At 47.6% G+C, this 72089-nt stretch overlaps 1 protein-coding gene across 2 annotated transcripts; it reads right to left on the bottom strand.

Annotated features, from left to right (window-relative positions):
* Positions 1-18742: 18742 nt before the first annotated feature.
* On the bottom strand, positions 18743-45028 carry LOC123410610 (1-phosphatidylinositol-3-phosphate 5-kinase FAB1B-like). Of its 2 annotated transcripts, none has more exons than XM_045103553.1 (11): positions 44050-45022; positions 36279-36974; positions 35846-35999; positions 35386-35730; positions 34408-35319; positions 34002-34330; positions 33810-33933; positions 33569-33739; positions 32018-33442; positions 20370-20633; positions 18743-19505 (listed from the first exon to the last, which is right to left on the bottom strand). In XM_045103553.1, exons 1-11 carry the CDS (start codon positions 44694-44696, stop codon positions 19182-19184), a joined length of 5391 nt encoding a protein of 1796 aa, XP_044959488.1. In that variant the 5' UTR covers positions 44697-45022; the 3' UTR covers positions 18743-19181. The 2 variants fall into 2 exon arrangements, 1 of the variants encoding a protein (XP_044959488.1); XR_006613060.1 differs by lacking the exon at positions 18743-19505 and adding an exon at positions 25218-25375 and having other exon boundaries at positions 20600-20633; positions 44050-45028.
* Between the last annotated feature and the right edge of the window lie 27061 nt (positions 45029-72089).

Here is a 72089-nt window from a genome sequence, read left to right on the forward strand (position 1 = left end):
GGTTGTCCATGAACAAGGCATCGATTGATTGTGAAGCTAAAGAAGTGAAGCTTACTCACTCTTCGGAGGACGTGATTATATTCGCGGCGCGTGATGATACAATCCGTCTGTTCTCTTTCAATGAAAAGGGTGAGATTAATCCTATTTCGCAAGTCCCAGTGGTCTGCGAATATGAAGATGTGTTTCCAGAAGAGCTGCCAGGCATGCCCCCGCACCAAGAAGTTGAATTTGTCATTGAGCTTGAACCAGGTACTGAGACTGTGTGCAAACGGTCATATAAATTGGGTCCAGAAGAGTTGAAGGAACTTAAGAGGCAACTCGATGAGCAGGAGCGTTTGGGTTTGATCAGACCGAACTCGTCTCCGTGGGGCTGTGGAGTTCTGTTTGTCAAGAAGAAGGATGGCACGGACCGGTTGTGTGTCGATTACCGTCCATTGAACAAGAAGACAATCCGGAACAAATATCCACTTCCGAACATAACTGAGTTGTTCGAACAGTTGAAAGGGGCTAAGATCTGCTCCAAGCTCGATCTCAGAATGGGCTATCATCAAATTCGCATTCGCGAAGAGGATATTCCGAAGACTGCTTTCAAGACTAGTTTTCGCTTGTATGAGTATACGATCATGTCTTTTGGTCTAGCAAGTGCTCCTCCGACATTTTGTCGATTGATGAACTACATATTCTCTCCTTTCAAGAATGACTTCGTCTTGCTCTATCTCGACGACATTCTGGTATTTTCTGAAACTGAGGAAGAACATGAAGAACATCTCAGATTGGTGCTTGATAAGCTGAGGGAGTATAAGTTGTATGCCAAGTTTTCCAAGTGTGAGTTCTGGTTGAAAGAAGTCGTCTATCTTGGTCACATTATCTCTGCCGAGGGCATCAAAGTTGATCCGTCGAAGGTGCAGGCCATTGTTGAATAGGAGCCTCCACAGAATGTGAAGCAGCTTCGAAGGTTTCTCGGGCTCACAAGCTATTGCAGAAGGTTTGTTGAGAACTTCTCCAAGATTGCTAAGCCACTCTCAAGTCTTCTTCAGAAAGGTGTGAAGTATGCTTGGTCTCCAGAGTGTCAGTTGGCCTTCGACACACTCAAAGAGAAGCTCACCTCTACTCCAGTCTTGGTTCCTCCAGATGATTCCAAGCCTTACCAGGTGTTCTGCGACGCTTCTCTCCAGGGTCTTGGTGCAGTTCTGATGCAAGAGAAGAAAGTGGTTGCTTATATCTCCAGGCAGTTGAAACCAGCGGAGAAGAATTATCCTGTGCATGATCTTGAGCTAGCAGCTGTGGTACACGCTCTGATGACTTGGAGACACCTCTTGTTGGAACGAAAAGTTGAAGTGTTCACCGATCACAAGAGTCTCAAGTACATCTTCACTCAGCCTAACCTGAATCTTCGGCAAACTCATTGGGTGGAAATGCTCCAATATTTTAATCCGAGTGTTGAGTACACGCCAGGCAAAGCTAATGTCGTGGCAGATGCTTTGAGCAGGAAGGCTTATTGCAACAGTCTCATTCTGAAACCCCTCCAGCCTGACCTTTGTGAGTCTTTCAGGAAGCTCAACCTTTAGTTAGTACCTCAGGGATTTCTTGCAAACCTTCAGATCTCTCCTACCTTGGAAGATCAGGTTTGATCAGCACAGCTTCTTGATGCAATGGTGAAGAAAGTCAAGATTGGTGTGTCAAAGAGTCTTCCCAAGTATAAGTGCTTCAGAGTTGATGCCAGAGACACATTTTTCTTTGAGGATCGTATTGTCGTTCCGAAAGGTGATCTCAAAAAGGTAATCATGGAAGAAGCTCATAACTATGTGCTCTCTATTCATCCTGGAAGCTCCAAGATGTATCAGGACTTGAAACAGACCTTCTGGTGGACTCGCATGAAGCGTGAGATTGCTTAGTTCATAAATGAATGTGATGTATGTCGAAGGGTGAAAGCAGAGCATCAACGTCCAGCAGGTCTTTTCCATCCTTTGCCCATTCCAAAGTGGAAGTTCGATCATATTGAGATGGATTTCGTCACCGGGTTTCCGAAGTCCAAGAAGGGTAATGATGCCATCTTTGTCGTCATCGACAAGTTGAGTAAAGTGGCTCATTTTCTTCTAGTCAAGGAATCCATTTTGCCAGCTCAGTTTGCAGAGTTGTACACTTCCAGGATTGTGTCTTTGCACGGCGTGCCTATGATGATCTCTTCGTATCGCGGAAGTATCTTCACTTCCGAGTTCTGGGACTCTTTTCAGTCTGCGATGGACACGAAGATACGCTTCAGCACAGCTTTTCATCCTCAGACTAGTGGTCAAGTGGAGCGAGTCAATCAAGTTCTTGAGGATATGCTTAGAGCCTGTGTTATCTCTTTTGGCATGAAGTGAGAGGATTGTCTGCCTTTTGCGGAGTTCTCGTATAACAACAGTTATCAAGCTAGTTCTGGCAAGGCTCCGTTTGAAATTCTCTACGACAGGAAGTGTCATACACCGCTCAACTGGTCCAAGACCGGCGAGCGTCAAATCCTTGGGAATGACCTGATAGAAGAAGCTCAGGAGATGTGTCGGGTCATTTGTGATAACCTCAGAGCAGCTCAGTCCCGTCAGACGAGCTATTATGATAGCAAGCATCATGACATGTCTTATGAGCTCGATGACTTCGTCTATCTCAAGGTGTCGCCTATGAAGGGTACGCAACGCTTTGGCATCAAAGGCAAGCTTGCGCCTCGTTTAGTTGGTCCATTCAGAGTTGTTGGCAAGAGAGGCGACCTTGCGTACCAGCTTGAGCTCCCGTCAAACTTTGCAAATGTGCATGATGTGTTCCATGTCTCTCAGCGCCGCAGGTGCTTCAGGACCTCCAAGCGCATTGTTCATCTTCAAGACATCGACCTTCAGCCTGACCTATCTTATCGTGAGCATCCAGTTGCGGTTCTCGAGGCGACTGAGTGCAAGACCGGCAACAAGACTGTCAAATTTCTCAAACTGCAGTGGTCACACCATTCTGATAAAGAGGCTACTTGGGAACGCGAAGATCACCTCCGTTCTGAATTTTCGGAGTTCTTTCAGGCGTAGATCTCAGGATGAGATCTTTTGTAGTGTGGGAGAGTTTGTAATGCCCCAAGAGTGTATCTTTCCCTTTTTGGAACCTTCTCCATGTGGGTCCAACTTGTCATTTGTTAGAGCATATATCTCCATATGTGGTTTTGGTAATTGATGACAATTCCTATGGACTAATGGTTGGCTTAAGTTACATTTATAGGATTTGTCCATAGGCACTTCTTGAAGTCCATCTGTTGGGTTCAAGGAGTTTATATGATGACCAAGATGGTATTCAAGGTATTATCCAAAGAATGGTCATAGAGACACATGGTTGATCAAGATCTCAGACAAATAGTAAATCAAGATGATCAACACACAAAGCGTACAAGATGTACCGAGAGGGATCAAGTGATCCCATGGTATGGTAAGCATTGTCCATTACGTGTTTGTGTACTAACCCATGGTCTTCGTGAGAGTTCTATGTGGGGGTTAGGTGTGTTTCCATGGGCTTGCGTCAAAGGGAAGATCTCATACAACCCATGAAGTATGACGTCAAGTTGTGATCGTCATCAAGATTGCGATGTGCAAGTTCAAGTGGATCAGCACGAAGATATCATGCTTGAAGCTTGCCGTCCATTGTGGTGGCAATGGACTTGTGAAGATATGCTGAAGAGTGGCTCACCCATAGTTAGTATGGGGGAGCAATCAACTAGTCTTCATCAAGCCAATGCAATCAAGAAAGGTGGTCCATCTTGAGGAATCCAAGATCATCATCATCTAGCTCAAGAGGACGAGGTGCAAGGTATAGGTTTGCCCTTGATAGGTTTTCTGTTTAGGATAGATTGTTGTACTATCAAGGGGGGCTCTCAAGTGAGTAGCTTGATCGTATCGTTCGTTGAGAGCTCAAACCATTTGCATCCTTGCATCATACTTCTTGGTTCTTGTTTGGTGTTTCTCTTTGTGAGTTTTAGAGCTTATGGTCATCTTCGTGACAAGCTCGAGTTCATCGAAAACGGAGTCCATATGCATCTACTATGATGTTTTCGATGTTGGAGTTTTTGCCGGTTCTTCATTCATAGAGGACTCGCATCTCTATATCATTGGCATTTTCATAGCTGTTTGGATAGCTCTTGTTGTCCTAAATCCAACAAGCTTGGGTTTGCTCGATTCGAAGCTCGTATGCGAAAGTTATCGATGTTTCAGTGGCGAGCGGTAGTACCGCTGGACCTAGCGGTAGTACCGCTGGACCTAAAGGTAGTACCGCTAGAGATGGCGGTAGTACCGCTGGCCCTAGCGGTAGTACCGCTAGAGCTGGCGGTAGTACCGCTGTCCCAGCGGTAGTACCACCCCTGGCCAGCGGTAGTACCACTCTAAGTTTTTAGTACCGTCATCTTTGCGGTTGTACTGCGTCGGACATTTTTGCGAAGACTTTCTTGGCGGTGGTTGGCCCGGTAGTATCTTTGCGCTACCATGGGCTCGGCGGTAGTACCGCTGCAGCCAGCGGTAGTACCGCTGGAGGGTCAGCGGTAGTACCGCTGCAGCCAGCGGTAGTACCGCCGGAGGGTCAGCGGTAGTACCGCTGGAGCCAGCGGTAGTACAGCTGGGCTCGGGCTGTAAGTGGGGGTAACGGTCTGATTCCTTCCCCCACTATATAAAGGGGGTATTCTCCCCCCTTGGCCTTATCTATCTGTTGAGATCTTGTTCTACCTCCATTGTTGACATTCTTAGAACTTGCTTACTCTCAATCCCTCCAATGATTCTTGCTTGTTCTTGAGGGAAAAGAGAGAGGAGATCTAGATCCACATCTCCACCAATCACTTTCTCCTCTATGTGAGGGGAACCCCTTGGATCTAGATCTTGGAGTTCTTTGTGAGCTCCTTGTTCTTCCTCTCATATTTCTCCATAGCTTTCGTTGTTGTGGAGGGATTTGAGTGTGAGGGACTTGACCACTTCGTGTGTTCTTGCCATTGCATTGGTTGCATCGGTTTGAGTTCTCCACGGTGATACGTGGAAGTGAAGTTTGAGAAGCTTATTACCTTTGGTACTTAGTACCCTAGATATTGTTCTTCGTGGATGCTTTGGCGTCCTAGAAGCTTGGTGGTGTCTCGGAGCTCAATCATTGCGGTGTGAAGCTCCGGGCAAGCGTCGGGGTCTCCAATTAGGTTGTGGAGATTTCCCCGAACAATTTGTACGGGTACCGGTAACCGCCCCCAAGGGTTGCCACGTGTACGGGTTCGGTGACCGCCCCCAAGGTTTGCCATTTGTATGGGTTCGGTGACCACCCTCAAGGGTCCCTTAGTGGAATCACGGCATCTTGCATTGTGCGAGGGCGTGAGGAGATTACGGTGGCCTTAGTGGCATCTTGGGGAGCATTGTGCCTCCACACCGCTCCAACGGAGATTAGCATCCACAAGGGTGTGAACTTCGGGATACATCATCGTCTCCGCGTACCTCGGTTATCTCTTACCCGAACCCTCTACTTATGCACTTTACTTTGTGATAGCCATATTGTCTCTTATCATATATCTTGCTATCACTTAGTTGTTTATCTTGCTTAGCATAAGTTGTTGGTGCACATAGGTGAGCCTAGTTGTTTGAGGTTTTGTGCTTGACATATTAAACGTTAGTTTTATTCCGCATTTGTTCAAGCCTAAACCTTAATTATTTTAAAGCGCCTATTCACCCCCCCCCTCTAGGCGACATCCACGTCCTTTCATCATTGATATGAGAGCTTCCATGTGTTATGATTTCATGTGTCACCTTGTTTATTCTTCCTTTGCATGCATGCATTCCATATCATTTCATCCTTGTCTGGGTTTGTTGCCTTGTGATCAAATGTGGTGATGTGTTGACATGAGTTGTCATGTGATGATTTGTGTGATTATTTGAGTGATATAGATGTGGTTGGATAGTAGGAATAACCTTGTGGTTTTCATAGGCTTCAAAACCATCTTCCTCTTATTTATCTCAAGGTCAAGTTCCTCTTGTTCCAATCCTATTTCTAAAATTCCCATGTGTTAGCATTGTTTTGTGGTGGATTTGAGATGTGGTTTTGCTGTTTTGATAAGGTGTTTAAATGGTGCAAATGATTACAAAACAGATCCAATAAATTCTGTTTTGTAAATATTTAGTTGCTCCAAATAAATCTTTTCCAATTTATTCAAATAGGTCATATTTTCTTATGACCAGGGGCATTTTTGTTTTGTTTTAAACCTCAACAGATTTGTCTTGGCTTTATTTTCTTTCTCTGTTTATTTTTGTATTTGGAAACCCCTCAGGTTTTATTTCTTCTATCTGGCGCCACTAGTGGGCTTCCTCCCACTAGCAGGCCCAACTCCCCCTCCTCTCTTTTCCTTTGTAGCCCAGGAGCGCGTCCCTCTTCTCCTGTAGACATCGTGCCATTGTTCTCCTTCCTCCGTCAGTCTTTCTTCCGAGACAGCGGCAGAGCAACGGCAGCTGACGCCGTCACGGACGTCGAGGTGCGTCCCTCGCCCCTCCTCCTCCATAAAAGGCCCCCTTGGTGTCCGTGCAGCTTAGGGTTTCCCTCTCGCGCTACCACGTCCATTCCATCGCCTTCTCCCTCTCTGTCGACGACACCAGGTAAGGGGATCGGCTTCCTCCACCATGGTCGAGAGCTGAGGAGCTCCTCGTCGTCGCGCCCGTACCTCTTCTTCCCCTCCGACACCTCGGCGAGCACGCGGGTACTTCCAAGAGCCCGTTCCCGCGGCTACTTCGTCGTGATCGGCCTGCTTCCACTCCCTCCACGACGGCGGCTTTCTTCCCCGACGAACTTCCCCGAGCGGCTACTTCCTCCTTCTTCCTCTACTTCCTCTCCGGCCGAAGCTTCCACCTCGTCTAGTAGGTGAGGTAGATCCATCTCCCCTTCCTCCCTGTCCCAGATGGAGAGCGGTAGGCCGTGGAGTTGCGGCCGTTCCATCTCTGTCGCCGTAGCCGCCGTGTCACGTCGAGCCATCGTTGTAGGTCCTCTCGAGTAGAGCTTGGAGTTGAAATGGAACCGTGGGAACTCCTTTTCCCTTCCATCTAAGAGTCGTAGCTGGATTTGTAGTATATCGCCGGCGAGAACCGTCCCCTGTTCCGGCCACCGTCGAGCAGAGGAGTTGCTCAGAGGGGTTACTCAAAAGGGTAAACTACCCTCCCCTGTTAAGATCCCATTGTGTAGTAGAGTGGTAGTGGTGGTTTTGGTGCTAGTAGCTCGTCGTGGGTTCGATTCCCCCTCGGCACCCTTTTGCATTTTATTTCTTTTTTCACAGTAGCACAGGGAACTAGTTACCTGAGATGCACCCCCTATACTGTCGAGCAAGTGGCATGTAGCAGGGTGGTGCTATGATGTTGTGTTTCTGTGGTGGATCCAGGAGGTCCTGGGTTCGAAACCTACCACACCCCTTTTATTTTTCTTTTGCCTTTCTTGTTGTTTTTCCTTTTGTATGCTTATGTGAGTTGATTGGTGTGATCTACACCAAGTGGGGATTCATTCTTCCCACAAACAGCATGTGTGTGATGGTATTTTTGCTAGCTTATGTAGATGGATGATCATGATTAGTAGTTGTGCATTTGTGCCATGTGAGCTAGCTCCTAAGTGAGTTTGTGTTCTAGCTTGAGGGTGTGTACTGGTATATTCATGCAAGTGTGTGTATGTGAGATTTGTGGTAAGATGTGGAGCTGATGTGCTTGTGCCCTTTGATGTACAAGTGTGGTGTATGGGTATGCGTGGGTTCCCCCCCCCCCCCCCACATATCTTGTTTTGCTTGTGCTGGTTGCATGTGTGTGTGTTTCCCTATGTGCATGTTGATGGACTAGTGCCATAGCTTGTGCAAGTAGGTGATGTATGTGAGTGTGTGTGTGCTCATGTGTGTGTGTCTCACACATATCATGGCATGAGGTGCAATGATAACCTCTTGAGCATGTTATATGTGTAGGGGTATAGATGATGTGGTGTCATCTAGTGTGTGTGTCCTCATTAGCATATGTAGGTGAGTTGTGGTGCTTGTGCTTGTGGTATGTGTTTGGGAATGGTGATGTGCTAAAAAACACATGAACATGAGGTCCACCCCTCATGTGCACCATTGGAATTGTAAGAGTGTGCATATGCTAGTGTAGGTGTTGTTCTAGTGAATAGCACATGTGATGATGCACTATTCGCTATATGTGATTCCATGTAGGATTTATTTTCTAGTCTTGTGCCCATTTATTCTATGCAAGTGCCCACGTATTATATATGTTTTTTGGGTAGAATCATCCCAGGAATCCATTGGTGAAGTCAGTTTTGCCTTTGGAACACTTTCTGGGAGTGACATATTTCAGATTTGTTCTATGTTTAGAGCTTGGTTCCATGAGATGTGGTGATCCCAAGAGGTTGTTTCTTTGTTGTGGCAATAGAGGGTGAACCCCTCTACCACATGTTGGTTTTGTTTCATGCTTAGTAGTTCATATGTGCAAGTGGTGCTTAGTCAAAGTAGGCATGTGGCTGAAATTCCAGATTAATGAAAATCTGTCATTTTCACTAAGTCTGAGAATCTGCTTATATTTTCCTCCCCTGTTGTTGTGCTTGTAGAGGTCCATGTGTTGTGATTCAGCCTTTTCTATCAACTCGAAAGTTGTAGCTTTTGTATTTTTCTAGTTCTTTGTAAATTTTTATTCCTTTTGGAGTCCTGTAGATATTGATTTGGGTGCTGTCAAAATGCTTCAGAGCATAAACAGCTAGTGAGAATCTGGTATTTTCACTAAGTTCCTTTTGTCCAAGTTAACAGCTGTGTAACTTTCTGTGTGAAACTCCTTTGTGTGAGCTTTTTGCTTGTGCGTGTAGTAATCTTGGATAGCTTCTGCCACATATCTTATTTGGCATATTTGGGTGGTTGTAGGTGCTTTGTATGTAGCTCTCAAAAGGCTATGATGCTTTTTATGGCAGATTGTATAGTTTTGATGTTTTGATGCTTGTGACTGCATAGATGATGGTGTGGTGATATTCCTTGCACCATCCCATCAATGTTGGTTTGTTTTATGCCTTGGCAACCTGGAAACACCAGAGTTATGCCATTGGAGTGTGTTGTGATGTATTTGACACGTAGCACGTCATTTCTTGTTTCGTTGTTTCCCTTTGATCCGTAGCTCCGTTTGTAACGTTCTTTATATGGTTTTGCATCGTTTTCACGTGACACCTGTTCATGTCATCCTCATGCATGTCAAGATAGCTTAGAGTGCAGTTTTGTCCAGGAACTTGTATTTACATCTCATGCATGTGCAAGTGAGTAGAATAGAGATGCATGTTCATTTTCATCCCATGCGTCATGTGCTTGTTGCATCTTGAGGTGCGGTTGTTAATTGGATGTCATTTTTATGTTGGGTAGCACCGGGATCGGAGAATGAGTACGTGGATCCAGGAGAGTACGTGCAGGACGAATAAGAGCAGTTCCAAGCTGAGGACATCACAGGCAAGATGATATGACCTTGATTACATCTCTAGACTTGTTATGCTAGATTCCGTTTCTTCCGTCATATGCTCGCTGCCTACCACTGAAACAATTGCCTCCTGAATTGCCATGAAACCCAAACACTTATCCCTTCCTAGCAAATCTTGAGCAGCTATGTAGGCTTTGCTAAGCTTCTAATTTTAGCGTTGCTAGTTGCAAGTACTTTGTCTCATGTGATAACATGAGCTTGATATCATTATGTTAAATCTGTTCTTTAATTAATGCACCTATATACTTGGTAAATAACGGAAGGCCTAGCCTCTTGCCAGGTGTTATGTTCCGTTATTGCCGCCATAGTTACCAGCTACCGGTGTTTGTTTCCATAACTGACTGCTCCTAACACGTTCGGGGTTGTTATGGGGACCCCTTAATAAATCGTGTAGTGTTAAGACTTGTCCCGGAGGACCCAACATTGGTGTTAATTTGCTAATCACTTAATAATCTGCATAGGGGATGGCCTACCCGAGAAATTTAATCAACAACCCGGGCCAGTGCTCCTCATGAGTGTTGGTCCAAACTAGAGCACCGTGCGTGGCCATCCCGGGGCAACTCGGGAGATTTCTCTAGCCACTGTACGCTTCGCTTATCCGGCGTGTCCTAAGACTGAGATACGCGGCTCTTATCTGGGTCGTCGACATATCGGGAGGTCCTGCTAATCTTGTCTTACCTTAGCGATATATCTTGCGTATAGGAATCCCAATGAAGCTTTGGTTATCCCCAGAGTTGAGGTTTTCCTCTAAGGAATCTGATGAGATCACGAGATTCGTGATAGAGGATTACTTTGCGGCCCGTGACCGTTTGTGATGGACTAGTTGGAGCACCCCTGCAGGGTTTAATCTTTCGGAAAGCCGTGCACGCGGTTATGTGGCAACTTGGAATATTTGTTAACATCTGGTTATAGATTACTTAAACCTAATCTAATAAAATTTCCAACTGTGTGCGTAACCGTGATTGTCCCTTTCGAAGACCTCTCTTCCATCGGGAACACGGTGGGGTTATGATTGATGTAAGTAGGTGTTCAGGATCACTTAGTGATCAGTTAATCAACGATCGCTAGTATAAACCACCTTCAATACATGTTCTACGTAAGTTAGCCACCATATATGCTTAGGATGCTGCAACCTAAATACTCCACCTTCCTTACCTAATAACTTGGCTAGTTCTGACACAGAGCTCATAGATTGCTGAGTCACCGTGGCTCACAGATTCCTTCAAACACCAACAGGTTCAGGTACCCCCGAGACAGGTGATCCTAACGGCACGCAGCTGGCGTGCAGTACGATGAGGAAAATGACCGCCTGTACGTGAACTATCCAGAAGACTGAGGCGTGGTCGTGATCATGGGCAAGCATGCAGGGTAGCATAGTCATTTCTCATGTTTTGTAGTCTGTAGCGGAACTACCTTGTTTGGATGCGTGATGTAACTCTGATATATTTATGAGATGACAGTTGAATCCCTTATTGTCATTCTACTATTATTATGTATGTGCTATGTTACCGTGCTTGCGAAACGCTTAGATGTGCTTCTTTCCAATTCGGGGCCTCGTTCCCTAAATCGGAAAGGACCGCATCTTAGTCGTGACAAGTTGGTGATCAGAGCCTTACGACCATAGGAACCTTTGTGTGATCGTATTTGGCCGAGTCGAGTCTAGTAAAATGTTTTGGGTCTTAGTTATATCGGAGAGTAGGATTATTTTTTCTCCTCTTCCATGCTCTGGTGAGGTTCCCGTCTTAGGAAATCTTAATTCTACTCCTCTTCTCGCTCAAAAAGAATTAGGATCACGCGGCTATTTGTGAAATCTATATGATTTCGATGTGACAGAGTTCTGTTTTGGTGCCTCCTGTCTGCCTTGATTTCTTTCGGGGAGTTGAGCTCCAGGGGATTCTTGCGCACATCGCCATCATTCAGATTTCTGAGTATCTAAGAACGAATGGTGTTCGTTATTGCTTCAATACTAGTAGTGGCGAGATAACCCCGATGTCCCTAGTATTGGTGCAGATTGTTTGGGAGTACTGCCATACTTTGTATCATTGTGATCACGAGGGTCTGTTGTAGATGAAGGTCCGAGATTCTGGTGATGTGTTGACGGATGTGATACTGGTGACGGGTTAGTATAGGAGTTGTGTGATATTACTCCTTGTATCCGTGTACCAGATTGCATGACCAGATATTTCGGGAATTCATAGGTGGGATATAAAGTAGTAACTTATAGGATAATCTTCCTACAGATGCATGATGTGAGGTTGGGATTCGATATTCAGTGGGTGTATTTGTTTACGGTCGTCTTACAGCGGTTCTCGTTGTGTCTTAAAGAGTCCTTGTAACTCGCTACGACTCGGGGATACTTCGTAAGTCGTGTGCACTACCTTGCACAGGATGGCTACTGTAAATTCGAGCCCGTGCGATCTTATCCACGAAGATATCGGATGAAATCTCGATCATATGTTTGTTCCGAGCAGTACTAGCTCATACTTGTTTGAAGTGGTCTTGTTCAGAATTTTGTCGACTGTCACTTTGAGGAAGCATTCTTACTATTTTGTTCGAGTGCAATTGCTATATTCCTGTTCAGATATTCCTGTCATTTTGATTCAGCTATATCTTCAATTTACTATGTGGGCTAATGTGTTGTCCGTCTTCAGGATGGCTCCACCAACTCGTCAGAACCTAGGGTGTGAGGATGTGCCGCCACCACCTCCTCCTCCGGAGAATCCTCCTCCGCCGCCGCCTCCTCCTCCTGAGGCTTGGTGTTGGGGATGTTACCTATGGTAACCCGCCCTTAATGGGCCGGGTCACCAAAGGAGCGACTCACCTTTGGCCATGTGTCCAGTGGCCCAGGAATTGTGAGGCGGTTCAAGAAGACCGTACGGATGATGGAACGTCAAGGAAGCCCTGGGTCGTGAGGATCACGGCGACTTAGAGATAAGGAAAATTACCAAGTGTAGGATAGCAGGACTTTGTAAACCCTAGGGCCTCGACCTCTATATAATGGCGAGTCCCGGGAAAAGGTCAGGCGAGTTAGAGATAATCGAGAGCTAGGTCAGGTGAGTTACGCCCTCCTTGTAATCGAAACCATCATCAATCTACACAAAGCGGGACGTAGGCTTTTACCTCCTCACGAGGGATCGAACCTGGGTAAATCTGAGTCTCGCTTTCGCTCACCCCCTTTGAGTCCCACCAAGGTGCGATGGCTCCATCTTTAAGTCCTTTCACGAGGACATCTGCCGTGACAAAACCACGACAGTTGGCACCCACCGTGGGGCTAGCGCACGGTGGAGTTGAGTTCTCAAAGCGAGCCCTATCAGGGTTAGAAAGCTACGCTGTCGGCATCATGACCAAGAGTCGCCGTGGGAAGTACTACATCGACAACTCACTATGGGAATCGAAGGCCGATTCCATCGAATCTGGCTACCGAGTCCCCTTCGGCAAGATCAACATCTTCATCGGCATGATCGGGACGCCTGTTCCTGAGCCGGACACCTCATCGACATCGTCCAGTCAGCCAGGTACGTCCTCCCCGTCACACGGCAGAACAAGAGCCGCCAGGTTTTCATCGGCTTTACGCAGGGAGGCGACTCGCAAGACGAAGAGGCGGGCCAGGACGTCACCCCCGTCAATTCCGATGGCGAGTCATTCATTGGCGAGACGGCGTCGATCCACCCCCTTGAGGAAGGGCAGCTCGGGGCTATCACTGGTGATGGATCCCGAAGTCCTAGAGAGGTCTCGGTGACAAATCGCCATCTACATGGCGGGATCAGCACAGCCTCCTCAGAACCCGACTGGCAACAACGAGACCAGAGGAACGTCCAAACCTCTAGGGAATGGCCTACCCGAGGAATTTAATCAACAACCCGGGCCAGTGCTCCTCATGAGTGTTGGTCCAAACTAGAGCACCGTGCGGGGCCATCCCGGGGCAACTCGGGAGATTTCTCTGTCCACTGTACGCTTCGCTTATCCGGCGTGTCCTGAGACTGAGATACGCGGCTCTTATCTGGGTCGTCGACACGTCGGGAGGTCCTGCTAGTCTTGTCTTACCTTAGCGATATATCTTGCGTATAGGAATCCCAGTGAAGCTTTGGTTCTCCCCAGAGTTGAGGTTTTCCTCTAAGGAATCCGACGAGATCACGAGATTCGTGATAGAGGATTACTTTGCGGCCCGTGACCGTTTGTGATGGACTAGTTGGAGCACCCCTGCGGGGTTTAATCTTTCGGAAAGCCGTGCCCACGGTTATGTGGCAACTTGGAATATTTGTTAACATCCGGTTATAGATAACTTAAACCTAATCTAGTAAAATTGCCAACTGTGTGCGTAACCGTGATTGTCCCTTTCGAAGACCTCTCTTCGATCGGGAATACGGTGGGGTTATAATTGACGTAAGTAGGTGTTCAGGATCACTTAGTGATCAGTTAATCAACCATCGCTAGTATAGACCACCTTCAATACATGTTCTACGTAAGTTAGCCACCATATATGCTTAGGATGCTGCAACCTATATACTCCACCTTCCTTACCTAATAACTTGGTTAGTTCTGGCACCGAGGTCATAGATTGCTGAGTTCCCATGGCTCACAGATTCCTTCAAACACCAACAGGTTCAGGTACCCCCGAGACAGGTGATCCCGACGGCACGCAGCTGGCGTGGCAGTACGATGAGGAAAACGACCGCCTGTACGTGAAATATCCAGAAGACTGAGGTGTGGTCGTGATCATGGGCAAGCATGCAGGGTAGCATAGTCATTTCTCATGTTTTGTAGTCTGTAGCGGAACTACCTTGTTTGGATGCGTGATGTAACTCTGATATATTTATGAGATGACAGTTGAATCCCTTATTGTCATTCTACTATTTTTCTGTATGTGCTATGTTACCATGCTTGCGAAACGCTTAGATGCGCTTCTTTCCAATTCGGGGCCTCGTTCCCTAAATCGGAAAGGACCGCATATTAGTCGTTACACCATGGTATTATAGGAGCATACCACATCACCTTGGCAGGAATCCTCTTCCTGGGGCGCTCGCCCTCAACATCACCAGGGTCATCGTTACTGATCTTATAGCGCAATGCACCGCATACCGGGCATGCATTCAAATTCTCGTACTCCTCGTCGCGGTAGAGGATCCAGTCATTAGGGCATGCATGTATCTTCTGCACCTCTAATCCTAGAGGGCACACAACCTTCTTTGCTTCGTACGTACTTTTGGGAAATTCGTTGTCCTTTAGAAGCATCTTCTTTAACATTTTTAGCAACTTTTCAAATCCCTTGTCGGATACACCATTCTCTGCCTTCCATTGCAGCAATTCCAATGTGGTGCCCAGCTTTTCTTGTTATCTTCGCAATTTGGGTACAACAGTTTTTTGTGATCCTCTAACATGCGCTCCAACTTCAACTTCTCCTTTTGACTTGCACAGTTTCTCTTTGCATCAGCAATGGCCCGACCAAGATCATCAGCGGTATCATCTGATGCCTCTCACTGTAGTACCATCGTATTCAGGGAACCTAGGATAGTTCTCATCATCCTCTTCTTCTTCGTTCTCTTCCATTAGAACCCCTCTTTCTCTGTGCTTTGTCCAACATTTATAACCAAACATGAAACCAGACGTAAACATGTGGACTTGAAATCCATTTGAGCTAGAGTAATTCCTATCATTCTTACATACACCACATGGACAACACAAAAAACATCCTACTTGTTTGCCTCAGCCGCACGCAGAAAACTATACACGCCATTGATGAACTAGGGAGAGCTTCAGTCATCGTACATCCATTGTCGGCTCATCTTCATTACACAACACCGAAAAGATCAAATTAATAGAAGGTCATACATAAAGTTCATAGACACTTATTCTCATAAAATAACATACAACTATTTAGCTAAAGCATTTAAATGCAACAACAAATGCGATCAAAATCGCAACTAAGGTAATAATTGATCCAACAACGTAATGATACCAAGCATCTTTATTAATGGCTTATTTTTTAATTTTTTAATCTTCAAGCGCATTGCATCCATCTAGATCTTATGATCATCAATGACATCGGCAACATAAAACTCCAACTTCATCTTCTCTTCTTCAATTCTTTTCAATTTTCTTTCAAATACTCATTTTCTTTTTCAACTAAATTTAACTTCTCGACAAGAGGGTCGGTTGCAATTTCTGGTTCACATACCTCCTAGATAAAAATATCTATGTCAATTTGATGGGCATAATTGTCATAAGCACGAAATGCAACAAATAGTTATAAAAGATATTATACCACACTTGAATCATAAACCGGACAAGGCATAATTGTCATAAGCACGAAATGCAACAAATAGTTATAAAAGATATTATACCACGCTTGAATCATAAACCGGACGAGGGTCGACGGGGACGGATATCAAAACCATGGCACTACGTATAACAAACAATCATACAAGTAAGAAAATTATACAAGCAACTATCTAAATCATACAAATAAGATTTTTTTTAGAAAAAAGGATAAGAACAGGAGCCTCACCAAGGTGGTGCCGGCGACGAGTCGGCGCGGGCGATCGACGACGGTGAGGACGAGGACGGGAAGGCACTAAGTAAACCACACCTACACATATGCAAACTAAGAAGTTAATTTAAGCTCAAATTGCATATTAATCAAATAAACTCCCACATAATTACTCCCAAACTAAAACCCACAACTCACTATACTTATAGAGCATGAAACAAGCTAAACTAGCAATGAGAGGTGAAAGCATGAAGTTGCTAACCTTTTACAACCCTTGGATAGATGGAGTGCCTCAAATCTGACAAATCTTGGCAAAAATGAAGGATGAGAGAAAACATAGAGGAGCAAACAGAGTGGATGAGCTCGGGCTAAACGAAGGGGTTTATATAGGGACATCTTTAGTCTCGGTTGTTGGTACAAACCGGGACTAAAGGTCCACCTCTAGTCTCGGTTGGTAATATCAACCGGGACGAAATGGGTTCGCTCGGGCCCGAGCCTGAGGCCGGCCTGCCACCACACCTTTAGTCCCAGTTTGTAATACCAACCAGGACTAAATGTCATAAATGAACCACGACTAATGGTGGTTGTGCCCCCGTCCGCTTCTAGCCGTTGGGACCGGGACTAATGATCACATTAGTCCCGAACCGAAACCCAACCGGGACTAATGTTGGGGACGAAAGGCTTGTTTTCTACTAGTGAAATAATTGTAGCTAGGGGAAATAGTACAAATCCCCAAACTACAAGTATTTCGATACAGAGGGAGTATTTGCTAGTGACTTGCCGTATAAGCTAGAGACAATAGTCGCAAACGGTTTCGGTCGAAGTAAGGTGACAGTCATAAGTACCGTGTGTGAGGTTTCAGGGTACTTATATGGTTTGTTACACCTTAGATCTATGTGCATTGGATCCCGAGTCCCGACATGAATTCGTGCCCAAGTAAGGTGACAGTCGTAGGTATCGTCTGTGAGGTTTGTGGATACTTATATGGTTTGTTACACATTAGATCTCGTGCATTCGATCCCGTGTCCTCACATGAATTCATGAACATTTTTTAATCCACGATCAATGTTTGAATACGTGAACATTTTTCGAATCCACCACGATCATATTTCAAACTCAAGAACTTTGTTCGAATACATGAACATTTTTCAATCCATGGCGATCAGATTTCAAATTCACAAGCATGTTTTGATTTTGCGAACATTTTTTAAATCCACAAACATCGTTTGGATACATGAGCACTTTTTAAATCCACCGCGATCATATTTCACATTGCAAACAGTTTTTGAATCCACCATGATCAGATTTCATATGCACGAATATTTTTGGGAGTTCATAATCAATTCTTGAATCATGAACATTGTTCAGAATATTTTTTAAACTCACTGCGATCATATTTTGAATCCACTGATTTTTTTTGGATTTGCCATGAACATATTTTTAATCCATGCACATATTTGGAGTTCGCAAACATTTTTGAATTCAAGAACTAAGTTCGAATTCACGAACATTTTCTAAATTAGCTCTTTTTATTCATAAACAATTTTCAAGATTTTGAACTTTTTAAAATTACTGAATATTTTTTGTAAAAATTAAACCATTTAAAATAGAAAGCAATGTGGAAAATCGGTTTGAAAGGGAATTGCTGACTCGCTCGCCACCAGACCAAGCGAGCGCTAAGATTCTTTAGGCACCCAGCAACGAAAAGAGCAAATGGAGGACAAGCTCTATGGTGGACTTTAAAAAGTAAATACTTGCACATCACAAAAAAAACATTTTTTTTGTATATACACAAATACATGTATAACACGTTCAGGAAAAATTATAAACAATATATTTTCTTACATGGCATATACAGAAAAAAACAAATACATACATGAAAATGGATCTTTCTTTGTTGTTATTGGACCAGAAATTGTTTTTTGTAGCTTGCACACAATAATATTTTTGAACAAAATTCTACAGATCCGTCGCAAATATGTACAAGTTTTCACATTTTTTTAACTTACAAATATGATTTTTATAGATCATTTAAATAAACTCCAACAATATACCGGTCGACCAAAACTTGGGATGTATTATACGGCGCCTTCAGCGCCGGTTAGACAAGCCGGCGCCTGCAGTGCTCCTTCTCGTGGGCCGGCCCATGTACAATGTGTTGATCCTTAAAAATAAAAAAAAAAGTTTATAGAATTTTAAAGAAAATCAGATTTGCGAAAAAAGTTCAATGATTATAAAAAAAAGTTCACCGGTTTATGTATTTTCAAAAAGTTCACAGAATTCGAAAAAAAAAATGACTTTCAAAAAAAGGTCATCAATTTTTGAAAACAGTTCATTGATTTTCAAAAAAGTTAACGAATTTTAAATTATGTTCACCGATTTTCAAAAAAAATCATCGTTTTTTTTTAAATCGTCAATTTTATAAAAAGTTCACGGGCTAGAACCCAGCTCGGATCTTTAAATGGGCCGGCCCCATGACGAAGCGCTGCAGGCGCTGATTAGCAAAATTTGCCTTTAACTGGCTTTTGTGGTGCTAAATAGGGTTTCCTCGAAAACTCACTCACCCAGGGTTCGCTAGTTGTAGATGAAATGCGTGAACTATGGGTCACTGGACCTGGCCCTCGTACTCCAGCGCTCGTGCGATGCTGGAGCCAAGCGACACACATACCACCGCCACGCGACACATAACACATGCTGGCGCCATGTTGTGACGTGCATATGTTCTCCACAGCTGGTTGTTGGCATAGGAATCTTGACACGGGTATTAGCACGAGCTCAACTTTTATTTTGTTATATACACCACAGACGGCGATAGCCCCTCTAAAAATCAACAGACACACAACAACCACTTATACAAAAGAAAAAGGCCCAAATCCATGTAGTTACATCTAGCCAAAATGAAAACCACCTACAAGAAACGAGAAGGCACTTACACTTGATATATGTACCATATGGGTAACACAGGAAAAACTAATCACAATTGCAGTCGCAAGAATATACACATGTGATGCGTTTTCTTATTAGATGGAAATCGACTAGTGCGATCTGATCTGTGCAAATGACCACAAGAGTATAAACTGTCCAGCCAGAAGATCATTTCAGTGCCGCCCGAGTACCAAAACTCATCAGGTCAGTATTTCTCATGACTGCAGTAGGACCAAATCCAGCAACCTCCGTCCATTAATAACGCACAGAACACCGTGCTACTCTGGTGAAGCATTTTGAGAATCGTCCTCACAAATATTTGACGATGATTGGTCTGGATTGATTATTGCAGGCATCCATTGCTCAGGAATCACAATAAAATAAGCAGACATTGCTTTCCTAAACCGCTTCTTGTACTGCATAGGTGAGACAACAGTTGGAGCGGCATTCTTAGGCCCACCAAGAATGCCAGAAGATTTGACCCATGTTTCAAGGTGCTTGTCCCATGTATACTGCCTCATGAAATCAATTATTCCCAGGACAAGTTCATGTTTCTCCTCATCAACACCCACAAGCAAGGAATAATCCATTACATCAATTCCCTAAAAGAAAGCCATCAGAGTCAGTTGATGACTCAATGTTTATACATATGTTTGGTATTAGTGTCAGTTTGATAATAGTTCTATATTGTACTACTATATATCTCACGTCTCCTGTCCATGCTGTGTCTAACATGTTGCCTAGTACCTGCTACAAATGCTGTCGGTGTAAATCCTGGCAAAGTTAATAAGAGAATCTGCCATCTTTATGGCTTATATTACAGATTAGTATGTCTCTCACAACAACAAACCTTAGGCTGCCCTTGGGATGGGTGTAATTAATTACCGGCTACAAAGCAATTTCTGGCCGGAAAAGAAAAACAGGTCGAGACATGCATCTTCTATGGAGGTCTTCAAAAGGAAAACGATAATCCAAACAGGGCCTTAGTCTCTCACATGAGATACATGTTTTGTAGAAGAAAAAAACCCAGTATTAAGTTGTACTCCCTCCGTTCCCTCAAATTAGAGGTACCAAGGTAAAATTTAATTATTGATTTGCAAGCCAACTTTTCTTTTTCTTTAACTGCGTTCATTAATACGCCGCATGCATGCAAATAAGGAATGAGAAGAAAATAGTTAAGTGGCATTATGACTACATGGATGTAAGCATCAAACAAGTTGTTAATACGAGGAAACGTCATTAATTTTTGCCTTAATTACTGTCGGCAGCCTTATATAGATCGTAAAATGTATTTCTCATAGTGGCCTTGTATAAGGAAATGGAGGAACTATAAATCATGGTGAATTTTTATATTTTTGCGGATAAAAATCACGGTGGAAGTTATTCTATGACTTATATTTTCTGTCTTTATGACCACAAGTAATACGTTCATGAAATAGATCATTCATGTCAGCTTCAGAACTTACTGCTAGAAAAGAAGTGTCATTCCAAACAGCTCTTTCAAGAAGGCGCTTCGCCTTGTTCCCGACAAAAATTGGCGACGTTGGCATTGCCTCAATTAAGTTCTGGTCAAGAAGGACCTTGTTCCTGCTGGAGTCTGCATTATACCGTGACCTTGAAGATCCCTTGAGATCATAAAGCCTCGTAATATTCCGTCCAAATAAGAGATTTTCCATCACGAGCAAATCCATTTTTGATTCCTTGCCACCTTTCAGATGCTTAATTGTAACCTAAGCAAAGCATGGCATTTTTAGTACTACCCAACCATATCAAATATTATTTCAGAGTTTAATCCAGTCTCAAAGTTAAAAATCTTCCTGTGGACACGATTTGCTGGTTGCAAGATCTCCGAAGGCATGTTCAAGGAAGCACATACTAAATCAAATAAAATTATTGTAGGTGCATAACATATTTCACCAAAAAGACTAACAAAATCAATATGAAGCGCAACTAATATACTTCATCAGTAATTACTAGTGCTCCTGTTATGATGCAACTTATCTCTATTACATAGTCCATGGGGCATATATGGCACGTCAAGAGAATAAAGCATTGCGCAGAAAATCATAGCCCATGACAACCGACGGCAAAAGAAGCTCGGCGGCAAAGACAATGGACGTAGATCAACAATGCAGAAAGAGTCCATGAAATCCTATAGAAAACAACAAGGGCAAGTAGGCCACAAAAGTTGTATAGAAAGGACCAGGACCAGGACCAGAGAAAGGAGAAAGCACATATGCTCCCTTGGTGGTTTTGATAATTCATGACAACATACATTCTCTTGGACTAACACTTTTACCTAGTATATTTCAGGAATAGTCCATAGAGAGCATTGGCTAAAGGATTATGTGGAGATGCCCCTTGATGCAAGAAAGAAATAAGATTGGCCCAAGCTTCAAGCTAGAAGACTCTTCATTTTATATTTGTAAGAAATCACTTTTGAGTCCATAGGAAAGCCAATACTATTAAAAGGGGGTGAGATATTAAAATGAACTGGTTGCTCAAATGCTCAGAGATAGCCACCAAAATACTCAGTCATTTTTCCACATAACCATTCTGTCCAAAACCATACACTCATAATCGATGCCACCAACTTTCTCATTTCGGCACTACCGATTTTCATCACAAACAGAACCCTAGCCAAACCCACCAAATCGGTGCAACCGAAACCGTATCGGTACACAAAATCAGAATTTCCGAATTTGAGTATCGATATCACCGAGTTGTGTCATCTGACCGTTAGCCACCTTGGTGCCACCGAATTGTGTATATCGGTTCCACTGAGAATCAAAAGTTGATACCTTTAGTGCAAATCGGTACCATCGAGTTCATTACTTCGGTGTCACCGAGTTGGCCACTTTAGATGTAACGCTTGAATTTTAGGACAGCCTATATATACCTCTCCACCTACCTCTCATTCGCAGAGGAAGCTTTCAGAACACACTTCATTGCCAGATCCATTTTTCTGAGAGAGAACCACCTACCCATGTGTTGAGACCAAGATATTCCAATCCAATTATTTGAAACTTGATCTCTAGCTTCCCCAAGTTGCTTTCCACTAGATCAATCTCTCCTACCCCTGCCTATTCTGTGAGAGAGTGATTTTGTGTTAAGGAGACTATCTTTAGAAGCACAAGAGCAAGGAGTTCATCGTTCTACCACATCTATTACCTTTTGGAGGGTGGTGTCTTCTAGATTGGTTAGGTGTCGCTTGGGAGCCTCCTACTTCGTGTTGTTGAGTTGAACCAAGATGTTTATAAGGGCAAGGAGATCGCCTACTTCGTGGAGATCTACCGTGAGTGAGGCTAGTCCTGTGTGGACGGAAGCCATGGTGGAATAGACAAGGCCACTTCTTCATCGACCCCTTGTGGGTGGAGCCCTCCATGGACTCTCGCAGCCGTTATCCTCCGTGGGTTGAAGTCTCCACTAACATGGACATACGATAGCGCCACCTATCGGAACCATACCAAAAATCGACGTGTTAACCTCTTTGCGTTTGATCTCCTAAACTCTACTCCTTTACATGTGCAAAGTCTTAACTTTTCCGCTGCCATATACTCGTATGTTGACTAGCATGTGTAGGGTGTACTAGACTTGTTAGAACTTCTAGAATCTGCCAACCATAATTTTGGGTAAAGGCTAGGATTTTAATCTTCGCAAGTAGTCTATTCACCCCCCCCCCCCCCTCTAGACACATCTTCTATCGATCCCACAAAAGGCTAACGGACAAAGTTTTGATGGACTCGCATAGCATGAGAAACACAAAATATCAACAGACTTGGTGGACGCAACAGAAAACAAAGAGAACTAGAAAGTGTTAAGCTTCATGCAGTAGCCAACGCAACCAAAAGTCCGAACTTATGAAAAGGGCTAATGCAATCCACATATACTGTAACACCCCCTCTCACGTGTGACGGGGAAGACAAGTCAACACGTGCAAGCGGAAGAGAGCGACGGCGCACGAAACTCACGTATGACTCAAGAGGCCTCTACGTGGACACAAAGGGGGGCTACCAGCAATTTTTAATAAATCGCGAAAACCAGGACTTGAACTCAAGACCTTAGCTCCTATACCATGTTAAGCTTCATGCAGTAGCCAACGCAACTAAAAGTCCGAACTTATGGAAAGGGCTAATGCAATCCACATATATTGTAACAGAAAGCACATACTAGACTAGATGCAATGACAACGGAAGAGCACGCAACACTGAAGGAAGGTGCATGTGTGAGACAAAGATGACGAAACTACCACCGTCGAAAATCATCAGACAGTAAGAGTCAGTGTAGAGCAACAATCACCATGTGTGAAGGTCACGAGAGGAGTGGCAATAGAGCGACCAACACAGCCTGCAAAGACGCCGGAGAGAACGACGTCACAGGTGGACGAGCAACAAGCATCGAGAGACGACGCATGTGCGAGATGGGACCAATATAGCAAACACATCATCAAAAATCGGGGGGTGCATACCCGACGAGAAAATCGTGCCTTTGCTTTTAGACATAGCCAATCAGCCAGAAGAACCAAGGCCAAATACGAGAACACAACGTCTGGGAACCATGGCAGCAGACCAGAAGACACAGCCAGATCGTAGCAGGGGGTGGGCGAGCAGACGCGGCAGCCGTTGACCAGAAGGAAAGCTTCATGCGCGGCTGTAGGAGAGCGATCTAGACGCTGCAGCAGTTGACGAAGGACGGCCAGTGAATCGGGAGCCTCCTGAATTGGTACCGAAAGGGACGGATGTGACGTCCCTGGATTATGCTACAGTAACTCCCGTAATCAACCTACAGTGATCACCTTGATTTAAGCTAAAGCATTTTGCAAAAGAGTGCTTGATCACATTGGAATTCAAATCTCATTTCAAAACCCACCAATAAAAGGGATTTAAATTTAATGTGATAAAATAAATCCTCAAACATTGTGGGAAAATTGTTGCACATTTATGAAAAATCCCAAAACAATTGATGTTATGGAAAACAACATCACCAAATCATTTGTGTGCCCCCCACCATAAATAACATAACCATATTGCAATTTAAAAGAATTTTAAATTCAATGGAGATTTCAAAAATGATTCTAATAATCCTCAAATTGTGTGTGGCCATGCAGAACATTGCAAGGTATTTAGTGGACCAAGTCACACATTTTTGCTAAAGATAATTATTACTAAAAATAAATAAAACAGAAAAGAGAAACTAAAAATAAAGTAAAAAGGAAAAGGTTGCTCGGCTGTGAGGCCCGGATGCTACAGGCTGGCCCAGCCCACCAGTGCCAGCCTTTCTCCTTCCTCGCGCGTGCGACAGGAGAAGGCCGAGCACGCCATGGCACCCGATACTCGCGAGCGGCCTTCGAGACCCGGGAGGATAAGAACGAGCCCCCCCCCCCCCCCCTCGCTCTCTCTCGCTCCCGCAAACCCTAGCCCCCTCCCGCACTCCCTCTCCTCACGTGTTCCCCCTTCCCCATGCCCGGCCAAGCGCAGCCATGGCTGCGCCAAGCTGAGCTCGCGGCCACCATCCTCCTCCCTCCACTCCGACTAGCCATGGAGCTCCGCCTCACCTTCCTCGACCCACTTGAGCACTAGATCGAGCCGGAGCCAGGTGATAGCGCCGCCATCGACCGCTCTTCCTCGTTGTCACCGGCGCACGCCACCGTTGAATTCGTTCCTCTCCGTCGACTCCGGCTTCATCGGGCCTTCCCATCAATGCCAGTGAGCTCCTCTCGCCGCTCCTCCCTCTCTGTGCGCCCCCGTAGCCCTCGCTAACTTGCTGCCGGCGTTGCCGAGCTTTACCGGCCGCCATTGTCGTCGCGCACAGGCCGCGCGTGCTCTTGCACACCCGTGCGTGTTGCGGGCGTGCTCCACAGCGTCCCCTGCGTTGATTCCGCCCCCGTGGCAGCTCGCCCACGTGTTGCTGTTGCTGTTCCGCCGCTCGCCCGAACCGGCCGCCGCCACGGCTCGTCGTCGGCACCGATTCCGGCCGCCCCTGCCCAGACTGATGCCTCAGATGGAAGCGTCGCTCCACCAGCAGACCGTAGGAGGTCGTAGCGCACTAAATGGTGGCCGGAGCTGCGATTCCGAACCATCCCGCCGTCCCTGGTGCTCGTCGGAGCAACTCCGGTGCGCCACCGTGCGGGCGAACGCCGGCCACCACGCGCTGGGCCACTGACCCGTGGGTTCAGCCGATCAGGAGCTTAGGATAGAATTAAACATCAATTAGTTGAAAAGTAATACTCACTGACGACCAACCCCACTTCATTTATTAACCCAGGAATTAAAATAAACCTAATTAAGTTACAGCCACTGACAAGTGGGGCCTACCCAATGTTGCAGTGGATAAAGCCGACCCAGTCAGCGTCAGCAGCCTGGCCCACCAGTCAGCCTCAGTTGACTGGTCAGTTGACCAGTCAACTGGGCCCCTTGGTCAGCCTCTCCCACCCCTTTGGGTGCACTGGACCAGGTGCACCCAGCAATTTCCCCTGTTTTTTGAATTAACATTAATTCTGTTAATTTTAGAAAATCTTTAAACTTTGAAAATTAATAGAAATAAACCGTAAGTCAGATGAAAATATTTTATAGATGAAAGTTGATCAGCAAAAATCCCACGAATCCGAATACGATGTCCGTTTGTCTGTTACGCGTGCCTAGCATAACGAACATGAAACTTTTTCATCCGTTTGCGCCTGTCCGGTAGTAGCCACAGACCCGGAAAATACTGTCAGATATTATTCCGCTCCGTCTATGACGTGTAATACTGCATTAGCTCATGCCTAGCGCTGCATATAGCTATGTCATACTTTGTGATGCTTTTGATTGCTCTGTTATTTATTGTGTTTCCCCTACGTTAATTCCTTTCCGATAGACCCCGAGACCGAAGATGATCCGGTGATCGACTACTTCCCGGTCGAGGATCCGTTATGTCTGTAGAGCAACAAGGCAAGCAAACCCCCTTGATCATTCCTATATCACCTATTCTTTCTTCCTCATGCTTGCATTAGAATTTTGCTACTGTTGTAGTTAGCTCCTATATCTGATGCATAGCCTAATTTTTGATGAACTGCTACATTATTCTACCACACTTTAAACTGTATAGTATAGGTGTAGTAATCCCCTCCGACCCTTAGTCCAGCTGCCCCCGCTTTATCATCAAGTCTCGATCCCTGATCGACGAGCCAAGACCCGACACAACACTTACACACACACACACCCTCCACCTTAGTTGTACGACGCTGCAGAGCTACTATCGGGTACCGAGGATGACACCTCGCGAAGTACTCATGATGATATCTTTGTAGTGCAGCTAGTCGATCGTGATTATCGAGGGTGATTCCTCCTTCACCACTCCCGACGATGACTCTGTCGTACAACCCCTCAAGGGTGAGACCCTCGAGGGTGATTCCTCTAAGTCCACCTTGACGGTTACATCGTTCGGAATCCAAGGAGGGTGATACCTCGGATCCCCCTGATGTTACAACCACACAGTTACTTGACCATGTTACTGGAACATTGATGAATAAATGTTAGGCGGGTGGATTCCCGCGTGGATGTGTCGTTGAGTTAATTAAAATGTTAATGGATTTGGGTATTTGATTTGGGTTGGTCGAAGACCTCTTCGCACTAACCGGCTACGCGGGAGAAGTTATGGGTACTCGGTGTCGTGGTATCAGTCGAAGCTCTTCAGACGTCAGCAATGGAGCGGCGCGCGCTCGAGTGGTCTGGATTATCACCGTTCTTGTATAAGAGGTACCAGGACTGACATCGGCCGCCCACGCAATGTGCAGGAGTGCAAAGGGTGATGGGCCCATGACCCCTGCACGCTTAGGATTTAGACCGGCGGGCTCGCCTCTCTGTTGAGTCTAGGTGGGGCTGCGACGTGTCGATGTTCCAAGGCCGGGCATGACCCAGGAAAGTGTGTCCGGCCGAAGTTTATCCAGCGTGACGAGAAACTTGGTGCACCCCTGCAGGGATGAAAATTAACTATTCGGATAGCCGTGTCCACGGTTACAGGACGACTTGGAGTTGTGCCCCGATCTTATACAACTACAACTGCTACTTAACTGGAATGTTACTCCGGGATTGCTTCCTCGCAGGGAGTCGAGGAAGAATCTCTGGGCGTGACTTTAATTAATATCGTTGCAACAATATGACTATTAATTGTGTTACATGTTCTACTCTCGTCTATTGCTGCAAGACCCCTGAAGATGCTAGTCTTCGATAGGACTAGGCCTTCTCTCTCTTTCTCGCATTGCTGCAGTCAGTCCACATATAATCCCCTTCCTTTGATACTGATGCATACTTAGTATAGTTCTGATGTCAGTCTTGCGAGTACTTTGGATGAGTACTCACCGTTGCTTTGCTCCCCCTTTTCCCCTTGATCCGTTGCTGCGACCAGATGATGGAGCCCAGGAGATGGCGCATCCCGCCGACGACGACTACTACCCCGACGGTGCCTACTACTACGTGAAGGCCGTTGAAGATCAAGAGTAATTAGGAGGCTCCCAGGCAGTAGGCCTCGCCTCGTTCGATCGTTGTATCTTTTGTGCTAGCCTTTTCTAAGGCACCTCATGTTTCACGTGTGTTGCTTCCACTGACTCATGTGTTTATCGAGCTTCTGTATTCTAGCCCTTGAGGCCCCTGGCTTGTAATATGAAGCTTGTAAGTTTTATTTGTGTCTAGAGTTGTGTTGTGATATCTTACCGTGAGTCCTTGAGCTTAGTCGTACGCATTTACGTGTATGATTAGCATACGATCAAATCGAGGGCGTCACAACGGAGCTGGCCGATCGAGCGATAGGCTGATACATGCGGCTGGATCGGCGGCAGTTGAGCAGAATTCGGCAGCTGGCAACGCCCTGGGGAGGCAGCAGCAGCGACGCGACCTTGGGAAGGTAGCAGCATCACGGGTGGAGGAGCAGGGTTACGGCAGAGAGCAGCGACGGTGGCGGGAGAGAGGTGCACGCGGACGAGTGGTAGCTGGATCAGCAGGACGTTGCAAGCAGACGAGCAGCAATAATCCTTGCGCTGACCTGCAGCGGATCACTCGGATGGTTCTCTTGAGCACTAAAAGCTCGTCTTGTGGCTCGTGGCCAGCAGGAGCATGATCGTAATTACGATGAGACTTTTGCTCTTGTGACTCATATGGTAGTTATTATGTTCCATGTATAGCATGTGTATTTTCCCCATTCTATGAGGTTTTTCTTTTGCATATTTACCACCAGTGCATGTGTATATATACTGGCCCTTGGCACCCAGGAAATAAAAGTTGTATATTTCCTAACACAAATGATCATACCCATGTATAAAACGGATGGCCTCGAAATGGAAATGTAATCATTTTCTCTGGAGACTGTTATTGGAGCAGCTTAGTTGTATTGCATAGCCCATGGGGCAAATATATAGTACTCCCTCTGTAAAGAAATATAGAAAACTAAGATTTTATATTTCTTTCTAGAGGGAGTACATTAGTTTGGGGTACAAGGAAATTTAGACTAATAATACGACTATGTAAAGAGACCTAGACCTACGTTGTCTCAGCATAGCCGGTCCCAAGCCCGGGTAAAGGAGGAGGGTTGTGATAGGCGTGGCGAGCCAACATGAAAAACCCAGCCACTCTTATGGAGATGAAACCCAAAGGAAACTCATTGGGGCGTAACCCTCTTAGCGACGCGCCACATCGGAACCCGGGTGTGGTGTCAAATGGGCAAGGGCCGAGCCGTCACCCCCTTGGTGGCGCGCCGTATCTTGATCTGGATACGGTGATAAGTGAGCAAGGGTCGGGTCGCCGCATCCTTAGTGGCGCGCTGCACCGACGCCCCGGTGTAGTGAAAAATGAGCAAGGGTCTTCGCATTTGACTCGACGAGTGCGGAGGGTAAGGAAGTTAGCCGAGCCTAGGAGGATACGCTTAGGTAGCTGGAACGTAGGGTCCCTGACGGGTAAGTTACGGGAGCTAGTTGATACGGCAGTGAGGAGGCGTGTTGATGTCCTATGTGTCCAAGAGACCAAATGGAAGGGACAAAAGGCGAAGGAGGTGGAGGATACCGGCTTCAAGTTGTGGTACACGGGGACAACTTCAAACAAGAATGGAGTAGGCATCTTGGTCAACAAGAGCCTTAGGGATGGAGTTGTGGACGTTAAGAGGCAAGGGGACCGGATGATCCTTGTCAAGCTGGTAGTTGGGGACTTAGTCCTCAATGTTATCAGCGCGTATGCCCCGCAAGTAGGCCACAATGAGAGCACCAAGAGGGAGTTCTGGGAAGGCCTGGAGGACTTGGTTAGGAGTGTACCTATTGGTGAGAAGCTCTTCATAGGAGGAGACCTCAATGGCCATGTGGGTACATCTAACACAGGTTTTGAAAGGGTGCATGGGGGCTTTGGCTATGGCATCAGGAACCAAGAAGGAGAAGATGTCTTGAGCTTCGCTCTAGCCTACGACATGGTTGTAGCTAACACCCTCTTTAGGAAGAGAGAATCCCATCTAGTGACGTTCAGTAGTGGTCTACACTCTAGCCAGATTGATTTTGTCCTCTCTAGAAGAGAAGACAGACGCGCTTGCATTGATTGTAAAGCGATACCTGGAGAGAGTGTTGTCCCTCAACATAAGCTTGTGGTTGCTGACTTCCGCTTTAGGATTCGTGTCCAACGGGATAAGCGCGCCAAAGTCGCTAGAACAAAGTGGTGGAAGCTCAAGGGGGAGGCATCCCAGGCTTTCAGGGAGAGGGTCATTAAGGAGGGCCCTTGGGAGGAAGGAGGCGATGCAAACTTGATGTGGACGAGTATGGCGACCTTCTTGCGGAAGGTCGATGTAGAGGAGTTTGGGGTGACCAAGGGAAGTAGAAGGGAAGCTAAGGACACCTGGTGGTGGAACGATGAGGTCCAGAAGGTTATTAGGGAGAAGAAGGATTGTTTCAGATGCCTATATCTGGACAGGAGTGCAGCTAACATGGAGAAGTATAAGGTGGCGAAGAAGGCTGCAAAGCGGGCGGTGAGTGAAGCGAGAGGTCGGGCGTATGAGGACCTCTACCAACATTTAAACACTAAGGAAGGCGAAAGGGACATCTATAAGATGGCCAAGATTAGGGAGAGGAAGACGAGGGATGTCGACGAAGTCAAATGCATCAAGGACGGAGATGATCAGCTTCTTGTGAAGGATGAGGCGATCAAGCGTAGATGGCGGGAGTACTTTGACAACCTTTACAATGGAGAGGTTGACAGCTCTACCATTGAGCTAGACGACTCCTTTGATGATACCAGCATGTGCTTTGTGCGACGTATCCAAGAGTGTGAGGTTAAGGAGGCGTTAAAAAGGATGAAAGTAGGCAAGGCGATGGGTCCTGATGGTTTCCCCATCGAGGTGTGGAGAGGCCTTGGAGGCATAGCGGTAGTATGGCTAACTAAGCTTTTCAACCTCATTTTTCGGTCAAACAAGATGCCCGAAGAATGGAGGCGGAGTATTTTAGTACCAATCTTTAAGAACAAGGGGGATGTTCAAAGTTGTACTAATTACCGCGGAATCAAGCTGATGAGCCATACTATGAAGCTATGGGAGAGAGTCATTGAACACCGCTTAAGAAGGTTGACAAGCATGACCAAAAACCAATTTGGTTTCATGCCTGGGAGGTCTACCATGGAAGCCATCTTCTTGGTACGACAGCTGATGGAGAGATACAGGGACCAAAAGAAGGACCTTCATATGGTGTTCATTGATTTGGAGAAGGCCTATGACAAGATACCTCGGAATGTCATGTGGTGGGCCTTCGAGAAACACAAAGTCCCAATAAAGTACATTACCCTCATCAAGGATATGTATGATAATGTTGTGACAAGTGTTCGAACAAGTGATGGCGACACCGATGACTTTCCAATTAGAATAGGGCTACACCAAGGGTCAGCTTTGAGCCCTTATCTTTTTGATTTGATGATGGATGAGGTCACAAGGGATATACAAGGAGATATCCCATGGTGTATGCTCTTTGCGGATGATGTGGTGCTAGTCGATGATAGCCGAACGGGGGTTAATAGAAAGTTAGAGTTATGGAGGCGGACTCTAGAATCGAAAGGTTTTAGGCTTAGTAGAACTAAAACTGAATACATGAGGTGCAGTTTTAGTGCTACTAGGCACGAGGATGGAGAGGTTAGCCTTGGTGGGCAGGTGGTACCGGAGAGAGACACGTTTCGATATTTGGGGTCCATGTTGCAGAAGGATGGCGATATCGATGAAGACGTGGGCCACCGAATCAAGGCTGGGTGGATGAAGTGGCGCCAAGCTTCTGGCGTACTCTGTGACAAGAGAGTGCCACAAAAGCTAAAAGGCAGGTTTTATAGGACAGCTATCCGACCTGCGATGTTGTATGGCGCGGAGTGTTGGCCAACCAAGAGACGACATATCCAACAGTTAGGTGGCCACACAAGGAAGGATCGGGTACGGAATGACGATATACGAGAGAGACTTGGGGTAGCACCAATTGAAGAGAAGCTGGTCCAGCATCGTCTCAGATGGTTTGGACATATTCAACGGAGGCCACCGGAAGCGCCGGTGCATAGCGGACGGATAAAGCGTGCTGAGAATGTTAAGAGGGGTCGTGGTAGACCAAACTTGACATGGGAGGAGTCCGTTAAGAGAGACCTGAAGGTTTGGAATATCGACAAAGACTTAGCCATGGACAGGGCTGCGTGGGAGTTAGCTATCCACGTTCCAGAGCCATGACTTGGCTTCGAGATCTTATGGGTTTCAACTCTAGCCTACCCCAACTTGTTTGGGACTGAAAGGCTTGGTTGTTGGTTGTTGGTTGGTTGGTAAAGAGACCTAGACCTATACTGATAACACCTGGACAGAGACTGCATATCAAATAACTTGCATAGATAGAAAAACTATTATTTGTACCTCTACCCTAAATGCAGTACTCCAATAATTGGCTTCACTTGAAAGACGTGCAATTTGTCATGCACGATAGAAACAACATTGTTTCCAAACAAAATTCCACTTAGTGACCATTGCCTATCTTACAAGAAGCCTACAACTATTCGGATGAGGATCGTGAAGTTTCTTCCCCATAATTAATGTGGAATACCACTGCCAATAAACATATATAAACGGGAGATTAAAGAAGGTGATACGAACATACCTGATAGATTCCCAGAATCTTTGCAAGGCATGTAGGGCTTCCAGTGCTTACTGACTCTGACAAATACTTAAAATAATCTGGGCCGAACTGAAGGAATGATTCAAGCTCTGTTTTCGTGACCTGCTTTATAATAAATCTATCATCCAGAGATTTTGCGAAGAACACATTACTTTTGCCACCTTGTGCTCCCCATTTCTTGCATCGACTGATAGATCTTAAATAATCAAGCTCTGATGGACAACAAGACCTTCTGAGTTCTTCAAAGTTTTTTGCATAATAGCATGTCACAGTGTATTTAACTTTCCCAAGTGGCCCACCATCTTGAAAAGAAACTCTGGAGTGCAGTAGATCACGAGCAAAGGACCCTCTACTGGAAGATATCGATGAAGCAAAATCATCAGAGGATCCAAAATCCTCAAATAAATGGAACAGGTTAAAATTTCCTGAATCATAAACAGGCAACGAAAGTGAAGAATCTCCGCTGTCTTTATTTTGATTGCTCTCTACTGACATTTGAAAGTGATACACAGGTGAAACGAGTGCATAAGAAATAATACTAGTCGGTTCATCATCAAATACCGGGATAACAACATCATTAGCTCCAGTTGGCAGAAAAAGTCTTGCTCCACCTTGCTGTGATAGATCGCGAAACAATGAAATGTATACAGGATTGTAGTCGGCCAAGGTACCGAATGTCGGTGCTGTGCCAGAGTTTGTGTTCAAGGAATTATAAAATGTCATGTATGGCATTTTAAGGCAGCTTAGTAAGTCTTCTACTGTATCCCCAGACCTGACAGATGCAGAAGTGTGCCGTGGTACTGCCTTAGCTTGTTTTTTCACATCCGCAGCTGTACCTTCTAACAGAGCTAGTGGTTTCACCAGGCTTGCATCAGGAGCAGGTCTATCCTCACCTCTCCATTTTGCATCCAGTTTATCTGAAATGTCAGTAGCTACTCGGAACTGACCTTCAGAAGAAACCCTACGAACGCCGATAATTGATCCTTGATGATCTAAATGATCATTGACATTAACACTGTTTGCATGATTTAATTTAGCTATTGTACCTTCAGCACCATTCAACTCTTCAGTATTTCTCGAGTTAGTTTCATTAGATTGATCATGTTGGTTGATCTCCTCGTCATCAGCATGAAGTGCATTTGAATCGGTGCCCTTTGAGTTCTTCACCAACTTTGTGTTTGTATCGCTATCAGCTGATCTATCATTGATTTCAGAATTATTACTTCCAACTCGTAGACCTCCCAAAGCATCGCAATACTTGCCACCTGAGGTTGCTATGAAACTTAGGCGTTGATCCCACAAGTAACAGAGAAATAGTAGCTGCCTCCTTAGTTTGTTAACCTCAAGAATATCAATGAATAACTGCCCCTTTCTGATTTCCTTTTTCAGTAGATTCTTTAGTGACTCCTGAAGGAGAATGCTCAAATAATCAGAATACTACTTTTGGTTTAGCTTTTCTTTTTTTTACAGAGCTTGAAGTGTGACAATGGTTTCTTAACAAAACACTAGATAAAAATATTAACACAAATTTACCGTGAAATCGACCTTCTCTGCTTGCAGGATATCTTCCAACTCTACTATGTTTTGTCTTAACTCAAGAATCTTCATATTGCCATCAAAAGAGCCTGTAATTGGCCTTTTCTCTGAAATTTGATGGAGTGCATTCAGTACTTCAGTGAACAGGAGTTCAGCTGAATCAACCACCTGGGACATTGACTATTAGCATCACACAGTAATTACCTCGCAAGTGAGCTAATAAAATTAAACATACTACCTCATTTGCTTCTTGCTCTACCCATTCCTGATGCTGGGAAGTAAAATCAAGTTTCGGCGGAGGCAAATAGACTGAGTGAACCTTGATTGATGCGTATCGGAAGCAAGCAACCATTTCACCAAAACTGAAATACAAACATTTAAGACATGATCTTTGCCAAATTGATAAAGTGGAACGGAGATGAGGATATACCCATAAAAACGAAGGCAGTCCCTGTGAAGAGAATGACCACAGCTGGCTACCCTACTTGCTGCTGCATGATTTGAAAAACTAAGTTCCAAAAATTTACCAAAAGATAAGCCCCAGGCAGCATCAGACATCACTACTCTTTTAGTTGATGGAGGGAGCCCTTTATCGCGCGAACAGCGTAAGCATCTATGCCACATCCAGATTTTACCATCATGTTCACCAGGTAACTTCACTATGAGTTTCCGCACTGATATTGTTAAGCTGCCTTGGGGGTGAACATAGCAATAAACATGGGCCTCTGGTGCCAGCTCACAAGAGAGGCAACGGTTGCTCTAAAACAAAATGTAGAAGTTATGTAAAATATAAAAATTATGAAACAAGTTTACTTTATCAAAGACCTTGGTCTAACCTGATCAAATAGCTGGTCACGTAAAAACCTGCCTAAAGGTTTGTCAAAGTTACCATAATATTTTATGCGAAGAAGGTGTGGCCTCTCACAGATAGCTTCTTTCCAAACAGAACGTGAGGACAGAGAAACTAATATACTCTGGTTGTCGGCAGGAGATGCTGGAATCTCATCCCTTTTTACTATTGAACCATCATTTGAACTGCCATTATTATAAGAAACTTGTAAGTTGAGAGGAGCAGATGGCTTAGCCGCTACCTTGGCACCATTGTTGGCGTTATGGGCAAATGAAAGATCACTTTCAGCAGCCACCAAATTTGCAGGATGAGCAGGCAACACACTCAAACCATTAGCCAGTGCATGTCTATTGGTTTCAGGCTGGAGTTCTTCAAATTTCATTTTGCTACCAACATCTCTAGTACAAGCAGGGCAATGGCAGAATGAAATTCTCAACTGCTGAACCAGAGGATCATTATATGATTGAGGGTTCATACCAAGCAAACAGCCAATGTTTCCAGTTTGGTCATTGATTTGAACTGATGATGCTTGGGTAACTCCCAATCTTTCACAGCATTTGTTATCAGGGAAAGATGCTGCTGCCGTTTGGTCCATTATTCTAAAACCACTGAATGTAAAGTCATCCTTTTGAATATCAAATGCTTGCAGGTTGTTGTTGGGTGATGAAATAGTAGGCATTTGCAAAATAGGTATCGTTGAAATGGATCTATCAGCACTGGAAGGTTTGTCCGGCAAAGCAACAATAATTGGCGACTTAAGAGGGAGTTCTGGTAGGGTTGCACCTTCATCCACAAGAAAAGATGTTTCAAGAGCCAAGTGATAGGCTGCAAAGACTCCATATTGCACAACGTGCTTCACTTTTTTCAACTCATCCCCATTAGCTCCTTTTAGCAAGATCTACAGAACTAGAGATGGTTAGACAGGACCTAAGTGTTATAACTAAGACAACAACAGAACACTTACTGTAAAACCCAAGGGCTTTGGACAGCCTTCAAAAAACATAAGGGTCTTCAGCATTTTCTTCCCACCTTCTCCAGCAGTCCCATGCTCTTCAATATACTTCTCCACATGGAATAAATCACAATTTCCAAGCTTTTGGGATGACAGATAATCAATTGAGGGAACTATATGAGCACCAGTGCAACGGGATATCCTTTCCAGAAGTGGTCTTTTGATATTTAAAACAAGTGAAATGTTTTTCTCCAGAAATAAATCCTGAGCATAACGAGACACAGATTTCTCTACCAATACAACACTTGGTTGGTGTGCTTTGATCTTCACAACTGCCATTTTCAGATAATCCGTTTCCTGGAATACAAAAAGGCATGAAAATGATCGCCATCAGCAAAGATCAATCTATACCACCCTCTCAATGCACTTTGGTTTTACAATTTATGCATGAAAACATAATCATGGGTAGTACCTGCTGCAGTAAAGTATCAAAACTTGAAAGCAAATTCGATACACGCTGATATTCAAGTGCACCACCAAGAATTAGGATTCGTGGCTTTTCCTTCTTTGTTGACATACGCCGATGAGCAACATTCTTCTTACAAACAACTCCTCTTACAACCAAACTGGAAATGAAGAAGTTTACAACCAGACACACAAAAAAAAGTTCTTACCTGCAGCACTAAGGAAATGCACAGAAAGGAAAGAAACAATGAAATCTCAAGTGCTATAACTTTAAAAGCCAATGTTACCAGCAGTAGCTCTATATGTTATTTACATTATAAAGTATGCCATATTGATATGAGAACTGAATAAACCATTAAGCAAATGAATGCTAAAACACATTAACATGTAAAAATCACTAGATTATGTGAAGTGAAGCACGTAAAAGTGAACATGTTCACCTGTCACTTGGACGGCCACAAGCCAAGCATTTCACCTTTACATAGCCTCCAGGGTCCATACGCCCTCCTTTGCTGGTATCTGGTCTCAAAAGAGATGCGGCTTCCCAAGACAAAGAGGTAACTATATCTAGCCAACTCTCATTGCCAATTTTGTCAGCCAATTCTACCTTTTCAGCTTGAAGAAGTTGAGCCACCAATGCCCGAAAATGCCCATCAACAATATCTTTCATGGCTTTCTTGTGTTCCTCAGTGGATTTATCTCGACTTCGACAATGTCCACTGAAGCTGTTTGAGCGTAGATAACCCCATTCTCCTGTGGCATCCTCCCCCTCATCATCATCAAATGGAGCACCATCATGGTCGTCCTCTTCATCCTCCGCTTCAGGAGGTAGCCAAAGTGAGCTATTGTTTTCAAAATCCACAAGTTCATTTTCTAGCACTTCCATGCCATACAACGAAGAAGATCGAGCATTGCAATCCTCAGCATTATCAATGATATGATGATCTCCAGTCTTACACATTCCCTCAGAATTAACTAAGGTTGCTGTATCTTTTCTTGGTGATACTGAACCTTTAGCAGCATCACTGCAAACAACTTGATGATCATCAAAACACATAGGCCCACCAGAGTTTTGTAGGTGGTGTACTTCTGAATCAGAGCGGAAAATTGTGTAGTCATCATCTTCATCATCACTCCTAGTAGAAGAAAATAAATGTTGAATTAGTCACAGGGATGCTGTCGGAATCGGGGCTCCGGGGACCCAAGAGGTTCGATCTCTGGGGTGCGCAGGCTCTCCTGCCCTACTCTACCGCTCAACAACCACGGCGACGCTCCGGCGTGTTCGAGCTAAGGAAGGACTGAGGACACGGCAGTTACCCAAGTTCGGGTCACCTCGTGGTATAAGACCCTACTCCTGCTTGTCTGGATTGCTCGAGAGCGAGAGAGAACACAAAGGTGTGTTCTTGCTTATCCTAGGCATACCCCTCTACGGCGATGGCCCGCCCTATCTTATACTGGCCCCGGTCCTCTCCCCCCGAAAACACACGGCGGGAAGGGTCACCACAACGGCCAAATTTGAAAGGGGACAGGACTGTAACTTATCCTGAATAAAGTGACTAAAGTGGTCTTCGCCTGCGTCCTCACCTGCCAAAGCTTCTTGTCATGACGCGTCGGTAGGCTCGGGGATGACCTTCGTCCTGACGTGCCATATCTTCGGTCCTCTTGCACCAAACTGGAAGCCTTTGGAGATCACATTGGGAGCCAGCGGGATGGCCCTGCTCCCTAGCACAGAAGAGGAAACCTCACCATCCACACCTGCTGGCACGGCTCGCTGCGATGTCCGGCGTGGCGAGCGTCACCCACGTGAAGACGTGGGGCCGCGCGACCCCGATGGGCCACCTCTGACCAGTCCGCCCCGCGAAGGCTTCGGGGGCAGCCTCGGGGGGCGACCTCGTGAGGGGGGTTTTGCGCGGGTCCTGACGAGGCTTACTGACTGGTGCCTCACGGGGCGGGGGCCCTCGAGAGGGCCTTGTCCACGAGGCCCAACGGCGGACCGCGTTGGGCGAGTACCCCAGTCTCACGGGCACGACAGTAGCCCCCGGGCCCGCGACGTGCACAATACCGTCAATAGGAGGGGCGAGATGGCGCGGGCCCCAACCGCCGGGGGGTGGACGCGACACATGGTGTGCGACGTCGCATGGGACACCCCCACTTCCCCACGACGCCTCGGCAACTGCCCACGCTGCCATCAAGCCTGCGCACGACGCAGGGCCATCATTACTCTCCTTTGCCTCGCATTCATCCGCTGCGCTTCCTTCCGCACGCGGTCCATATCGATCTGAACTCGAGTGCGGCAGCTCTTCTTCTCCGTTTGAGACCATCTAATGCTGATGGCGCCAGTGCCTACCGCGAATCCTCCCGCCACCAGGCCAGCCCTCGAGCACTCCTCCATCATCAAGAATGAGGACTTGGCCCCGGTGCTACCGATGGTCGCCGGCGACCAGAACGAGTGGGGGCGAGGAAGATCTGGCCAGGCTCGACGATGCAGAGCAACATGGTGGAATCCGCCTACCCCTTCTTCCTCCACGGCGTTTATGTCGGGTTGGTTCCGCCATTTTTTGAGTTCTTTTACGTCATCCTTTCTCATTACGGGATCCAGGCCCTGCATCTCCAGCCCAATTCCGTCCTCCTCCTGACCATCTTTGCCTTCTACTGCCAAGCTTTCGTGGGGGTGAGGCCCTCTGTGGCAATCTTTCGCCACTTCTTCAGCCTGCGATTCACCGCCCAGGACCAGCGCTCTGCATGCGTCTCCTTTGTCGACGTCAAGGGCGAGACCATCCGCTCGAAGACCGGGAAGAAGGTAGAAGGCTACCGGTGGCGCTGGGTCTTTATGGACGCAGGCCAGGTCAACTCTCTCCTGACTGCCCCCACGGCCGTGCCGGAACAGCCTCTCTGGTGGAGCCACGAGAAGCTTACTGATCCGAGGGCAACGCCAGTCCTGGAGCGAATCGCCACCCAAGGGGACGCCCGACTGACGGGGGCGATGATCGTTAAGGAGTTCCTGAGGCGCCGCATCGCACCGCTCCAGGCACGTTCGTGACCCGTGTGGGAGTACAACGACGACGGGGATGCGATGAGGCTGCACACTGCCAGCCTGACGCCCGTCGAGATGAGCGCGGCCCTGTCGGCCCTACTTAACCTGGACCCGGAAGATCCTCCCGAGGCTGCGTCCCCGCTATACAACTATGAAGATAGGGCAGAGCTGGTAGCCGGCATGCCCGCCTTAGACGAATGGGGGCTCGTGCCAAGCGGCCCCGTCGGGTCGCTCAGCAGCTCCCCCATTGAGATGACGTCTTCTAGCGATGAAGACAACGACGGGACTCAGAGGCGACCGAGGATGATGAGGAAGAGGAAGTCGGCTGCGTGCCACCGCCAAACCTTCATAAGTCCCTACAGGGCCTCGCTGACGACGGTGCCGACTCGGATGAGCCGCCTCGAGCGACGCCTCCTAGGTCAGGTAGCGTAGTGAGGGGAACCCCAACGTCCACAGCCAGGCCTACTTCTGATGCCCAGGAGGCCATTGTGGAAATTTCTCCAGATGCACCGCGTGAACCGGGCGCAAAGGAAGGGCCGACGGCCCTCGCCCTACAGGCAGGGGATGCCATGGCCCGTTTGACAGTAGCGCAAGAACGCCACCCCTCGGCCTGACTCTCGACCTCGAGAGTGGCAGCGTCTGGCTCAAGTGCAGGGCCTTGCCCGATGTCCAAGTCGCGTCGATCGATGTCCGAGTGGCGCTCGATCGGCTCGAGGAAGACTTCCAGGGCACGGAAGTGCGCCTTGGTGAGGAGTGCCTGAAGATTGCCACCAGATGGAGCGAGCTCGACGCTGCCACGAAGGAGACCCAGAGTCGGGCCGACACTGCCATCGCAGAGAGCAAGGAGGCCGCCGAGGCGATGGCGGCTCGCGAGAGCGCGCGCAGCAAGCGCGGCTGTCCGGCGCAGCGAGGAAGCGGAGGCCAGCTTGAAGGCGCTTCAGGACGAATGGGGCGAGCGCGCGCGACAGCTCTAGCTGCGGAAGGACGAACTCAATGCCCGCTAGGCAAAACTCATGGCTTGCTCTTTAGAGCAGGAAAAGGCGGCGGCCGAACAGGCCTCCGAGCGCGGGCGACTGGAGGCGCTGCAGCACGAGGTGGCCAAGGCCCACGAAGACCACGCCAAGCACGTCTCCGAGGCCAACGCCAAACTGGATGCCCGGGCAAAGGAGGTCCAGGCCGAGGCCGACGCGAAAGGGGTGATGGCCCACGCTGCTTTTTCCTCCCTCAAGCTCAGAGTTCTCGTCCAAACTGGTGCAAGAGCTCAAGGGCGCGGCCCTGAAGGTGGATGGCATCCTGGAGGATGAATGCCGAGACCTCTTCTCGGTGGCGGCAACCCGTGTCTTCAGCCACCTTCACCTGCGCGAGCCTGGCTTCAATTTTGACGAGGTAATATGCCCTGTCCCCGAAGAGTTTCGCGAAGAATTAGCGACGGTTGTGGGAGACCACGTAGAGCCATTGCTTGGGGAGTTCTCCTGCGACAGCGGTGAGGATCCTGACGAGGTCGCGACGTGCAATGACGACGGTTGCAACGACCCTTCATCTTGAAGCTCTCCTTTATCACCCTGTAACAGACCGATCCTGCCTCACGAGGGCGCAAGACCGCTGTTTTTAATTTGTGGAACTTTCAAGCTTGTAATAACTGCTCGCGATTCGCGAATTTCCTTTTTGCGCTTGAATTTCCTTTTGCTTGCTTCTGTGCTTCGCGTCGACAGAGCCCAGACTCGCGTGCAATCCAGCCACGGGGGTGCGCCACGCAACGCCGGTAATTCGCCTCTCTCCGGGCGCACCCCGTACGGCCGTACGGCCCCTCGAGCAATCTGCCCCGGTAGGGGGAGGGGGGTTCTGCGCGCGTGAGCTCCACCCCGAGCGAGGCGTGCCCGCCAGCCTGCAATTGGGTGCCACATGAGGAGACCACGCACCAAGGGACTTGGTGAGGGGGACGTGCGCAGGGGCGGGCTCACGAGCCGGAGCTTGGTCCTTTGCCTCCACCGCACAGGCCCTGTGCCCAGCCCCCGCTCGCCTGAGCCCCGAGGGGAGGCAGCAGGTGCGAGCCGCATGAGGGGGCCTATGTTAGGCACGTCGGGTGCCACTTGCCCTGAGGCAGACGCGCCCTTAGTCACTTTATACACCAGCGCGAAGCATGGGGCTTCCACTGGGCGTGGACATGCTCGCAGTTCGATCGTATTCCGCCAGCGCGGAGCATGGGGCTTCCATTGGGCGTGGGCATGGTCGCGGTTCGACCGTATTCCGCCAGTGCAGAGCATGGGGCTTCCACTTGGAATGGGCATGGTCGCAGTTCGACCGTATTCCGCCAGCTCGGAGCATGCGGCTTCCACTGGGCATGGGCATGGTCGCGGTTCGACCGTATTCCGCCAGCACAGAGCATGGGGCTTCCACTGGGCGTGGGCGGGAGTCCTCACGAGGCCAAGGAGCGGCGCGTCGGGAGGCTCCGAGGCATGTACAGCCCCACCTCATTATTACGTAAGAGGGTCACGAGCGGAGACTTCGGGGGTTCCAGGCGCGCGGCCCGAAAGCTGCTTGGGCGGCCGTTGGCCCGCGGGGCCCGTCCCGTGGGAGCGGTGTGGGGGCCTCGCGAGGCACAGCGCTCCCCTCGCCAAGGTGCTCACGGCGAAACGAGCCAGGCAACCGCCCCGAGACTATGGCACGACGCGTAGGGCGCCAGGGGCGCGAGCGGGCCCGCCCTGCGGGGCACCAAGGGCCCTTGTGAGATGCCATACGCGAGGGCTAGCCCACGAGGCAGAGCCCAGCCCCCAGCCATGAGGTGGCCGGAGGGGAGTCACAAGGTCGCGACGATTTCAGGAGGCATGGAGATATCAAACACAAGGTTTAGGCAAACAACGTAAACTTAACCAAATGATAATCAGGTTTGATACACATCCGAAAAGCGGGGGCGGCGTAAGGACGAAACCTTGTCAGCCGATATAGGCGCAACCCAACGGGTGTCCTTCATTCGACAGCTAAAAAGTCACCTGGTAATTACGCCACCGTCGGGGCGTTTGGCTGCTTGGCATAGCGGATCGCGATGGCTCACAACTCCGGGGCCGGCTGTCCCTGAGGTCCTCAGGGCCTCCGTCACGCGAGGCGCCGTCCCCAGCCCTGCTGGGTGCTGCGCCAACCCCTAAAAGGCGACGCCAGCGTTTTCCATTTCGAAGGTCACACGTGAGCCTCCTTCCTGTGGAGGCTCACGTCGACGCATGCCCCCGCGTGGTGCCTGAGTACCTCCCTCGTCGTGCAGGCCCGGTTGGATGCTTTCCTGTCAGAAGCCCCCGAGCCTGGCTTGAGGGGGGCGTCGAGCGCGCCTTCCTATGCCAGGGTGATAGCATCGCCGGCGGAGGCAGCGTTGGTTGATGCGCTCCGCTCCTCTCCGAGGCTCGAGTCAGGCAGCGACCGCCGCCATGAGAGGTCCAGCACCTCCCTCGCTATCCGAGTGCCCGGCCGCGGTAGCCTGGAAGATGTGCCCGGGGGGCGTGCCGCATCTCCCTTGCTGCAGGTGATGGTGATGACGCCGCTGGGCCCAGGCACCTCGAGGACGTGGCTACCATGGCGGGTTACCGCCATGAACTTAGCCATCGTCGGATAACCCAGGGTCGCGTTGTAAGGTGGGCCGATGCGCGCGACGTCAAATTCGACGAGCTTGGTGTGGTAGTTGCAACACGTGCTGAAGGTAATGGGAAGGCGGGTCTGTCCCAGGGGACTAGTGGAGCCGTCGGTCACCTCCGACGATGGCCTGGTGGGCGTCAGCTGGTCATAAGGCACCTTGAGTGCCTTGAAGACCCCGACAGAGAGCACATTGAGGTTGGTGTACTCGTCGATGAGGGTCTTGGCGACCGTAAAATTGCCGATGATGGGGCGCAGAGCATGGGGAGTGCGCCCGTGGAGGGGGCAGGCTCGGAGCCGTCCTTGGGGTCGAGGGTGATGGCGCATCACGTCCCTTTGAAGGGCCACACGGCCTCCAGCTTGGCGCCGGACGGGCGAAGGCAACCATTGCGGTCTCTGGGCATGGCCCAGGGGGCGCGAACCGGCCGACATTCGTTGCCGGCGCAGCGGGCGTCCGCCATGAGGCTGACGAAGCTAAAGCCAAGCCGAAGCTGGAGTGATGGCGCACCCCTACCTGGCGGGCCAACTGTCGGAATCGGGGCTCCGGGGATCCAAGAGGTTCAAACTCTAGGGTGCACAGGCTCTCCTGGCCTACTCTACCGCGTAACAACCACGACGACGCTCCGGCGTGTTCGAACTGAGGACACGGCAGTTACCCAGGTTCGGGCCACCTCGTGGTGTAAGACCCTACTCCTGCTTGTCTGGATTGCTCGAGAGCGAGAGAGAACACAAAGGTGTGTTCTTCTTATCCTGGGCATACCCCTCTACGGCGATGGCCCAACCTATCTTATACTGGCCCCGGTCCTCTTCCCCCGAAAAACACACGGCGGGAAGGGTCACCACAACGGTCAAATTTGAAAGGGGACAGGACTGCAACTTATCCTGACTAAAGTGGTCTTCGCCTGCGTCCTCACCTGCCAAAGCTTCCTGTCGTGACGCGTCGGTAGGCTCGGGGATGACCTCCGTCCTCACGTGCCATATCTTCGGTCCTCTTGCACCAAACTGGAAGCCTTTGGAGATCACATTGGGAGGCAATGGGATGGCCCTGCTCCCTAGCAGAGAAGAGGAAACCCTTACCATCCGCACCTGCTGGCACGGCTCCCTGTTATGTCCGGCGTGGCGAGCGCACCCGCATGAAGACGTGGGGCTGCGCGACCCCGATGGGCCACCTCTGACCAATCCGCCCCACGAAGGCTTCGGGGGCAGCCCCGGGGGCGACCTCGTGAGGGGGGGTTTGCGCGGCTCCTGACAAGGCTTACTGACAGACGCCTCACGCAGCGGGGGCCAAATAAGTAACTGCATCTAGCTCTATCCAACAAGACATGTATCATACTCCAACAAGACAAGCTTAGTACAACTTTGTATTAGAGCTAGTACAAAGTTGAGACACTTATTTTGGGATGGAGGGGGTATTTCAGAAGTATGGTCTCGGCTACTGATTGGACAACTACCTCAAACTTACTTCTGATAATGTATGAAGTTAGTTTAGCTTAACTTCCTTGAGAAAAACAAAATTTTGTGTAGTTGGCTAACAAAACCAGAAGCCTAAAAAGGCATACCTATTCAAGCAGAAATTGAATGGATCAGGCGAATTGTCCACATAAGCCACATGCTCCACGCCCTCCATCGCAGCATGCTGCAACTCCAGAGAAGCATCGAGCTCGCCGCAGTTGCCCTCGCTGCCCACCGACCGTGATGCAGAGTCAGTGCAGCAGGCATTCGCATAAGACAACATCTGGTCGCTGGTCACCGTGCTGCTACGCCCGGTGGAACATGATTTTTCGCTCCCCGCACTCGTGGCCGAATGTGACAGGCCCGACGGCTGCGCCACATCCCTCGGAGTGACCGCCTCCTCCTCCAGCCAGCGCTTGAAGCAGTAGTTGCAGACCCTGATCCGCTCGATGTCCTCCCGCGTGGCGTCCCCCAGCGAGCGGGGCACGGAATTGGCCGTACAACGGGCACAGAACACGCGGCCACAGTGGCGGCAGTGGTGACGCCGATTAAGGATGGTGAACTGAGCATCGCAGTCGTAACACACGCGACAACTTTGGTCCGGCATCCAGAAGTCTCTGGACAAGTCATGCGGCTGCGGCACATCGGCAGCAGCAGCCTTCGGCGCAGGCGGCGGCGAGTGCTCTCCCCGCCGCGGCATCCGCGACTTAACTGTTCCCAACAGCTCAACGAGCCGCCCCTCCGGTGATCCCATCACCCAGGCCTTTAGCGCTCCCACCCCTCATGCTCACTCGATTTGCATGGCCCTCGCCGCTTCCGAAACCAGGGGCACTCCAACGCGGCACGCCACCAGATCAGAATTCAACCGGCACCACTCCAAGCTCGGCACTAATTCGGCAGCGCTGGATCGAACGGGGGGGGACGGGAATTGCACAAGGGGCGGGAGGACTGATTTTTTATTTGGCTTAAGACAAAGAGAGAATTTCGGATGGGATTAGGAGGTGACGAGGGTTCCAGACGAGCGCCACTCGCTCACGGGGCTGGACTTGCTCCAACGATGCGGCTTCACGGGGCAGAAAATAGAAAAAGAAGGGACTGTTTGCACGGGAAAAAAAAGACTACTTTAAACCTTAACTCGTAAAAGTCGCACCGAATGAAACATCAAATTGAAATTTCGGACCGAATGGAACATCCAATTGAAATTTGGATCAATTACATACTAAACTATACAATCCCGATCTAAATCAAATATTCACATCATTTTTATTTAAAGATTATAATCAACCACATGATAATAGCGACGCGTAAGGCGCTTTCCCACGGGCACGTGCCTTGCACGAGGCCCGCACACTCCATCCCGACCAGCCTTATCCTTTCCCCACCCAGGTCGTCTTCCTCTCAGCATTCCTCTCCCTCGTCCATCCCTTCCCCCCACTCGTTTCTCCCCAGATGGAGAACGTCGGGAGGAAGCAGAGCCAGCCGACGCCACTGTTGAAGATTTGCTCTCCCTCTTCCTCCTCCCCATCGCATTTGAGGGATGCTGCAAGGCCCGCCGCCCAAAGCCATCGTGAGGAGAGAGAAGTGATGGAGCTCGCTGTTAGGGCATATTTTATGCCTAAGTAATTTTGATGATTGATAACAGTACCGCAAAGGACTAATCGTGTGTGTTAAGATTTCGGATAACACATGTCAACGGCACAAGATGACTCCCCCCCATTCCATGGAACAGAAGCACGGTGTACTCTACGATTCTCCTTCTTTGAGTCATAGGAACGTCGTACTATTAAGAGGGGACCCGTAGTGAAAAGGTTCGGGTGGAATCAATTTTGCACGCACACACTTTATCTCCTTTCCCTTTCCCTGCAACTTTGAAGTGGCTCCCGCCTCTGGTTTATCTCCTCTAAGCAAAAAGGTCTCTCAGCGGTAGTACCTTTGTGCCTAGTGGTGGTGCCGCTGGGCCTAGCGGTCGTACCGCTCGCCCTAGCGGTCGTACCGCTAGCCCTAGCGGTCGTACCGCTAGGACTGGCAGTAGTACCGTTGTGCTGGCGGTAGTACCGCCCCTGGTCAGCGGTAGTACCGCTCCAGGAGCTTAGTACCGCCTTCCTAGCGGCTGTACTTCGTCGGACCTTTTTGCGAAGACTTTCTTGGCGGTGGTTGGCCCGGTAGTGCTTCTGCGGCCAACGATAGTACCGCTGTAGCCAGCGGTAGTACCGCTAGGCTCGGGCTGTGAGTGGGAAAACGGTTGGATTCCCCCCCCACTATATAAGGGGTTCTTCTTGCTGTAGAACCTTACCTTTGACTCTCCTAACCTCCATTGTTGCTCCCTAAGCTCAAAAGTGTCCGATCTCTCTCCCTAGTCAATCAAACTTGTTGATTCTTTAGGGATTGGTTGAGAAGGCCTGGATCTACACTTCCACCAAGAGAAAAGTTGATTCCCCCACCAATCCCTTGCGGATCTTGTTACTCTTGGGTGTTTGAGCACCCTAGACGGTTGAGGTCACCTCGGAGTCACATTCCATTGTGGTGAAGCTTCGTGGTCTTGTTGGGAGCCTCCAAGCTTTGTGTGGAGTTTGCCCCAACCTTGTTTGTAAAGGTTCGGTCGCCGCCTTCAAGGGCACCTATAGTGGAATCACGGTACCTTGCATCATGTGAGGGTGTGAGGAGAATACGGTGGCCCTAGTGGCTTATTGGGGAGCATTGTGCCTCCACACCGCTCCAACGAAGACGTACTTCCTGTCAAAGGGAAGGAACTTCGGTAACACATCCTCGTCTTCATTGGTTCCACTTGTGGTTATCTCTAACCTTTACTTCGTGTATGCTTATGTTGTTGTGTATCTCTTACTTGTCTTAGTTGTTCTTGTTGTTAGCATCATATAGGTTCACCTCTTTGTTGCTATTTTAGTGAACTCGTATGTTGCTTAACCTAACTTGTTAAGATTAATTAAAAAGTGGTCGTTGCCTATTCACCCCCCCCCCCTCTAGTCAACCATATCGATCATTTTAATTGGTATCAGAGTCACGTCTCTTTATTAAGGATTTAACCACCCGAAGAGTATGGAAGATGATGAGGGAGTTCCCCGTGCACAAAGCGAGGGCATGGACTTGACTTCGATCACAAGGGACGACTTGAATACGGCTATGGCCGCACTCAATACGTCCATGACGAACGAGGTCAAGACCATGCTTAAAGAGTTAATTGAGGGAATTAAAAATTCTCCCGAACCGACATCGGTGGTTAAACCCACCAACATGAATTCGGAGGCCAATTCCTTTAGGGAAACGGCTAAAGGTATGCAACCTTCCCCTCCTCTCGAAAATGATGGGAATGGGGCGTATGCATCTGTTCCACCACCCTTAGTCTATGGAGGACCGGTTCCCACACCGCTTCTTAATCGTGTTGGTCTTCCTCCTAAGCTTGTAAAAGGTGATTTTGCTAACTGGGTATTTTCTATTAAGTCTCATTTGAATCACAGCTCAACAAATTTATGGAGAATCATCGAGCAAGGCTATTATCCCCATGACCCAAGCAACCTCACTCCAAGAGAAGAAGCGGACAATCAATATAATCACTCTGCTTTGTTTATTCTCCAGTCCGCAGTGCCACCTGAAGATCTTCCTCACTTGCTTCCCTTCACTTTGGCCAAGGACTGTTGGGAGCACATTATGGTGTTGTACAAGGGAAGCTCAAGCATTCAACGGTCCAACTATGAAGTGGTACTTGATAAGGCCGATGAGTTTGTGATGAAGGAAGACAAGGACCCTCGTGATCTCTATCGGAGGGTGACTGCTATTGCTGTGGCACTCAAGGACCATGGGAGCAAGGATGTGGATGATACATGGGTCAAGCGCAAGTTTTTCAAAGCCATCATGCCTTTCAATAAAGCCATGTCATTTGTCATTCGTCAGCGACCAGACTTCCACTCCTTGTCTTCCAATGAGGTGTTGGATGAATTCATTGCAATGTCAATCATGAACGAGACAGCTGACAATGCACCTGCTCGTGTTCGCTCAAAGACAGCTTCACCCAACCTTGCGTTAAAGGCAAAAGCAACTTTTGAAGAAGAATAAGAGGATGAGGAAGAGGAGAGTTGCCCTGAAGACATGAAGTATGCTTATCATGAGCACATGGCTCTTGCGTCAAGGAAATTATGGGGCAACAAGAGGAACTCAAGACCCACCTTCACCAAGAACAACTAAAGTGGGTTCAAACCCAAGCAATGAGTGAGGACATGCTATAACTGTGGTAACGTGAGTCACTTCGTGGCCGAATGTCCCTATGAGAAAAGGGAAGACAACGGGGGCAAGCTCATTCGCAAAGACAAAACCAAGTCATTCCCAATCAAGAACAACTTTGTGAAGAAACCCCACCCAAAGGGCATGGTGGCCCTTGAAGAGTACCCTTCCGATGATGATGATGATGATATGGTGGCAACGGCAACTGTTTCTATTGCCACCCCCTATCCCAATAAGGTGTCTCTCTTCAACGCCCCCAACGAGAACCACATCGCCAAGTGCCTCATGGCAAAAGGTATCGATCAGGTAACCCCCATCATTAAGACCAACATCGCTACTGCTCCTTCATTGTTGAATTGTGTTGATGATAGTGATGTTGGGAAACTTAATGAGCATGATCTTGAAAAATTTCTGTGCACTATTAAGGGAGAATCCAAGAAGCACGGTGTTGCTCTCTTGGAACAACTGGGTGAGGCCAATGACCTCATCGAGTCTCATGAGGAGACCATCTCCGAGCTTCAGGGACATAGTCGTGACTATGCCGATGAAATTGCTGAATTATCTATTGCACTAGAAAAGGAGCGCACTCTTCGTTTGGCTCTTGAGGAGTCATACAACGATGACTGCGCTAAAATGCAAAAGAAACTAGATCATGATATTGTTCTTACTCGTATGCTTAAGTCTGAAAAGTATGCTCTTGGGGTTGGCCATGACAGACTCAAAGTGGAGTTTGACACACTTGACAAGGCTCACAAGGTCTTGAAAGGTGTTCATTTCTCTGTGAAAGAGTCTCATGATCAACTCCAAGCAAAGCTTACCAAGGAAATCTCTACTTGTCCTCCCTTTGTGTTAATTGATAATGCTTGTACAACTAATCCTTGTTGTGAGCATGTACATCTTGTGGAGGAAAATGCCAAGTTAAAGGAGAAACTTGAGAAGGGCCTTGTGGCATGCATACAAGGTGAGAAGAGCTTGAACGACCTCTTGAGAAATCAAAAGGGTGTTGTAGGAAAGGAGGGACTTGGACTTACCTCCAAGTCAAAAGGAAAAAGGAGGAACAGGAACAAACGATCCCCTACCCTCATGGACATCTTTGTCAAAGAGGGTGAAGGGACTTAGGAGGTGAAAAGGAACAAGGTGGACGATGGTAACGTCAAGAAGGGCAAAACCATTCCTACTAACACAGCCGGCAAACTCAATCCTTCCTATGTTTTATGTCGTGTTGGTGATGGACATGTTTATGCCAGATTTGTTGGTTCTTACTATGAGTCCATTGAATGGGCTATCTGGTTTCCTAAGACCCTTGTCTCTAACATTAAAGGACCCATTAAAAAATGGGTACCTAAAACCATGCCTTGATCTATTGCAGGAGTTTGCTTCCGGTGGGGTGTCATGGTTGCTCGATAGTGGAGCAACAAATCATATGACCGGAAGCAAGGACTTAGTGGTGGATGTGCATCCTTATCCATCTATGCCCACCCATGTCCAATTCGCCGATGCATCCTCGTCAAAGGTATTGGGATTTGGTAAGGTGGTCATCTCTCAAGAGTTATCTATTGAGAAGGTCATGCTTGTTGAGCCTCTTGCCTACAATTTACTTTCGGTTCGTCAACTTGCAATTATGGGTTTTCCACTTTCTTTAATCTTGCTACTGTGGTCCTCCTGTGGAGCAAGACTCTTAAAGTAGCTTATGTTGGATATGTCGAAAATGGTCTTTATGTGGTGAACTTCTCAAAGCGACCCACTAAGACTGTGACGTGTTTAATGGCTAAAGTTGATGTGGGCTGGCTTTGGCATCGCCGACTAGCTCATGTCAATATGAGATCTTTCCAAAGTCTTCTCAAAGGGGACCATATTCGTGGACTAACAAATGTGAGTTTTGCTAGAGATCGTGTTTGTAGTGCCTGCATTGAAGGAAAGATCCATGAAACTGCTCATCGTCCAACGACTCTCATTTACACTAAGAGGCCATTGGAGCTCCTCCATATGGATCTTTTCGGTCCTCCATCATTTGATAGTCTTGGAGGCAGAAAGTACTGCTTGATGATTGTTGATGACTACTCAAGATACACCTGGGTATATTTCTTCAAAAGGAAGAGTGAGACTCAACAAACCGTCATCAACTTTGCTAATGAAGCTCAACGTCAACATGAAGCAAATATCTTGATGATTAGAAGTTACAACGGCACCGAGTTCAAGAACTACACCTTGGATGAGTTTCTAGGTGATGAGGGAATAAAATATCAATATTCAGCACCATATACCCCTCAACAAAATGGTGTGGCAGAAAGGAAGAACCAGACTTTGATGGATGCTGCAAGAACAATGATGGCGGAATTCAAATCTCCATATAACTTTTGGGCTGAGGCCATCAACACAGCATGTCATGCGTCCAATCGGCTCTATATCCGCAAAGGCTTGAACAAGACTCCATGTGAGATTCTCACTGGAAACAAACCCAATCTCAAGTACTTCCGGGTATTCGGTTGTAAGTGTTTCATTCTTAAGAAAGGTGCACGTTTAGCTAAATTTGATTCTAGAGCACAAGAGGGCATCTTTGTTGGTTATGCTACAAACTCTCATGCTTACCGTGTCCTCAACAAGTCCACCGGACTCATTGAGGAGACGTGTAACGTGGAGTTTGATGAAAATAATGGCTCCCAAGTGGAGCAAAGTGGTCTTTGTGATGTAGGTGATGAAATTCCTCCCCAAGCCATAAGAAGAATGGGGATTGGTCAAATACTCCCCATTGAGGAACCCCTTGTGGCCGAAGGAGAAGGACAATGCTCTACTCAAGTGGAGCCATCACCCCCACAAGCCCCACACGCTTCCGATGAACAAAGAGAAGACTCTCAACAAGTTGAACAAGCTCAAGGTCAAGATCAATTGCCCAACGATGTTGATGTGTCCCATGATGTTCAAGCACTTACCCAAGGTTCCGAACCTGCTCAAGATCAAGATCAAGAGCAACCACAAGTACAAGGACAAACAAGTGAACCTGCTCAAGTCGAAAGTCAAGATGATCAGGATACTGTCTCACAATTCCCTTCTGCAACACCAATAGCCGGTGCCAATGGAGGTTCAAGACGCAAGGGCAAGCAAAGTAAACAAGTCGATGCTCCCCAGTTATCCAATGAAGAACTCTTGGAGCGTCGAGCAGCCAAGATTGCGAACAAGTTGAGAGTCAAGTCACATCTTATGAAGAATGTACTTGGCAGTTTAAAAAAGGGAGTATCCACCCGTCAACAGATTTGGAATTATTGTGAGCATCACGCGTTTGTTTCGTATTGTGAACCTCAACAGGTACAGGAAGCGCTCGATGATGAGGATTGGCTTATGGCCATGCATAAAGAACTAAACAACTTCGAGCGTAATCAAGTCTGGGATTTAGTGCCAAGACCAAAGGAGGAACATAATGTCATCGGGACCAAATGGATTTTCAAAAACAAGCAAGATGCCAATGGGATTGTGATTCCAAACAAGGCGAGATTGGTGGCTCAAGGCTACTCCCAAGTTGAGGGTATCGACTATGGTGAAACCTTTGCCCATGTTGCTCGTCTAGAATCTATTCGCATGCTGCTTGCATTTGCTTCTCATCATAATTTCAAATTACAGCAAATGGATGTGAAAAGGGCCTTTCTTAATGGTCCTTTAAATGAGTTGGTCTATGTCAAACAACCCCCGGGATTCGAACATCCCAAGCTCCCCAATCATGTGTACAAACTTAATAAGGCACTCTATGGCCTTAAACAAGCCCCACGTATGTGGTATGAGTATCTTACTGAGTTGTTACAAGATCGTGGGTTTGAAATCGGGAAGATGGATCCCACTATTTTTACTGAGAGAGTTAAAGGGGATTTGTTCATATACCAACTATATGTTGATGATATCATTTTTGGTTCTCCTAACATTTCCTTCAATGAAGAATTTGCTGCACTAATGACCGAGAAATTTGAGATGTCCATGATGGGAGAGTTGAAGTTCTTCCTCGGATTCGAGATTAAACAAGGCCTAGAAGGGACCTTCATCCAACAAGCCAAGTGCACTCAAGACATGCTCAAACGGTTCAAGCTCGAAGATGTCAAGCCGGTCAAGTTCCCCATGCCAACAAGATGCAAGCTTGACAGTGGTCCCAATGGTAAAGCAGTGGATCAAAAGGTATATCGCTCCATGATTGGATCCCTCCTTTACCTTTGTGCATCTAGACCAGATATTATGTTGAGTGTAGGGATATGTGCACGGTTTCAATCCGCACCAAAAGAAAGTCACTATATGGCTGTTAAGCGAATCTTTCGATATTTGGCTCATACCCCAAACTTTGGTCTATGGTATCCCAAAGGAGCAAACTTCAACCTAGTGGGCTATTCTGACTCAGATTGGGCAGGAGATTGTGTGGAGAGGAAGTCAACTTCTGGAGGATGCCAATTCCTTGGTCGCTCACTGGTAAGTTGGTCTTCAAAGAAGCAGAATTGTGCCTTACTATCATCCACCGAAGCTGAGTATGTGGCAGCTGCAAGTTGTTGTGCACAATTGCTATGGATGAGGCAAACTTTAAAGTATTACGGTGTCACTTGTGACAAAGTGCCTCTTCTATGTGACAATCAAAGTGCTATCAAGATTTCCCTCAACTCAGTGCAACATAGCAAGACCAAGCATATTGATATTCGCCATCACTTCATTCGTGAACATATCAAGCTTGGTGATATTGAGGTTCACTTCATTCACACTGAAGAGCAACTTGCAGATATTTTCACTAAGCCCATAGATGAAGCAAGGTTCCGGGAGTTAAGGCATGAGCTAAATATCATTGATTCAAGTAATGTGGATTGAAGCTAGGCACTTTGCACCTCACTATGCATTCGATCTTGTTCTAGATGTAGGCATGGACATGGGGGGAGTGTTGTTCTCTCAATGAACTTTTCCTCCCCCCATTATGCATAAATTAATCAAGTCTTCCACTTTAGCCATTACCAAATGGCACTTGTGCTTCAAAGACGAGCGTTGGTCATGAACCCAAGGATAATTCTTCGTGGTGTCATACCTTTGTCTCAAACATAGGTGGCCTCGGCCACCGCCCCCCACCTTTCTCTCATATGGAAGAAAGGATACAAAATGACGAGTCAGTATATCTTGCTGGTGCTATCTTCTTATTACATTGACCTGTCATTTGCCCACGTCTTTCTCATACAATCATATGTCTCGTTGTGCCATTTGGAGCGGTACTACCGCCAGGACCCCAACGGTACTACCGCCAGGACCCCAGCCTACCAAGACCTGACTAGGGCTTTTAGGGCTGTCTCGAGGGGGAGCGGTACTACCGCCAGGACCCGAGCGGTACTACCGCTACAGGCATCGGTACTACCGCCAGGACCCCAGCAGTACTACCGCTACAGGCATCGGTACTACCGCCAGGGGTAGCGGTACTACCGCCAGGACCCGAGCGGTACTACTGCTGGCCCGTACCCCTTGGACTATATAAAGGAGGTGGAGCCCGTTTTTCCTGCCCTCTTTCTTCTTCCTCGTGGCTCTTCCTTCCCCAACCCCGAACACCCCCTATTTGGATCTCTCTCTGTGGAGCCCCTTCTCTCCGTTGAGTTGGAGGGTTTGCTCCACTCCTCCTTCCTCCACCAAGTGCCATGGACTCCGGTAAAGCTCCTCCCTTTATTCTCTTGATTGGTGTTTTCTTGTTCTAGGGGTAGGAGCATTGGTGATTTGGATCCATGACTATGGTTTTGTGCTTTGTTCTTGGATGGAACGAAGGAGATATTCTAGGGGAGTGTAGGTCCTATGATTCATTGCGTTTATATTGACATGCTCTAGGTTCTTCATGTTTTAGATCAAGCACTTTTTCTCTTATTTTGGATTAGATCTAAAACTTGAATCCTCTTGACTAGGCATGTCTTTATCTAGATGATTCTTGAGAGCCTCATGTGTTTAGGGATATGGTGGTTTTTGTAGTGATTCTATGCAGTACCCATGGCCCTTGTAAATCCAATCTAGCCGTTCCTATGGGTCTTTTTCTATTCAGATCTGAAAGTCAACCCCCTAGCGGTACTACCGCCAGGTTGGCGGTACTACTGCTAGGACCCCAGCGGTACTACCGCTAGGGGTAGCGGTACTACCGCTAGGACCCCAGCGGTACTACCGGCAGGAGGATATTTTTCTTCTTTTCCATTTTCTTGGCAATGTGAGTTTAATTTTATGCCTCTTTTTGTTCATTGCCTTGACTCCTCCTGTCGCTCTTTTTCAGTGTGTGTCTTGTGTGTCACAAGTGGTGCTCGCCACTCGAATCCCCCATGGGACACCCAGCCGAAGCAGTATCGCACTCGAGATGCTCCAGAGGGCTCCGCCACTTCCGGTCTGAATCCCAAAAAGAAGTCTTTCAAGAAGACAGCTCACAAGACCAAGGGGATCAACGTTCGCAATATGCCCCCTAAGGAGTTTCTGCGGTTCCGCACCCGCAATCACTATCTAGAAGAGAAGGCTCAGATCAAGAATGTCGAGCATGTTTGGTCACGGGATCACTGCATGATCTATCGCGACATCATCAAGCACTTCAAGAAGATATTTGTTCCAGTTCAGTGGATTGACTTGGCTCACCTTCAGCGGAACCCGGATTACTTTGGTGAGGCTCTCTCTTTGATTGACAAGCTTGGCATTAAGGAGATCATCACTTTCAAGCGCGACTTTGATCCAGACGTTGTGGCCCAATTCTATGTCAGTGTTCACTTTTCCCCTGATGACGAGCGCACCATGATTTGGATGACTGGTACTCAGAAGATGACATGTTCCTGGTCAGAATTCATGAAGCTTCTCAAGGTCGACTTTCAGGGAGCTGACAATCCTCTTGGGTTGCGTCCTCATGCTCCATCTTCATCTACTGCCACCCCCAAGAAGAGGCTACAACAACTTTATGTGAAGAAAGGTGTGCTCCCCAAGCATCTGGATATCATGCATCGGATCTTCTGCAACACTCTCTTTCCTCGCATTGGCAACTTTGACGAGGTGCATGGTTATCTAGCTGAGATGCTTCTGCTTTGTGAGGAGGCTAAGACTAAGGAATCTGCCCCTCTCGATATTTCCGATGTGATGTTCAATGAGCTCTGGAACTGCATCATGAACCGCAAGGTTCCTATCTACGGGCCCTACTTGTTTGCCTATATTCGCCAGAGGTAGCACGAAGTCTATCTGATTGATGAGTTCCCTATTCAGGCTGATTACTTTGTGCATGATCCTATCAAGCTCCGCATCAAAGACAAATGGGCCAACCCACCACTTCGTCTCAGCACATGGACACTGACACAGAGACTGCTGCTGAAAGAGGCCCAGCTTCTCAGTCCCACTCTTCTGCTATGCCATCTTGGGCAGTGAAACTGAAGGATAAAATGAAGACTCTCTTCTGTATGCAGGCCAAGGGACAGTATCAGTCTCATGTGGCCCAGAAGGAGAACCGTTAGAGGCACAAGCGTGTCTTGAGGACACTTGATGTTGATATCTCCAACGGCTCAGAGGACGACATCACTCCAGAGTCTGATTGGATGCGGGCTCAAGGTTATCAGTGGTCTGATGCAGAGGAGCAGGCGTCTGAGGAGTACAATGAGGAGGAGCAGGACGATCCGGATGCCACGGACGAGTCTGGGGCTGATGAGGATGAGGAGTGACCACCTGTGTCATTAGGTGTGCCCCTTTTTGGTGTCTTGTGCCAAAGGGGGAGAGAGTCTAGGAGCTGGATTTGAGCTTTGCTTATCTTATCGTGTTTGCTTTGAACCTGGTTTGCTCTTATTTTCTATCTTTGCTTTGTGTGATGTGACACTTGAACTAGTGTGAGACTTATTTCTATCATATGCTATGAGTCAGATGCTCCTTAAATTTCTCTACCACTATATTTATGTTCACATGCTATTCACTGTGCAAATCCGGTATTGTCATCAATCCACCAAAAAGGGGATATTGTTAGGGCATATTTTATGCCTAAGTAATTTTTGTGATTGATGACAGTACCGCAAAGGACTAATCGTGTGTGTTAGGATTTCAGATAACACATGTCAACGACACAAGATGACTCGCCCCCCCCATTCCATGGAACAGAAGCACGGTGTACTCTACGATTCTCCTTCTTTGAGTCATACGAATGCAGTACTATTAAGAGGGGACCCGTAGTGGAAAGGTTTGGGTGGAATCAATTTTGCACGCACACACTTTATCTCCTTTCACTTTCCCTGCAACTTTGAAGTGGCTCCCGCCTCTGGTTTATCTCCTCTAAGCAAAAAGGTCTCTCAGCGGTAGTACCGCTGGGCCTAGCGGTGGTACCGCTGGAGCTGGCGGTAGTACCGCTCGCCCTAGCGGTAGTACCGCTAGTACTGGCGGTAGTAACGCTGTGCTGGCGGTAGTACCGCCCTTGGTCAGCGGTAGTACCGCTCCAGGAGCTTAGTACCGCCTTCCTAGCGGCTGTACTTCGTCGGACCTTTTTGCGAAGACTTTCTTGGCGGTGGTTGGCCCGGTAGTGCTTCTGCACTACCATGGGCCCAGCGGTAGTACCGCTGCAGCCATCGGTAGTACCGTTGGAGTGCCAACGGTAGTACCGCTGCAGCCAACGGTAGTACCGCTAGGCTCGGGCTGTGAGTGGGAAAACGGTTGGATTCCCCCCCACTATATAAGGGGTTCTTCTTGCTGTAGAACCTTACCTTTGACCCTCCTAAGCTCCATTGTTGCTCCCTAAGCTCAAAAGTGCCCGATCTCTCTCCCTAGCCAATCAAACTTGTTGATTCTTTAGGGATTGGTTGAGAAGGCCTAGATCTACACTTCCACCAAGAGAAAAGTTGATTCCCCCACCAATCCCTTGCGGATCTTGTTACTCTTGGGTGTTTGAGCACCCTAGACGGCTGAGGTCACCTCGGAGTCACATTCCATTCTGGTGAAGCTTCGTGGTCTTGTTGGGAGCCTCCAAGCTTTGTGTGGAGTTTGCCCCAACTTTGCTTGTAAAGGTTCGGTCGCCGCCTTCAAGGGCACCTATAGTGGAATCACGGTACCTTGCATCGTGTGAGGGCGTGAGGAGAATACGGTGGCCCTAGTGGCTTATTGGGGAGCATTGTGCCTCCACACCGCTCCAATGAAGACGTACTTCCTGTCAAAGGGAAGGAACTTCGGTAACACATCCTCGTCTTCATTGGTTCCACTTGTGGTTATTTCTAACCTTTACTTCATGTATGCTTATGTTGTTGTGTATCTCTTACTTGTCTTAGTTGTTCTTGTTGTTAGCATCATATAGGTTCACCTCTTTGTTGCTATTTTAGTGAACCCGTATGTTGCTTACCCTAACTTGTTAAGATTAATTAAAAAGTTGCCGTTGCCTATTCACCCCCCTCTAGTCAACCATATCGATCCTTTCACTCGCTCATGGTGCTGCGACCCACGCGTGTCGCGAGCATCCGAGGGATGCTGCAGAAGGGGGTCCTCGTGCTGCTAGCCCGCACTAGCTCGTCCATAGGGCGGGTGACCACCAATGGCGATGTTCATGTTTTCCAACAGCCCCGGTGTTGTGATGGAGTTGTGATGGCAAGCAGGTGCTTCGATGGAGCACCGCCAGGTCGCGCGGTACTGCTGCGTCGGAGCTTCACCGGAGTTGCATTGGAACAAGGTCGGGCCGCCGGAAGCATAGTCGGGGTTGTAACGAAGTTTCGTTGGAGTTGCAAGGGAGTTTCGCCGGCCACCGATGGAGCTTCGTCGAGGCTGTAATGAAACTTCGTCGGGCGTTGTCGGTGTTGCGTTCGGGCTACAGCTGCGCCACACTGTTGCAATGGAGCTTTTTGGGGGTGTCAGTCACGTTGCATTGAAGTTGTCACCCGACCTGCTACTGCAGTTGCGTGGCTGCATCTAACGGCCACCAACACACTGATCTAATGGCTGGCTAGGGGGATGATTTTCTAGAGAAATCATCACGTTGATTTGTAGCATGTGTCTTTTCAAAACGGGGATTGTCGACATGGCAAAGGATGAACGGGATTGGACCGGCCCAATTCACGACAACACATGGTGGGCATTGTTTTGCTTCATGTTTTTCGTTTGTTATTTGCTTTTTTATTTTTTATTTCTTGTTCTTTTTTCCTTTTTTATTTTTATTTTTATTTTTATTTTTGATTTCTTTTTTCTTTTCTTGTTATTATTTATTTTCCCTTGTATTATACAAAGTTTATTGCGTGTTGCCAAAATATTTATTGTATATTTACAAAATGTTTTTGAAATTTGTTCAGTTGTATATTACGTGCATGTAGGTATTTACTTGCAGCAAGTAGGAACTTCCCAGCATCAGCTAGTACTGCACAAACAAAAAGAAAAATTGTTCATGAATTAAATAAGTAAAGTCCATGAGTGAGTCCAATGTAGTGAAAATATGTCGACCAAACAACGAGTCATTATTTACTAATCTGACTTTTCAAGTTTATTCTCAATACATCTCAGTGTTAACTACTGTACTTTCTAGGATTAAATAAAAATACTTAGAGAACAAACATGACAGAGTAGATGCTACCCAACAAACACAGAAGATGAGCCTCCCGGACACCTCCGGAACGCGGACGATCTTCCTCACGACGCCCTTTCAGGTCTGACAGACGCCGGCGCACGCTACAACATCGCGGCTGCGGGTCCACTGCGGCTTCGACGCCTCGACCCGCGCCAGCATCTCTCGCACGAGCTCCGACAGCAGCCCAACCGCGTGGCCTCCTGCGACGCCACAGCAGCCACTGCCGTCACCTGTCGAACACGCTTGGACGGCATAGGACGACGTCGGGCGATGGCGTCCACCTCACCCTTCACCTCCCGGATCATGTTCCTAAAAGACATCGCCTTCTCCGTCCCTCGGCGGCCAAACCCACCCAAATTCCCGCCAAACGATCGAACTGGCCCAAATTTGGTGTGCGCCGTTTGGAATTTTTCTTGGACAAAAAAATTAAAATGGGCCGGCCCATCACACGAATCCCAGTTCACATGATGTTAGGGTTCGATTGGGATTGCATAGTTCAGAGTGCAATCGGCTGGGATTTTGATTTAAAGGTTCATTCCGCCCGACCAATATAAGTTGAAGGTTTAAATTAGACCTTTTCCGTTTGCGTGAGTAGAGTACACGCAAAAAATGGTCATACATGATTGTTTGTCTGAGTAGAGTACACGCAAAAAAGGTCATACGTAGTTCGGTTGGCTCCATCTCCTTCAGTCGGTCCTAAAAAGAAACACATGTGTCGGTATTTGTTGTAAATCTCTGCGAACCAAAGGCAATGAGCTATTGTGTTTCACTAGCAAGCTTGCACGTCCAACGCATGTATAGCCTACTAAAGACATTTCGTCTTTCATTCCTTGTTAGCAAAAACATTTAAGGTTTAATAATGCATTGATATGAAAAAATAATCAAGAGATCTAACAATGTATGTTAATACAACGACACATGACCTAACAAACACACAACGATATTAATCCGGGACGCAGATTAAAGTTCTTATTTTCTCAGAAATGAGATCATTGTAAGCGTACCATTCCTCTAAAAAACTATAGCAATACAAAACATAGTTGAGAAGCTTGTCTTCAAACTTTAGATGAATACATTTGTCATCATGAGTGAGTTGACAATACTCAAATGATAAGAAAAAGTATATTCGAGCTCTCTTTGCCTAATCTAATGTGACTCTAGGGATGTTGGACTCATTATTATGTCAACGTTTCAAGTTCCATGAAAACCTTTACATATTTTGGGTTGTATAGAAAAAACTCAAAAAACTTCAACTCAACATAATTTTGCAGAATGAAAACTCTATGGTAAATGATTTCAAGTATCTACATACCAAATCATCTTTTTCAATTCTCTACACATTATTCTTTGAATTTTCTAAAACAAATGAAAGCATGTGAGCTCGTTGGCTAGAAAGATGTAACGATATATATATTCAATTATGGTAGTAGTAGAACTTAACATCAGTACATTCCATATTGTTCCCGCTAATATATCAGACGTAAATGCCACTGTCCCCGGGTTTGTGCATCCCACAAACATGCTACAAACAAGTTGGTCCTGCCATCTTCTCTTGGATTTGGTCCTACTGCAGGTGTTGCTACATTAAAGGGTTGTCAAAGGTTATTTCATGTATAAAAGCAAAAAGGAGGTTTATTTCTAGATCAAATTGTCTCCACTATTCTAAAAAGATTCTCTGAAGCCCCTCCAGGTGGTTTATCATTCAAACTAAGGGAAATGCTCGTCGCTACAAATTAAAGAGGACGAAAGAAATTGAAAGCAAATAATCATCACGAGTTGTTAGTGACTACAATTAAGTATATTGCTAGAAAACATTTAAGAGTAAAAGGGAAGATACTAAGAATGCTTGACCTTGTTATCTTAAAAAAGAATTCTTGAGTGCATATAGTTATTCAATCGAAGTGGACACATAACTGTTTAAATGTCATTTTAGTTCCTCATGACATCATAATAACAAATACCATGTGAAAGGACTGATATGGTTGACTAGAGGGGGTGAATAGGCAACTAACAGATTTTAAGCTTTTCTTTAAACAAATTAGGTTTAGCAACAAATAGGTTGTTTAGATATGCAACTAGGTGAGCAACCTATATGATGATAACAACAATAATAATAAGGAATAAGTAAATACAAGTAAATGTAAGAAATAACCACAAGTGAAACCGATGAAGACGATGATGTGTTCCTGAAGTTCCTTCCCTTTGAGGGGAAGTACGTCTCCGTTGGAGCGGTGTGGAGGCACAATGCTCCCCAAGATGCCACTAAGGCCACCGTATTCTCCTCACGCCCCCACACAATGCGAAGTGTTGTGATTCCACTAAGTGGTGCCCTTGAAGGTGGCAGCCGGACCTTCACAACAAGGTTGGGGCCCTCTCCACAACTCAATTGGAGGCTCCCAACAAAACCACGGAGCTTCACCACAATGGAATGTGGCTCCGAGGTGACCTCTTCCGTCTTGGATGCTCAAACACCCAAGAGTAACAAAATCCACACAATAACTTGGGGGAATCAATTTTACTTTGGTGGAAGTGTAGATCTAGGTCTCCTCCTTCAATCTCTATGAAGACAACAAGTTTGGGTGGCTAGGGAGAGAGATCGGGCATGAAAGCTTGAGTGCATCAATGGTGGAGAGAGAGGGTGTCGGCGTTGTGGGAATGGGGGTACCCACCTGCCTGTCTGCGGGCCAGGGTTAGCCCACTTCATCGACCAAAAACCAACAGGTCTGGCACCGCTCGAGGCTAGGCCCTCGCGAGGGGCCAAGCCTCGGATGAGGAACAACTTCAAGACCCGCAGGGGGGCTCCTCAAGACCCCTCCGGAGCGGTGGATATTCTGAGGCAAGACCCAGCCTCGGGAGTCAAGGATGACGCGAGAAAGGACATGCGAGCAGCGGACAGCAGGACGGAGCAGTTTCCCCTTTGGTGCAAAGGGGGCAAGGATGTACGTGGGTTCCCAAGGCATCTTCAAAAGGTTTCCATTCTGGTGCAACAAGGCCACCTCCGCCCGCCAGTAGGACGGACGTCACCCTGGACCCGTCCCTGCTGCATTGACAACCACTTTTGCAAACGAAGACCACCTTTGGACACGGGGAGCATGTTCCCTTGTTTCCCTTCGAAATTGGCCATTGTGGGATCCCTTCCCGCCCGAACGGTAAGGGAAGAGGACCCGGGCCGCCGGTATATATAGAGGATGGGTTACTTCATAGAAGGGGATCCGATCCCACATCCCTGATGAGATCCATTCATATTGGTACACACATCCACACCACTCGAAGTCCATTCAGCCTCCGGAGGCCCTCAGACACTGTACTAGTTCATCCACTAACCTCCACGAGAGGCAATCCACCAAAGCAGGAGTAGGGTATTACGCTTCTCAGCGGCCGGAACCTGGGTAAACGGTCGTGTTCTGTGTCTTCCTCACCATCGAGTGGGTTCTTTGCCATCCTCGACGAGTAGCGAGTTAGGTGAGGCGAGGCCGCAAGAGATCTTCGTACACGCCCCTAGGTTCAAATCTTTAAGGGTTTTGCAGAGCCCGAAATCCGAAATTTGGCGCGCCAGGTAGGGGCCGTGTCATGGTCTTCTCCGGGCTTCATCTTCCCTAAGCCCCGCTGCTCTGATGGCCGGCGCCCAACAAGCTTCTTTGAGCCTCGTCGAGCTGGCTTCCAACCGTCATACCACACTGGCCGGAAGCATGTGTACCAGCGTTATGGTACCAAGAGGCTCGTACCAGACCGTCAACATCATCTCCACCGCCGCAACCGCCATCACCACCCAGGCATAGGTCGGCTGCGAGACGCCCCCAGCGTCCACGACGCGCCGCATCAACCTGGGGGACCTCAGCGCGCACGACGCGCTACAGATGGCGAGCGAGATGCTCCGCCAGCGACCAACACAAGGGGGCTTCGACGGATGGCGGACCACATCATGGAGCTGATCGCCATTGCCCAGAAGGCCATCCAATCCCACTCTTCTCCAGGGCCACAGGCGCCAGGCACCGGGGGCTCGCACCCCCTGCCAGCCCCCGGGCCTGCAAGCGATGGGGCCCTTCCAGCGCTGGAGGGGCCGAGAGAGATGCGTCACATGCTGCCCTCCTCCTCCTCCAGATTCCGCTGGCCGGCCTCGAGGTGCAGCATGCCGGCAACAACCAGACGCGCGATGAGAACGATAGGACGTTTGATGCACACATCGGCACGCATCACCATGACCAGGTCAGCCCCCGACAACCCAGGGCAGCCAGGCAGGAGTGCTCCCTCAGGCACAGCCAGCAGCGGGCGGCAGAGGCGCCGGCGTGGGCGTCCCATGACAATGGAGACACGCCGGAGTACCAAGGGAGGAGTCTGCACCGAGCAATGCCAGGACCACCCAACGGCGGTAACAGGAACAAGCGACTGCATGCGGAGGCCCACCGCAAGAAGAACTCCGAGCAACGTTGCCTTCCCCCGCCGTCGAGAGGGATCGCCACCGTCGCGCTGCTGAACGATTTTGGAGGTTGATCGAACACCTACGCGGAGCCTTACGTACCGTATTATGTAGCACCACTTGACCCTCCCGACGAGGAAGAGCCTCATGCGCCGACACCGGACGCCAGTCCTCCTCAGGAGTAAGAAACGCTATGGGGATCCCCCTTAAGCCGCACCTTACGGCTCCCGATGGTGGAGCACTGGGCCGAAGAGGCGTGGGCAGGGAGGCGCCCCCCAAGCCGCGGGGCATGACGCTAGCCGCCGCCCCCGCGGAGGAACTGCAAAGGACCGGATCCCCGACCTCAAGAGGACGAGTCGGAGAAAGCAACTAGACACAAGTGGTGCGGGTCACCAAAGGCGACTATGGTGTCGGTGTGGGCGTCGAGGGCCGGGCCTCACGAGGCGCCCCTCAGGCGCGAAGAAGCTATGCAAGGTAATTTTTTGGTTCACTGCTCTAGGGGGCGTGTGCTGGCCGCATGAACTCCAAGTGTTCAGGTCACGCCTCTGCCCATCATATCATTTATGCATGCTTCCACAACTTCTGCGCCATCCATTCGGCGATCTGACATCTTGCCTTGCTTGCATCTTTGGGCGATCTACCCCTCACCCCCCGCGCTCGGGGGCTCCGACCAGTACGCGTCGCCCCATCGCAAGGCCTGGGGAGGCCCCATGGCTCCCCAGGGCCACAATCAATGGGATGAAAGCGGGCCGCTTGAGAGTCAAAAGGGGGATCCTGAGCATCGAGCCTCAGGGGCCTTACCGGTCATAAGGCCACCTGCTACCCTTGATGTCGTCCACGGACATTCGACCGTCATCAGGGGTGGCAGGGCTTGACCTCGTAGCTGCATTCGTCCATTCGGTCGCAAGTAACGGCAGTCGGGAAATGTGCGGGATCGGGTCTTGGCGACGTAGAGCCGCTCGAACGTCAAAGGGGGATCCTGAGCATCGCGTCTCAGGAGCCTTACCGGTGACAAAGCCACCTGGCCACCCTGGTGCTGTCCAGGCACATTCGGTCGGTATCAGGGGTGTCGGGGCCTTGCCCCGTGAGGCGCCTCACGACGGCAGAGAAATGTGTGGGACTGGGACCTGCCGACGTAGAGCAGTAGAAAAGCCCTCAACCAGTCTTAGGAGAAGGAGGAAACATCACGGAGCCGGAGCGCCCTCGAGTTCGCCCTATAATCCCCATGGGACTTGCACCAACTCGCGACACCTGTGCATCGTCCTTCAATCCTTCCGGAACCTACTTCATCCCGTGACAATCTCACGTAATAACTAGCCGAGGTTGTATACGCCCAGGGCCCGCTGAGGACTCGGAAGGGGCCCATCCCACACCGAGTGGATGACCTATGCTCCGCGCTGGGTAAACATGGAGGCAATCAACACGGTCCACCAATGACCCAAAGGAATCAGGCGCCTATGCCTCGGGGGTAGGGACACTCTTGATGCCAAAGCGTCCTCGCGACCTCCCAGATACACCCCCACCGTGACACTCTCACGTAATAATGAGCCGAGGCTGTATACGCCCAGGCCCCCCGAGGACGCGGAAGGGGTCCATTCCACGCCTAGTGGCAGCCCTACGCTCTGCGCTGGGGAGAATACGGAGGCAATCAACTTAGTCTGCCAATGACTATGCCAACAGCTGGGGGAGATGGCGGCGTAGATTAGCCTAGGTGCCGGACGCGGCGTTCGCTTGCTTCTTCCTGGAGCTTGAATAATCTTCTGCTGGACTTAAATTTGCCGATTTCAAAGTTGACGTTTGAAAAACAAAATGGGGGGGGGGATTTTCTCTTGCACTGTCTCGTTTTGCCGGCTTTGAAGCCTCCATTTTTGGATGACATTTTCTGGGGAGTTGAACACTCCGCACCGCCCCTAGGCACCAAGGAGCCTGAAAGCAAGGACTTGCCGCCCGAGGGGCTAACACTTTCAGCGGTCGACCCCCGCTCGGGGGCTCGGATCGGAGCATGATACCACCACAAAGAGTCTCGGGGGGCCTCACGACGCCCTGGGGTGATGACCAAAGGGTCTCAACCCCGTCCCACCGACAAAGCAGGAGCTACACATGAGGAGCTACGGAAAGGACCGACGCAAACCCAGGAGCTAAGTACCCCGCTATCTCAAACGGAGACCATCTGGTCCCGCGTTGAACCAAGAACGAAATAAAAGCATGCGCACTAACGAGAGCATGTATGGCCTAAGGACTAAGCTGCGGAAAATAACGAGGCCATCGACCAAGCATGCAACAACACGAACTATGCCTCGGGAGGATGGGACCTCCTGAGGGCCATGGCTACCGTTGCCCCGGAGCAACGACTGAGACATTGACGGGCCCTATGCAAGGAAGCCAAGCTGCAATGACTACCAACGAGCAAGCCGTCGATTCAAGAGCGAAAGGAAAAAGGGAGAACGGCGAAGGTAACATGCAAAAGTTTAACAACCGACAGGGCAAAGTTCATGGTCCACTATTACAAGAACGGGGAAACACAAGCTAGGGGACACCTAGGGGGAGAGATTGCCGACACCGCCCTTCGCGCCGGCAGGCTCGGCGTCGGAGCCCTCCTCCTCACTCGAGACGGGCACCTGAATGTACCGCTCCACCAGGGCATCCACGCGCGTGCGAACTTTGTCCCGGAGAAGACGCCGGGACTCAGCAGGCACCTGCTCGACGACGCGCCGGAGGTCAAGCTCTGGGGCGAGGCGGTGCAGGTTGGAGAAGACGAGCATCAAGGCAAGGCCCAGAAGCTCGTGCGCGGACGCGTTGTCCTCCTCCACGCAGGAGACACCGGCCTCCAGCGTCTCCACCACCTTCTGGAAGAAGGTGAGGTAACCCCCGTCGCTGCTCACCCTTGGCAGCGTCGGGGCATCCCCCGCGAATTGACGCGTCGCTCGCACCCCCTGGTCGACGATGCCCTCGAACTACTTGACTCGCTGGGACGCCAACATCCGGGCATACGCCGCCTCGTCCTGGGCGACCTGAACGGCGTCGGCTGCCTCCTGGACCTGCCTCTGCAGCGACGCCTGCTACGGTAACAAAAGTCCTTCCTTGGCGCTAGGAATTCTTCTTGCTACTTCTCTTGTCCGCGTAGGTTTTTCCCTTGAAGAGGAAAGGGTGATGCAACACAGGAGCAGTAAGTATTTCCCTCAGTTTGAGAACCAAGGTATCAATCTAGAAGGAGGGCCTCGTCAAGTCCAGAGTACTTGTGCAAAAACAAACAAGCTTGCACCCAACGCTTCAAACGGGTTGTCAATCCCTTCAAGATTATTTGCAAAGTGAGAACTGAAGGCGAAAAGTGCAACAAAGTAAAAAGTGTAAGGCTGAAAATATGGTGTGGAGTAGACCCGGGGGCCATAGTGTTCACTAGAGGCTTCTCTCAAAATAGCAAATATCACGGTGGGTGAACAAATTACTGTCGAGCAATTGATAGAACCGCAGAAAGTCATGACGATATCTAAGGCAATGATCATACATATAGGCATCACGTCCGAGACAAGTAGACCGATACTTTCTGCATCTACTACTATTACTCCACACATCGACCGCTATCCAACATGCATCTAGTGTATTGAGTTCATGACGAACAGAGTAACGCCTTAAGCAAGATGACATGACGTAGAGGGATAATCTCAAACCAATGATGAAAACCCCATCTTTTTACCCTTGATGGCAACAACACAATGCGTGCCTCGCTACCCCTTCTGTCAGTGGGTGAGGTCACCGCACGGTATGAACCCAAAACCAAGCACTTCTCCCATTGCAAGAATCATAGATCTAGTTGGCCAAACAAAACCCACAACTCAAAGAGAATTACAAGGATATGAAATCATGCATAAGAGAGATCAGAAGGAAGTCAAATAAGATTCATAGATAATTTGATCATAAATCCACAATTCATCAGAACTCGACAAACACACCGCAGAATAAGATTACATCAGATAGATCTCCATGAAGATCATGGAGAACTTTGTATTGAAGATCCAAGAGAGAGAAGAAGCCATCTAGTTACTAGCTATGGACCCGTAGGTCTATGGTGAACTACTCACGTATCATCGGAGAGGTCGTGGTGTTGATGAAGAAGCCCTCCGTGTCCGAATCCCCCCTCCGGCAGGGCACCAGAACATGCCCGAGATGGGATCTTGCGGAGACAGAAGCTTGCGGCGGCGGATAAGTAATTTCGAAGATCTCTTGATTTTTTTGGGATTTCTAGGGAATATATAGGCACAACCCCTAGGGCAGAGGGCGCCCAGGGGGTCCACAAGCCTATGGGCTGCGACCTCCCCCTGGCCACGGGGTGGGGGCTTGTGGGGCCCCTGAGGCTCCCCTACCTTGGCTCTCAAGCTTCCCGATCTTCTTCCGTTACGGAAAAAATCTTTTCGGGGATTTTTTTCCGTTTGGACTCTGTTTCAAAATATCTTGTGAAAGGGGTCAAAAACATGGAAAAAAACAAGAACTGGCACTTGGCACTGAGTTAATAAGTTAGTCCCAAAAAATATATAAAAGGCATGCAAAAACATCCAAAGTTTGACAAGATAATAGCATGAAACCATAAAAAATTATAGATACGTTGGAGACGTATCAAGCATCCCGAAGCTTAACTCCTGCTCGTCCTCGAGTAGGGAAGTGATAAAGAATGAATTTTTGATGTGGAATGCTACCTAGCATAGTTGTCCTTTGCAACTTATTTCACGTGACATGAATGTTCAGATCCGTAAGATTCTAAACAATAGTTTGCTATTTACATGAAAACAATAATACTTCAAGCAAACTATCAAGGTAATCATGAACTTTCAAAATAACAAGGCCAATGAAAGTTATCCCTACAAATTCATATAGTCTGGCTATGCTCCATCATCCTCACACAACTAATGTAAATCATGCACAACCCGGTATTGGCCAAGTAATTGTTTTCCCACTCTTACTTTCTCAAACTTTTTATAACTATCACGCAATACATGAGCGCGAGCCATGGATATAGCACTATAGGTGGAATAGAGTGTGGTGGTGGTTGTGAGACAAAAAAGGAGGAGATAGTCACATTGACTTGGCGTATCAATAGGCTATGGAGATGCCCATTAATAGATATCAATGTGAATGAGTAGGGATTGCCATACAAGAGATGCACTAGAGCTATAAGTATGTGAAAGCTCAAAAGGAGAACTAGTGGGTGTGCATCCAACTTGCTTGCTCACGAAGACCTAGGGCAATTTTGAGGAAGCCCATCATTGGAATATACAAGCCAAGTTATATAATGAAGATTCGCACTAGCATATGGTAGTGACAAAGCAAGAAGCTCTCAATCATGAAGAACATGGTGCTATCATGAAGCACAAGTGTGGAAAAAGATAGTACCATTGTCCCTTCTCTTTTTTTTCATTTGGGCTCTTAGGCCTCTTTTCTTCTTCTTATTTTTGGGCTCTTTGGGCTCTTTTTCTTTTATTTACTCACATGGGACAATGCTCTAATAGTGATGATCATCACACTTTTATTTACTCACAGCTCAAAGATCACAATGATGATGACTCCATAGGAAATGCCTCCGGCATTGTACCGGGATGTGCAACGATCTAGCATGGCGTATGACGTTGAAACATCTCGCAGGCTATCTTACGATCATGCAATGGCAATATGAGAGTGACGACACAAGTCATGAGATGGAACGGTGGGAGTTGCATCGCAATATATCTCGGAATGGCTATGAAAATGCCATAGTAGGTAGGTATGGTGGCTGTTTTGAGGAAGGAATTTGGTGGGTTTCTGCACCGACGAGAATTTTGTGGCACTAGAGAAGCTAGCAATGGTGGAAGGTGAAAGTGCATCTATACCATGGACTCACATTAGTCATGAAGAACTCACATACTTGTTGCGAAAGTTTTTATTAGTGATCGAAACAAAGTGCTAAACGCATACTTCGAGGGGAAGGGTTGGTAGGTGTTAACCATCGCGCGATCCCGACCTCAACACAAAGGATGACAATCAATAGATCAATTATGCTCCGACTTCCTAACATAGCGGTTCACCATACGTGCATGCTACGGGAATCACTAACTTCAACACAAGTATTTCTAGATTCACAACACCCTACTAACATAGCTCTTAATATTACCAAATCCACATCTCAAAACTATTTGAGAGGAATAAAAACTTCTCTTTCTATTCAATGCACAAGAAGATGGAGGTTTCTGTATCCTCTTTGGGTACCTATCACATTTGGGACTACTTTCATAGCATAAGCTAACTACCAAATCACACACCGCCATGCTCTAAAAGATATAAGTGAAGCACTAGAGCAAAAGTATCTAGCTCAAAAGATATAAGTGAAGCACTATGAGCATTCTAGCAAAATCATGATGAGTGCATGTCTCTCTCTCTCAAAAAGTGTGTAGCAAGGATGATTGTGACACAACAAAAAGAAAAGACTCCTAAGATACAAGACGCTCCAAGCAAAGCACATATCATGTGGTGAATAAAAATATAGCTCCAAGTAATGTTACCGATGGATTGAAGACGAAAGAGGGGATGCCTTCCCGGGGCATCCCCAAGCTTAGGCTTTTTGGTGTCCTTGAATTTGGCTTGGGACGCCTTGGGCATCCCCAAGCTTGATCTCTTTCCACTCCTTATCTCTTTACCATGAGAACATCACCCAAAACTTGAAAACTTCACAACTCAAAACTTAAACAGAAAATCGTTATAACATTAGCACAAGAAAACAAACTACCACTTCTTTTGGTACTGTAGCAAACTTGAATTCCATCTATATTGGTGTTGGGCTACTCTATTCTCACTTTTACATGGCTAGTACCCCCCGATACTAACCATAGTTTCATAAAAACAAGCAACCAACTCAACAAAAACAGAATCTGTCAAAAACAGACCAGTCTGTAGAAATCTGTATACTTCATATACTTCTGGTATCTCAAAAAATCTGAAAACTTACGACGGCCTGGGAAAAAGGCATACCAACAAGAAGAAAAAGGAATCAACTCAAAATCTTTTTCTGAATAAAAATGAAAAATCATCTTGTGAGCGAAAAGTTTCTGTCTTTTTCCAGCAGGATCAAACAACCATTACCAAGACTAGTCATAAAGGATTTGCTTGGCTCAAACACAAAAGGAAACACAAAAAAACACAGTCACAACAGAATTGTGATGGTGTGGACGCAACAAAACAGAAATAAAAAGATAAATTCATTGGGTTGCCTCCCAACAAGCGCTATTGTTTAACGCCCTTAGCTAGGCATAAAAACGATAGAATCACGTATCGTCGTCTTTGGTGCTCAAACCATAAGTGGCCCTCATCATGGATTCATAAGGCAATCTTATTTTCTTTCTAGGAAAATGTTCCATGCCCTTCCTTAAAGGAAACTGAAATCTAATATTCCCTTCCTTCATATCGATGATAGCACCGATAGTCCTTAGGACAGGTCTACCAAGAATAATAGGGCATGTAGGATTGCAATCAATGTCAAGCCCAATGAAATCCATGGGTACATAGTTCCTGTTTGCAATAATAAGAACATCATTGATCCTTCCCATGGGTTTCTTGACAGTAGAATCAGCAAGATGCAAATTAATAGAACACTCTTCAATCTCATTAAAACCCAGAACATCACATAAAGACTTTGGAATCGCAGAAACACTAGCACCCAAATCACACAAAGCATTGCATTCATAGTTTTTGATTTTGATGGTAGGTTCCCACTCATCATGAAGCTTTCTAGGGATAGAGACTTCCAGTTCAAGTTTCTCTTCAAGAGATTTTATCATAGCTTCGACGATATGATCGGTAAAGGCGTTGTTTTGGCTATAAGCGTGTGGAGAGTTTAACATGGATTGCATCAAAGAAATGCATTCAATCAAGGAGCAACTATCATAATTGAATTCCTTGAAATCCATGGTAGTAATTTCATTACTACTCAAAGTTTTAACATCTTCTACTCCACTTTCAATGCTTTTAGCATCATGATAGATGGACTCCGAATCATTGGGGCACTTTTCAACCAAAGTGGATTCATATCCAACCCCAAAATCATTAGGTTTGACACAAGAAAACAAAGATTCAATGGGAGTCACACCAAGCGCTTTAAGATCTTCGTGATTCTCATCACGAGAACACGCCTTTTAAGCCATTCATTTTTAGCATGAATTTGGGCGGTTCTTTCTTGGCTCTAAATCATGGGAACACGCATAGCTTTCAAAGTTTCATCCATGTTGATTTTTGGAGGAGCACATCTAACTTTCAAAGCATCAACATCACTAGACACTCTATCAACGCTCTTAGCCAAATCGTCAATTTTGAGTAGCTTTTCCTCTATGGACGCATTGAAAATCTTTTGAGAGTTGATGAACTCTTTGATATTACTCTCTAGATCAGAGGGTAATCTATTGTAATTTCCATGAGTATTGTTGTAGGAGTTGCAAAAATTATTAGAGGAGTTACTAGGAAAATGCCTAGGAACATAGTTTCCTCTAAAAGCATTGTTGTTGCCAAAGTTATTCCTACCAACAAAATTAACGTCCAAGCTAGCGTTGCTACTCTCAATCAAAGAAGACAAGGGCATATCATTAGGATCCAAAGGAGCACTTCTACTAGCAACCAAATTCATTAACTCGTCCATCTTAGTACTCAACGAGTTAATTTCTTCTATAGCGTGTACCTTCTTACTAGTAGGTGACCTTCCAGTGTGCCACTGAGAGTAGTTCGTCATGATGTTGTCTAAGAGCTTTGTGGCTTCTCCTAATGTGATTTCCATGAACGTTCCACCTGAGGCGGAGTCCAAGATATTTCTAGAAGCGAAATTCAAGCCAGCGTAAAAGATTTGAATAATCATCCAAAGACTCAAGCCATGAGCGGGACAATTTCTAATCATTAATTTCATTCTCTCCCAAGATTGTGCAACATTTTCATTATCAAGTTGCTTGAAATTCATGATATCATTACGG

The sequence above is a fragment of the Hordeum vulgare genome, chromosome 7H (genome assembly GCF_904849725.1).
Source record: "Hordeum vulgare subsp. vulgare chromosome 7H, MorexV3_pseudomolecules_assembly, whole genome shotgun sequence".
NCBI classification, from domain to species: Eukaryota; Viridiplantae; Streptophyta; class Magnoliopsida; order Poales; family Poaceae; genus Hordeum; species Hordeum vulgare.

Coding starts and splice junctions, on each gene's coding strand:
- LOC123410610 (XM_045103553.1), bottom strand. CDS start 44,696: ATGGGATCACCGGAGGGGCGGCTCGTTGAGCTGTTGGGAACAGTTAAG. Junction 36,000..36,278: donor TGTGGCCGTCCAAGTGACAG/GTGAACATGTTC, acceptor CTTCATTTCCAG/TTTGGTTGTAAGAGGAGTTG. Junction 20,634..32,017: donor AGATTCTGGGAATCTATCAG/GTATGTTCGTAT, acceptor TGCTTTGCTTAG/GTTACAATTAAGCATCTGAA.